Source organism: Chelon labrosus (assembly GCF_963514085.1).
Source record: "Chelon labrosus genome assembly, chromosome: 8".
Classification (NCBI taxonomy): domain Eukaryota; kingdom Metazoa; phylum Chordata; class Actinopteri; order Mugiliformes; family Mugilidae; genus Chelon; species Chelon labrosus.
The window spans coordinates 2,605,471-2,677,559 of NC_140358.1; the positions used below are offsets into that span (position 1 = coordinate 2,605,471).

A 72,089-nucleotide genomic window follows, 5' to 3' on the forward strand; every position below is an offset into this window, starting at 1 on the left:
TATAGCTGATGTCCATGGTGCTGTGCCATCAGGCCACTGTGAGAAAAAAAAAAAAAAATAATAATAATAATATTGAAACCAGGCTTCAATTTCTTTGAGAACTCAACTTACATAAGGTTCATGGATGGATTTTTTTCTATAGGTAATATAGACCATACATTATGCATTCATGTATTCCTGTGACATTCATGAACCACATTTTCTTTTCTATCGTGATTTTCTTTCTTGTCAGGTGTTCACAGTGCTTGTGAATGAGGCAGGTTGATATGAAGACAGATGGCATATATGTAAAATATATATATATATATATATATATATATATATATATAGTTATATATATGTATAGTTATATTATTATATAACTTAAATATCTTTCATATCTGTTTCTATGTGATGAAGCTACTGGACACCAAATTTTCCTTGGGATAAATAAAATATCTCTCTGTCTGTCTGTCTGTCTGTCTGTCTGTCTGTCTTGTGCAAGAAAAGTCTCCAAACATGCAATGAGGCGACACAAAAAAGAAACTGGACAATGCCTAAGAGGTAGGGGTTGTTTTTTAAAGTCAACTAATATGTGGTGAAAGTAGAGTCAACGTGGACTAGTCAATACAATGACTTCACACATAACACAGTAGAAAGTTATGCTTTGCATCAACAAAATCTATATTCTTTACCTGAATACATATGGAAGCTGTTGTGTATGTTTTACACAAAGAAGCTACAGAGGCTTTTCTGCATGATAACTGAAGCTTCAACACAAACAACTGTTGGCCGTAGATAATGTCAACACCATAAACACCGTCAGTCTGAGACTTCTAATATGCAGCTCTCGCTCAAAAAACAAAAACAAAAACCATAAAAAAAAACCTGCTGATGTACCTGATGTGTCTTTCGAAGAGTCCGCTCTGCTGCCAGTGTTGGGGAGTAACAGAATACATGTACTGATATTACGTATTTAGAATACAAATTATGAGTAACTGTATTCCGTTACAGTTGCAAATTTAAATAGTTGGCATTTTGAATGGAGTTACATTGTTGGATTACATTAGATACACATCTCCCCAAAGACCTAGTGTGGAACATGCAACCAAAGACTTAACATCCAGTTGTGCTATCGGCAGTCAAAAATAATGGAGCAGGAGCTGGAGCAGGAGCTGGAGCTGCGGACAACGTACGGGACTTATGTAACGTGAAGCTATTTGTGTTGTTCACTAATAAGACGTTACTGCCACTGTATAAAATCCATTGTTTGTGCAATTGATTTTTTAGACCATGGAGATTTAAAATTATTTCAAGAGTGGGTCAAAACCCAGAGGAAGCAACTCCAGGTGTAACATGAACTAGCTTAACTTTATAAGTGTTAGCTATCAAAGTTAGATTGAACCACAGAGAACCACAGAGAAGCAACTCACTGATGGTGCTTTATTTTTTTCCTGATTTGCTGAAATCCCATTTTTCCCACAAAATTATGATCAATCACAAAGCCCTTTACAAGAGCATTGTGTTGAGGGCATGTCAGAACTTTATCTTGTTTGCTTTGTAGGGTTGTGAACACAAACCAAATGAAGGCTAATTGCAGCAACTGCTTCCTAAATCGAAATGAGACATGGAGTCATAACTGGTTGTAGCCTTGTTACATCTCATTTTACTCTGAGCACCATGGTCCCATCTGACCCCTACACAACAACCCTTGCTAACACAGAAAAATTTCATGACACAGCAGAGAGGGAGAGCTACCATTAAGGAGCAGCAGGTGTGACATTCAGGTACAGGTAATCCCACCCCAAGGGACGATAGCATCCCTGAGCCACATGACTGTGTTTGTGACAAACATTGCCCAGTTTACCCCTCCCCACTGCTCTCTCCATGTACCACAGTGTGTTTATGTGTGTGCTGATGCAACACTATGCAAACACTGATGCCATCTTAAACCTGGACACCAAAAAAAGAACTCCCAGGTCTTTTGAAAAACATCTTCTGGGACTTTCTGAAAGGTGGTGGTGTAAGTGAAGGGAATTAGTTGGTGTGAGCAATGACAGGGAGGGGGAGCACGAGCAAGAGAGTGAATGAAGGGAGGCTCAAGGATCAGGGGTTATTCTGGTGTTATTAGGCCTCCAAGCTGCCTTGCCACAGCTTACATCATGGTTTTAATGATGACGAGGAGTGTGTGTGTGTGTGTACTTTCGTGTCTTCCCTTTTGTTGTAAATCTTCCCTTCAGATCAGCCAAACATAGAGTGAGTTGAGAGGTACCGGCAGCAGAAAAAGCCACATTATCTGACAGCATCTGATAGAAACTGTACAACACCATGCACCATTCAGTGTGTGTGTGACTTCAGTATGAACTGAACATGAAGATGATGCATCTGTAAGCAAATGGTGTCTAACTACTATCATAATAAAAGCAACCAGCTTAATAAATGTGTGTAATTACACGTACATGTGAGTACTTTCATTATGCAGTTAAACATTATGTTTGACTAAATAACAGCCAAATTGTAAAGCATTATAGACGACAAACACATCTCTGTTAAATCAAAGCACTGCAACATAATTACATTGTATTTCACAGTTTTCCTACGTGATTGAGTTAGTTGGCATTTCAGCAGTGCCAAGTCCATCATGGTGACTATGACAAGTGAAGTGGAGGCCACTGCTGCTTCTGTTGCCACCACTATTCCTGCAGGAATCAGTGGATGTAGACCATAGACTGTACATAAAGATGGATGACAGAACAACTCCTCAAAAGTCTCCACAATGCCAAAGTAGAGCGTTTTTATTTTTTCAGTCTTTTAGTTGAACTGAATTATGAATCGATTCCTTCACACACCATGTCACAAATATGGGTAGTTTGAAGTCATGGTCAAATTCTCCCAACCTTAAAGTCAGGTTCATGTATCCCTCATTATTTGTTTATGAATGTGATACTGAAAAAAAAAAGCACTGCTTCTTGGACTTTTCAAAAATAGAAAATGTATAAGCATGACCTAGAGTCCAATTTAATCTTGATATATAATTATTCTGCCAATTTATTAAGAATTTGTATTGTATTTTTAAGGTCAGACTTAAGACTTTCCTTTTTGATCAAGCTTATAATTAGGGCTGGACTGAACCATCCCTCAGTTATGCTGCAATAGGCCTAGGCTGCTGGGGGACGACGCACTGAGAACATGGCTCTCTTGCATCCTCCACTTTCTTCTATATAAATAAAATTGAACTGAATTGAATTGAATATTGCAATATTATTATATTTTATGAGGATTAGCCATTATTCGACACAAACTTGCTCCCTTTAAATCAAGACTAATGAAATACTTTTAACCATAACAGAACGTTATGGCAGCTGATCTATCCAACATATTGACTGGCTCCCAGTCAACATTTTTTCAAGGTAAAAAAAAATCAATCCAACTCTGCTCTCTGGATTTTTTTTCTCTGCACTTTGTTGTGATATCATTTTGAACTATTTTCACTGAAAAACATAACTTCATAAAACCGATAACACAGCTAATGACACGAATCATCCCTCCCAGTGTTTATTTAACATGCAGCAGGACTTTTCCTTCAAATGCACACTGTAATGGTTTATGCCCTTTGAATTTAAGAGAACCATACATAGCATTTGTAGCTCTCAGATCTTGAAAGGAGTGCAGTGCTTTGCTTTTAAGATAAAGAAGAGCACGCCATCCAGCTCTTGATTTAAGTACCTAACTTCAGAGACAGATAGGTCTTGTAAATTGACACCCTAAGGGTTTTACCACTGAAGCAGTGATGCCAGAGACGTAGCAGTGTCACTGCGATCTTGTTGACAATCCAGCCTGAGGCAACTGGGGCCATGAAAACCATTGTTTGCAGCAGGAGGAACAAAAAAAATGATCCAAACCCACAAATCCAAAATATAATCAGTCATAAGTGAGGAGAAACTATGGATTTCCTTTGCAACTGAAAACTAAAATAAAAGAAATTTTAAATGATTATGCTGTTGAATGATACAGCTGTTGAAACAGATTTTTTTTTTTTTTGCCATTCAGTATGTCACACTTCTGTCAGATGTGCAGAGCCTCAGGCCAAAAGCCAACAAAATAAAAAAACTGAGGAGGAGTCTGGAAAAAAAAACAGGAAGACAGATGTGTAGGAAGTAAACGATGCAGTGACAAAATAAGTACACAGTGTGAATGCAGCAAGTGATGAGGTAGAACAAGAAGTGAGCTCAGAGGGAGGTGGATTGTATGGCTGTAGACTGAGAGGCTCCTTTACTTCTCGTCTGTCATCAGACCTCCAGTCGGGACTCTCTGCTCTCTCTTGGAAAAGATGGCATTGGCCACTCCTACCTGAATACTTCATCATCCAGACATGACAGGAGATGCTCCCTCCATCATTGTTTCTGTTTTGACAAGAAGACTTTCCACATCATTTCAACAATGATATACTTCATCAATATGTACTAAATGTACGTTGTGTCAGGAATCAAGATTTGTTTGGAAACTCAGTTTGCCTCAAATGTACCTTTCAAAAAACACCACCAGTACATGCATTTGCAATACATATGCTGTTTTGTAATATTATACATTTCATCTGCCTTGAGTCTTCTGTTACATAATTGCTTTTGTTTTGTATACCACCTCAGACATAAGTCAAACAGTCATCATTACTACATTCTAATTAGTTTTTTCACTGACAATAATCATGCGTTAACTCCTGAAGATGTGTATTATTGACAAAACCTGAGGGAAGTGGCAACGATAATGAGGTCATGCTGATTCTGATGAGTGATGAGGATGACCTTTAGTATTTTTGATCGATAATCGTACATTTGACTATGTATCTTTCATTATTTGTTTATGAATGCGATGCTGGAAAAAAAGCTAGTTTGATCTGGTTTTATGCTCAGATCAAAAATAGAAAATGTCTAAACTTGTCCTAGGGACCAATTTAAACTTGATATATAATTATTCTGACTTTTGCAACCCTGAAGTCAATTGGAAGTCTCCACAATGCCCATTGATTTGTGCATGCTTGACCAGAGTCTTTTATGAAGAGTGCTTCCCTTTTCTTGGTTGGCAGGTTATTACAGGCAGTGTAGCATTATCTAAAATCTGCTGTATTTGTTTATTGGAATTGGCCAGGGGTACTTCATGACTCCAACAAGGATGGACTTTGGAAGTTTGACTCTGAAGTATAAACTCTGGAGGCCACAGGACGTTCTTTCTGTAACCGGAGCAGCAGCGTACTTGATGACAACATCCTTTCAGGAAATCTTAGAGAGAGGATAAAGAACACAACCCTGCCTCTTTCTGTTTTCATTTCAAAATGATTAAGACATCTATATTTAATTATTTAACGATCTATTTAATGCTGTTTCATGTTGTCTAAAGTATGTCATGTTTTAAAGAGGTGTGGGATTGTGTTGTTTCACACTTCCCATCAAACAATAAAACAAATGGAAATGTTCTCAAACATAAGCATACACTCTACCAAACAGCTTAGATGTTATCAGATGGAAATTATTTACCAGAAATCTTTATAATTCAAATTCAGCTGATTAAATATTAAAGCCATCCTTCAAAATATCCAGGAACTGCATCAACGTTCAGGTCCTAATGTTGGCACTGCATTAAGTGCATGCTGCTACTGAGGAGCTGGTCAGACTTCTGGCTTTCCTTTGGAGCCTCCTATAGAGTAACTGGTCCTGAAGGAATTTTCATTTCCCCAAAATAGAGGAGGTGGAGGAAGTTAGTTTCAGTGCATAATAATAGCTATAGCCGTAAGAATAACAAGTTGTTCAACAGAGAATAAACCAATTACAAGCGAATGGCAGTGCTCTAGTCATTCAGACACTTAAACTTTATATTTGTCTGGTATGAAATAATAAATCAGTGCCCACAATATTTAGCCATGTCTCCTCTTTCACTCATTAAACAGTTGTATTTTGCCTCCCAAAGATCTATTTTCTTCATATGCTTCACTCTCACTGTTTATTTGCTGAATATTCGTTCCGATTTTTTTCTTTGTAGTTTAGTTCAAAATATGCTCCCTTTAGACCAAGCTTTTGTGCTGTGTGTTACTTTGAAATAGAGAGTGGAAGTCAATTAAACCTTCACCCTGTGTGCAACATTTCAATTAAATAGTGGAGTGTTTGCCAGCACTACTGATCTGGTGTGAGCGTCTGATGTTGCAGTAAGTGTATTGTGTCAGTTCCTGTTCCTGCGTTGTTTATAGATGATCTTATCTCGTCTAATAACAGAACATGTTTTTTTTTAATAGTCACTCATTTTGTAAATTAAACCGATACATTTTTTGACATACGTACATTCTACCGAAAGACTTACTTGTAATTAGCTTAGCAGTAAGCAGTGGCTTCTATCTCTCCCTCTGGTTCTGCTTCTCTCTCCTGATTGGTGTGTTAGATGTTATTCCTTGCCTCTTTCAGCGATATGGCACATGTAATAAATACTGTCTTTTTATAGCATTGGAAGCAACCAATTGGAAGCATAATGGAAAACAACCCATTAGCCCATAACTCAAGAAGAAGCCTAGCCTGGAAAGATTGACCTACTACGTACAGAGAAGCACTGTGTAAAGCTAGAATTGCACATTATTCATTACTAATAGATGAAAACAAGAAAACAACTCCAGATTTCATTCAGCATTGTAGCTAGGCTGACAAAGTGTCACAGCATCAACAGGCTACATACCACAGTCTTTTAAGATTGCTGTGATTAAGCATTTACTTTAAAAACCTACTCTAGACCCAGGTGCCTTAGCCAACTACAGACGTACAGTATAAGACCTAAGACATGTCCAAAAAACAATAATGAATTTGAAATATATGTATATATATATACACACACACACACACACACACACTATGGGTCAAAGGTTTTAGAACACACTAAAGAGAGACAGACCATCATAACACTTAAAAATGTAGGTCTTTCCTACAGGGAAATTGTAAATAAAGTCATGGTGTCAGTGAGTACAGTTTTCTTCACCATCAAAAGGCACTCAGAAACTGGGGGAAACTCTGACAGGAAGAGGTCTGGCAGACCCAAAGCCACAACTGAATCAGAGGACAAGTTTCTGAGAGTTAACAGCTTGCATGATAGGCGGCTCACAGGACAACAGCTTCAAGCACAGCTTAATAGTGGTCGTAGTAAGCAAGTCTCAGTTTCAACTGTGAAGAGAAGACTTCGAGCTGCAGGTTTGACAGGATGAGTTGCAGCAAGAAAGCCATTGCTAAGATGTCAGAATAAGACAAAGAGGCTCCCCTGGGCCATGAAACACCACCACTGGACTACTGAAGACTGGAAGAAGGTATTATGGACTGATGAGTCAAAATTTCAAATCTTCAGTTCATCACGCAGGATCTTTGTACGCCGTCGAGTAGGCGAGAGGACGGTTCCACAGTGTGTGACATCAACTGTCAAACATGGAGGAGGAAGTGTGATGGTCTGGGGCTGTTTTGCTGGATCCAGGGTCGGTGACTTGTACAGAGTGAGAGGCACCCTGAACCAAAACGGCTACCACAGCATTCTGCAGCACCATGCAATACCCTCTGGTATGTGCCTAGTTGGTCAGAGGTTCATCCTACAGCAAGATAATGACCCAAAACACAAGTCCAAGCTATGCCAGAACTACCTCAGGAAAAAAGAACAAGATGGTAAGCTTGAAAACATGAAGAGGCCAGCACAGTCTCCAGACTTAAACCCCATCGAGCTGGTTTGGGATGAACTGGACAGAAGAGTGAAAGCCAAGCAACCTACAAGTGCCACACATTTATGGGAACTTCTGCAACAGACTTGGGAAGAACTTTCTGAAGAATATTTGATTTCTATTGTAGATAGAATGCCACGAGTGTGTTCAGCTGTTATATCTGCCAAAGGTGGCTACTTTGATGAGTCAATAGTTTAGAATACATTTTGGTCTATAAATTGATTCCATGATTTCTTTTTCAACTCAAATTGCTTATTTGTTCTATGCTTTCATTTCAGAGTACAATGAGACACAAAACTGAATAATTTTCAGTAAAAAAATGGAAAAAGTGTGGTGTTCTAAAACTTTTGACCGGTAATGGTAATGTTCCTTTCTACCTATTGGTACTCAAAGCGCTTTACAGTTACAGGCGCATCTACCCATTCGCTCACACAAGCACACACACACATCAGTGTCATGCACTGGGAACAACTCTTCTGCGACACTTCGGCATGTGGCACATTCCAGAGATCGAACCACTAACCCTCCAGTTCGTAGACAAACCGCTCTACCTACTGAGCCACAGCCCCCCGTTTGTTAATGCACAAGCCATTCATTTAAGTCCAGACTTTTTACACATTCTTTGTATATTTTATAATGTTCTTATTTATTACTTATAGATGTACCTGCCTCAGGTGATTCTAGGCTTTGAGGGGACTTCCCACTGTGCACTGAACACTTATCCTCTAACCTCCACTCAGTCACCATTCTGTCTGTCTCAAACTCTTCATGAACCCAGAAAGAGAAACATGGAGTGAAAAAGGAACATCAAGGGGCTAACACAGCAGAGGAGCTTTTGACTTGAGGTTGAACTAATGATCATCATCATTAATCTTTTAGAAGGAGTAATAGTTGGCCTTGCCGTGGTATGTGCGAGAACTTGAAACAAGATGTGAAGCACACATACACACACTAATCTATCATTTAAAGCACAAAAGCAAACAGGATGAATTCAGATTCACAACTTTATTAAGTGTGATGTGGAGGATGTAAACAAATACAGTCATTCTAATGATCACAAATGTGTTCGAACTCTGGGTGAACAAAGAAGACAGGGAATCATTCATTTTCTTTTTCATCCTTTAAACCACATTTCTTTAGCTGTAACTATATATGGTCTAGACAGTATGTGTTCACCAGTATAATAATGGAAACAGAAATATCACTTATTTATGTTATTTATTCACATGTTTGTTCATTATCATGAAGATAAACCCCCATCCCACATACACTGTCCTGCTGCCCCTGATATACTTACATACTAATAATAGTAGTATAATAATAATATTACATTGCTAAATGTGGATTAAGCCACCATTGATAACACTGTCCAAGACAAAAGTATTTCATCCTGTTGGTTTGCTAAAGTCATGTGATTTTTAAACTACACAGTTTATATAACACGTGTTAAACAGTAAAGCTTGATTTATGCTCGTGCGAAAAATCGTCTGCGTCGGTACGCAGAGAGTCTGCGTCGCCGCGAACCCCCTTCGCAGAGAGTCTGCGTCACTTGACGCGCACCTCCAAAAAATCCTGACTACGCGTCGAAACGACGCCGACAGCAGGGACATGCGACGCAGACCTCAAGGGCTGTGATTGGTCCGCTTTACGTCATTTCCGGTTCTCAGCTTTTCCGGTTCGTTCTGTATACAAGGGCGCCATTTTTAAAATTCTTGGAGCTGCACTTCGAGTTCAAGATGGACCAAGCTGAAGAAAGACTGATCGAAGAAGTGAGGAAGTATGAGCATCTGTACAACTCATCTTCTTCGAACTACAAGGACAGCCAGATGTCAAGTAATTCTTGGAGGGAGATTGCGCAGAACCTCGGTTCGGACTCTGCGGACTGCATGAAGAGGTGGAAGAACTTGCGGGACAAGTTCGTCCGCCACCGCAAGAAGATGGCTTCCAGGAGCGGGGACCCAGGTGGCAAGAAGGTCCCAGCCTTCTACATTTTCATGTCCTGGCTGGAACCGCACGTAAAACATCGTGAGACAGAGTCTAATTTTGGATCTGAGGTAAATATCTCTTCGTGCTTTTTCATGAGCCTTGTGCAGGTGAGCTAGCTAGCTCGCTAGCAAGCTAACCGATTGTAAACACTCGTGGCACAGTGCTTGCAGTTTGCATGTTCCTTTGTTTAAAATAAAATAAAATACGATGTAAAATGACTGGATGGAAGCTGTACTAGCTTTGGTGAAGGGCTGCTACTACACGGTTGGTTAGCTTTATCTGCAGCCTTTGTTCTAGCTAACGTTAGCAGTGACTGTAAACACTCGTGCCACCCAGTGCTTGCAGGTTGTGCAAACAAAATAATAGGTTCGTTATTGCTATATATGACACCAATACTTGTTTTTTTTGGCGTTTTAGTTAGAAATACAGTGTACATGATTAGATAAGAATCTCTGTATAACCTATACCAGTGTAGTTTCTTAACAATGTCTGCCTTTTCTTAACCACAGGAAAATACCACATTCCTCAATTCAGAGACCGATTCAACATTGCAGTCTCTGTCAGAGTCATCAGAGTCACCTTCGCCAGAGACACCCACTCCAGAAGAATTTGCCTCCCCCCAGCCTCAGACTTCATCCATGTCGGACAGCTTTCTGTCTCCCACCTCACCTTCTCCTTCTGCCAGACTGAAAAGAAGAAGGTGCATGGACCAGGGAGACACGATAAACAAGCACTTGGCACGTCTTGATGAACGTCGGCTGGAACTTCAACAGAGGCTGGTGCAGGACAGTGATGAGTGCTCTCGGTTTGCGCAGACGGTGGCAGACATGCTACGTAGGGTGCCAGAGAGCAAGAGGGCTGATCTCATGTATGACATTTATACAAAACTGTATGAAAACAGGGAATAGCGGTGAACACTAAACTGACTCCCTTCCATTGCACATTAACATTTTGCCGATTTGCTGGTTTGCTGTTGTACTTGTTGTAAATAGTTCAATTTTTTTACTTGTCTATTCTAGTTTAAATTGTATATTACAGTTAATATTTATTTAACATTGTTGCTGCGCTTAAGATTGTTAACCAGTTACTGCACCTTATTTTTTGAATAATAAAAACTCAGTTTGTCTGGAAACAGTTGAATTTTCATTTCTCTTACCCCTTTAATGCACAACATGCGTCACAAGTGACCTGCATGATTTTAAATCTTCAATATCTTTGCAATTAATTGATATATCCATTCAGGACTCCATAAATCCCTCAATTAACTTGGTTTGAATTATGAGCTTCATAAAGAAATGGCATGGCATGACATGAAAGATGTACATGCAGTAATCAGAAACAAGATATGTAATGAATGAGAAGTTTATTGGCAAAATAAGTCACTTGTGCATTACAAGTTTACATCGCATCACTGTTCAAGTGTGCCACGAGAAACAATGTCATTCTGCCATGGCACAGAACCATGTGCTGACTGAAAGAAAGACTTGAGGTCATTTCTAACAGCCATGGCAGCTCTGGTGGATCGGGCTCTGCTCATCTGAGATGGAGGGATAGGGTCCAAAAGGTTGTCCCCGGTCACTTCTCTTCGCCACTCACCAGGCCTGAAAGACCCAGCACTTTCCGTGTCTGCAAAACTGGGTGGTATGTAGCGGCACTGTGGGCTGGCCACCTCATCTGTGTAGGCAAGGTAGTTGTGCAGCACCACACAAGCCTTCACCACATCCACAACTTTGTCAGGCCGAAACTCAATTGGTCTTCCAAGAATCCGCCAGCGTGCTGCTAGGATGCCAAAGGAGTTCTCAATGACCCGCCTGGCCCTGGAGTGGCGGTAATTGTAGATCTGCTTGTCTCTTGTCAGATTCACTCCTACATAGAAAACAATATTAAAAATTGTTACTCTTCAATCACGGTTTAACTAAATATCTAGTACAAATTAAATACGACTATTTAATTTTTAATTAAATACTACAACTGTATCTGCACAATACCTGGGAAGGGGCGCATCAGGTTGCAGTGTAGAGGGAAGGCAGCGTCGCCAACAACGACGTGTGGAATCGTGACCGTGGTCCCAGGAAGGCCAGCTGGTGGGGGCAGATTCAGCTTGTGGTCAAGCAGCATCGACCCAAATCTGCTTTCCTTAAAAACGCCACCATCGCTTTCACGTCCATAGGCTCCCACGTCCACCATTGTGAAGCGGTACCTGGCATCGCACAGTGCCATCAAAACAATGGAGTGAGCACCCTTGTAATTGAAGTAGTCGCTGCCTGCCCGTGGCGGTGCCTTGATGTTTACATGTTTTCCATCTACACACCCAACACAGTTCGGGAAGTTCCAGAGTCTCCAGAAATCACCTGCTATGTTTTCCCACTGGTTTGTTGAAGGGCAGGGCAGAAATTCTGGCTGCAGAACTGTCCACAACGCTTTGCACACCTCCGACACAATGGACGACACAGTGCTGGAAGCTAGCTTGTAGCTTGCGGCTACAGCCTGTTGGCTTGAACCTGAAGCTAAAACTCGAAGCGTCACTGAAAGTCTTTGTGCTACATCAACAGGCATACTGTGTGTCGTCTGATGGTGGATGAGAGGTTGCAGACGACGAACAAGATCATCAAATCGACTTGTAGACATCCTGAAATACCTGAAGTGCATCTCATCGTCCAGGTCCTTCAGTGGTCGAACAAGTGTGGCAAATTCTCCTGTCCTTTGCCTTGACTCGTTCAAAGGGCGTACAGACCACCTCCTCACACGTCTTCTCTTTCGTTTAGTTTTAAGCATTTCCACGAGAAGCATTTGTTCTTCAATATCGATCAGCTCCAGCTCCAAAAGTGTCCTCTCTCGCTCAGTCGCCATTGTTCACTGTGCTGTTCACTCTGCCGCAACCATAGAAAAAAGCCGGAACCGGAAATGAAACACTCCACGCACGAATTCAGGAGATTTCGCGACTCAGCGCCCCCTAGCGTTGTGGCTGTAAATTACCACGCACTGCAAAGAAACCGACGCACAAGCATAAATGCCAAGTGACGGCGATCATGTTCGCCGAAGCTTCGCAGACAAATCGGCGCAGAACCCTAAATCAAGCTTAAGTCTTCAGTAGGAACCAGTGGGCTTAGAGCTGTGAACCTCAGACGCCGTCCGGTCTGATTGATTTCCTTTCCTTGACTGTGTGATTTATCATTGTCTGTTTCAAACCGCAAAATGAAATTTGCGTTTGGAACCCTAACTGAAGCAGTAAGTTAATGTAAATGTTGTAGCTAACATACTGAATCCACTGGGGGGAAAAACACAGTTGATATATTGCTTGCTAGCAATCCAAGACAGTCAAGCTTGTGTCAGCTGTGCTTCATTCCAGGGATTTGTCCACATATTTGTGTCTCTGCATGCCTCCTGTGAGTTTGTTGGAGGGATTTTTTATCTCTCTGTCCAAGTGGAAGACACACAACAGGCAATGTTGGAATTAAACTGTAATTTAGCACATTCCTTTAGCTTCCAACTTCCAGCTTCACAAGTCACATTTACAGGGGTTGTGAAACCCCCTAACTTTTTGTGTTACTGTCTTTGTGATGATTTCTGATGAGGATCAAATGCAATCATCTTCTAAGGGCCCTTCTTAGTAGGGATGTCACGATCAGTACCGGGAGATTGGTAGCTGGGCCGACCTAGGCATTTTTAAAATGATCAGATCGGATCAGGCTTGGCTGAAGTCTGCATCAAGCAGAGAAAACAGGTCAGGTCTACGTTCAGCAACATTATGTGCCCAAAGAATGAGGTCAGCTGACTACCTGAATATACTGAATAACCAGGTTATTCCATCAATGGATTTATTCTTCCCTGATGGCATGGGCATATTCCAAGATGACAATGCCAGGATTCATGGGGCTCAAATTGTGAGACATGTGAGACATCATTTTCACACATGGGTTGACCACCACAGAGTCCAGACCTTAACCCTATTGAGAAACTTTGGGATGTGCTGGAGAAGGCTTTGTGCAGTGGTCAGACTCTCCCATCATCAATACAAGATCTTGGTGAAAAATGAATGCAACACTGGATGGAAAGAAATCTGGTGACATTGCAGAACCTTTTCGAAACAATGCCATAGTGAATGTGAGCTGTAATCAAAGCTAAAGGTGGCGGTCCAGAGTGTGTGACCTTTTTTTTTTTTTTTTGGCCAGGCAGCGTATATAGACTTTGACAGTGTTTAATCATGTTAGTTATTAGTTATTAAATAAAACCATGGCACTGTGTTGGATTGAAATTTTACTTTTACACTCTTAACAGATGTTTGTTGGACTTCGTCTGACAAAGAGACTTGACCAGGGTTGTGCTTTAGGTCATAGTCATGCTGAAGGAGGAGCCTTTTTTCCCCATTCTCAGTTTCACTGCAGTCTGCACTCTGGAGCAGATTTTCATCAAGGACCTTTGTGGCTTGAACATAACGTGGACGAGTGCAGAGTAAGGTAGACAGGCTCAGTTAGGGTTTGGATGAGCAGATTATCCACGAAGTAGAGAGCTAGTGGTTTGATCCCTGCTACATGAAACACATGCCAAAGTGTTCTTGAGCAAGACACTGAAGTGCTTGGCACTTGTGTGAATGTGTGTGTTTGTGTGTACAAATAGATGTTTCATTGTGACTGTAAAGCAATATGAGTACAAATAAGTGAAAAAGCCCTATATAAATACCAGATAATTTGCTATTTATATATTGTGAGTAAGACTGGGAAGCAGTAGGGTGTGGAGAGCACTGATGATAATGATGCTTGGTGTTGTGTGCACACCGATCAGGAACAGGTTGTTTGCTGCATATTTCAGTGAGAGACTGAGCTGTAATAACTGTCTATCAACCACTCTTCATGTATATATGTGAGCGTGTGTGTGAGTCCATGCGAGCAGGCTTGTGTGTGTGCATGCATGACCGTGTGTGTCACCATGACCATGTGAAGCCCTGCCTCTAAGATAAGCTCACTTGTTTTGTGTCGATTCCCTCTCCATAATGAAGAAGTAATGAGCAGTATGACAAGCTGTTGATTACCTTTTTTCCACTACTTTGCAGGGCTCTTGCAGATGGCTTGCAATTGTCTCTACTCAGTTATGCGTGTGGGCATCTGCCTGTAGGTATCTGTGTGTGTGCAGACACTCATCCTGTGTTTCCGTCCCGCACAAATGAGAAAACAAAATGAGGAAAGTAGAAGGTTGCACATAAACACTTAGAGGCAGCCTCTTTACTACAGGTGTGAATTCAGATTTTTAGTGCAATAGTTGTAGTGAATTACAAAGGCCATAGGACAGTGATGGATGAGTCACTCCTTAGGGACTGACATGTCAGTTCTACCTTTTAACTCTAGCAACTTAAATGGTACTTCAGGCATCTAGTATTGCATGTCACTTTAGACACATCAGAAAAAGGAATGAAATAAGCAACATTTTTTTTATTATTATTATTCTTTTTCTCATAATGCTACTGAGTAACAAGTTAGTGGGGACATGTTGTTCAGAGCAGGATTCTCAAAGTAGGGTTCAAGTGGATGCTGCAAAACTATTTAAATGTGTTATAGATTTTGGTAATTTATCAAATTCGACGAACTCGGAAACAAATAAACCAGCTGAACCACTGGGCCTCAAATTTAGATAACCTGAACGCAAGTGACCAGCATAAAAGACAGGTATGAACACCCCCAGGACGCACTGGGATTGCATTTGAGAGATCCGATCTCTGGCCACATTTGGAGGTGGTCTGGCTCACATGTGCCCGCATATATCCTTTGGTAGTGTGAACACGGAGTTTTGCTTCATTCATTTGGGGAAAAAAACACGCCACTATTATAAATGATCGCACCGAAAGTTGATGTCTGTTCATTAGTAATGAGAGCCTTTTAAAATATTCTGCCCTTGTAGCTGTTAACTTACTAAATAATAAATAAACCTAAACAAGAATTAACAAATGGAAGTAATGAATATAAGATGAGATCAAATAAGATAATCTTTTAATTTATCCCACAGTGGGACCTTCATTAAATAACGTATCAGCATGCGGTTAATTATTGATACTGTAATGTGATGTATAAGAAGCCATGTATGGTTAGGTTACGTATTTTCTCAATCACCGATTTATTTACCTTTATTACCAGAGATCACGGTGTTTAGAGAAACTTTTAGGGTTGGAGTTACAATCTGAGTTTTGTGCATAAATAATAATAATAACCAGTCATGACGCGCACACATAAAGCAGCCCTGGTTCTCAGTTCTGGAGCAGCAGTAGAGATCCATTAGAGACAGTAGCTAGTATAATATTCTGTTGTGCAGTCGAATTGCCCCAACTGGATCTTAATACACAGTCCGAACAGGCCCGAAAACATCACATCAATGTTTGTACAGCTATGTGATCAGCTGAAGTTGTGCTTGCTTCAACTTTTTTGCCAGATGAATTGCTTTGCCTGAGCTCCCCACTTTCAAGTCAGGGCCAATCGCTGCCTTGTGCTGCATTGAACAATTCAGGCACATAGTAAATGGCCTCTGGTCTTTCATACATCTGCAGCTCTGTGGCTCTGAGCAAGTACATACTCGACTCTGACTGGACTAGTTTGTATAGCCATTTGCATTGCGTCCGAGGGCATTTGCAAAAGGTTGAGCTTTTCTTAGGCAGTGGCTGTGATGCCATTTACAATGAATAGCAGTGTAAATGAATCAACTCAACAGGCAAGTCTGGATCATAGAACTTTCTTCAAATTAAAATAGAAGCTGATTACTTGTACTTTGTATTCAAATCTACATACAATCCACACTGGGGAAATTTTGAAATACAAATGATTTGAACCTGAGTGAGTGATCCATTGAACATTTAAGTACAGGAGTGCTTTAACACCTAGTTCGTTGTTCCAAAGCCCAGAGCATTTCCCCACCAGTTTGTTTCATTTTGGCTTGTATGAGAATAGTAATTACACTCCATACCATGACAATTAACCCAGTTTACACCAGTTAGTAAGGGTGGTCTCAGCCCATTTGAAATGCTCCCTGAAAACACACAGAGCAATATGACCAACAATTTGTATATTTATAAATATATAACCAAGCAAATTACCTGATGCTGAACAGGTTGTTGTATGCCACCAATGTGTGTCTTCTCCTTCTGAGGTGTCTTGCAGGAGGAGTGCACATTGCATTAAAATGTTGTTTTCAATGTGTAGGCAGCTTGATCAAACTAAACATGCTGTTCATACATAGATCACTGTTACATAAACCACAGAATGGCAAAAAATACCAATGTCCACACTTTCTGCTGATGCTCCATTTATGCACAACTAAAAGTTAGGTAACTATGGAAATCATGCCATTGATAATTAAATATTTTAACCCACTGACAGCCCTAATTATGAGTTTTCAAATGCATAGCCAAGAGGCTGTGTGAGAATTTTGTCTCTGCTGATTTGTCTCCATTACCCTGTGAACACAAAACTTAGATGCAACATTGTAACACTACTATATGAATTACTCCCTGGAACAAAATAGTAGTAATATTACTTAATTTAAAATATTATAAGAATCACCTTAATAGTACCAGTAAAGCAAAGAATGGGTTAACTCTATGTCCATTCTACATTCTATAACCAGTCTGTGCTGTTTGGTTTGTCAACACACTGAGCTTCCCTGCCGTTGCCTGACGCCATGCCTGCATGGCAACCAAATCCAATACGTATTGCTGGGGATCCTTAGAGTAAGGTCAGATGTGTGTTTATATTGTTTAGTCAAACACATTTACAGTGGTGGTTGGACTCCACCAAGGTCGCCCTTTGTCTTTAATCCTGTTTAAAGTCAGAAGAGTCTCTGTATGGGAACCCCAGTATCACGTTTATGTGTAGGTGCATTTTGTCCTGTTGACTTTTGCGTCCTCTCCAGGAAGGCCTATTGTTCAGTTCACAGTTGGCATGGATTTTTAAGTCTCCTCTGCATTTATTTCTGATAGATTAGCATTAAATGATTCATCTAAAATACCTCATTAATGAATTAAAGAAATGAACATGAACAACTACATATTGCCATTTACTGCTGCTTTTTCCGTTCCTTTGTCTTCATTTAATGTGATAGTAAAGATTGTTGGCTTTGAGAGGCTGCTGTGACTCAATAGGTAGTGCAGGTAAACAGAGGGTTAGTGTTGCACAGGTGTGTGAATGTGTGGGTGTTTGTGTGAATGAATGAGTTGACATGTTATTGTGACTGTAAAGTAAAGTGAGTACCAATCGGTAGAAAAAGACTATATAAATATAAGATAGTTTTTCCTTTTCTGTACTTTAATCATTACTAATAATACTATTATTCAAGCACATAAAAAATATATTCTTGGCTTCACAGCTAATAGAGTGCTAGTGATGTATATTATCACTAAAGCAGATAAGAAAACGCAGGCATGATCTTGCCCTAAATAAAATACAGAGTTGGGCCACTTGCTGGTTGTTTGTGTCTTTGCCTGAAACATTCCCAAACTGACTTTGAGTCCAGAGAGGAGTGCTCTTGGCACAACAAGCCATACAAGGATAAGTATCCTGTGGCAGGCAGCTCCATGCTTGACTGTGAGAGCCATGGTTTCAGCCTCATGCTATGGGTGGGGCCTGTGGTGGCATCTCATCTCCACCTGAAAATATTACTGTCATCACTGGGGTCTGTTCTTCCTTCTGAGTTGGACTGTTTCCAATCCAGCCTTACAAATGAGCAAACAAGGCAGCTGCCCTGCTAGTCCAATCACTCAGTGCCACTTAATGGCATATCAAGGCAAGCTGGAAGAGGAGATGACAGTTTGTCCAACTCCGCACTGTGGAAAGAAGTGTGGATCATCACTGATGACTGACTCTACCTGCACAAGATCAAGGTCCAGTCACAAGGCAGAGTCATGAGGTTGATGGTCCTACAGGAGAGAGCTTGGAGGCTGAATCTCACCACCCTTACCCTTGCCAGGAGTAGATGAGAGATGTCCCTCCTGGAGACAATCAGAGTGGCTTTTAATCTTGTTCCTTGTTCCCAATATAGGGGAGCATGGCGATCACACATTAACATTACACCTGTTGTGTAGAGATGTTAACACACCTGTTTCTGCTATGTTTTCTGCATCCAGGAAATCATATCAATCAACTTCAAGGACACTTATTTTCCTCATTCAACCACCTCAAAGGAAATATCTCTGAATAGGCTTTCAAGGGATACGAGTATGTAGTTCTCCCGCTCTGCTTCTCACTAAGCGCAAGAGTGTGAAATGAAATGAAGCAGTAGTAAGATCACTCCGGAGGAGGGGCATCAGAGTACATTGAAGACTGGTTTATTGCTCTACCCTCATGCCAAGATGCAGCAGATCACACAGATCACGTGCATTTGGTGAATTTGGGTTTAAAAAATAAATAGGGAATAGACTGTTCTTCTTCCCCTCCACTTCCTTAATAGGGCTATTGACAGACTAAGCTTGCTATTTTTTTAATGCTTTCTGTCTGAATACTGTCGAGAAACCTTTCCAGGCAATCCAGGCAATGACTAGACTAAGTTTTCATGGTAGACATCTTATGTCTACCTCCTGAGTCCTTTTCACTTGGCTGGATGGTGTTGATTTGGCCACTCCTAATGTCACTCTTATCTATTTGATGGATTCATTTAGTTTTAGCCCCCTATGGGTTTTGAGCTCCTGAAACTAGGGACTGTGTATAAAAATGGTTATGATTCTTACACCTATCCACCGATGTTGAATATCCACGAATAATATGGTTTGACCTCATAAGAGCTACTGGTCTTATACATGCAACACATCACATTTTACAGTAATAGTGGTATACAAGTTAATGGAGAAAATTCATACGCCATACTATGTAAACCTCACAGCCCTCACACGTCTCACAAAAATGAGCTGGAATTTCCTCTTTAAGCAGCAGAGCAAGATGGCCTCCACAAGGAACTTGAGGAATAGTGATGGTTTCAGAACACATGCCTTTTAATATCTTTGTTTGCTTGTTGTTTCTGTTCATCTGTTTGACATCATATGTCAATAGCATAGTTATAGTTAGTTATAACTAGTATAGTTATAGCTTCCTGTTACATTTACCTCAGTCAGTTCTGCCTTGAATGAAAACTGTGATAAATAATTTTATCTCACGAAAATAAAACCTTCTAGTATAAAACTGTAGGTTTAGAATGTTTTTTGACTTCAAACAAAGATAAAGTTTGGATTACTTATGTAATGATGCCATTGAGCTGGTGCTTTTCAACTTGATTCTACTGTGGTTTGCTTCTGGACCTCCTTACACGACGCTGCAGGTACCAGACATGGGTCCAACAGCAGACTGGACCAGCTGATATTTGAAGATTTATGTAATAATAAAATGTATTTTCAAAATTACTTACACTGATGAACTGGACAGTACACTGTTTGGAACTCAAGACACTTGTATAGCTTAAGGCCCATTTCAGAGTTTTAAGACAACTTGTTGTAGAAGAACTCAAGAAAGCAATGTGTTTAAAACTGATGCCTGCAAGCCTCTTATCTAGAGTACATGTGTCCAAGGAAAGATTAGAGAGACTTCTTGTGTCTCCTCTGCATTCCACAAAGAGACCCATAGGACTATCTCTTGCCATTAATTCTGTTGTCCTGCCAAAGCCAAGCCTCTGGTCAGTGTTAAAGGCCAGAATCTGACAGGTATCGGGAGTCCCTCATTCTCACACTTTCTGCAGAGAAGACATTCTTGATGTAATTAAACAAAGAGAAATCCCAGTGAAGTCCTGATCTCAGTGTATAGTTGTATTAGTCCCAGATGCCCACTACAGTTGTTAATATAAGTGCTGGTGCTTGTTAACAACAAGTAGAGAGACACAGAAGAGATTATACAAAGTAAGGGCCTGTTCAGATCTTGCATTAAGATTTAATCTGGGTGATACGATCACTTAAATGACAGGTTTGAATACCCCCAGGACGCATTGAGATCTGAGATCCGATCTCTGCCCACATTTAGAGGGTGGTCTGGCTCACATGTGTCCACATGTGTCCGCATTCCTTTGGCAGTGTGAACGCAATGCTACCTGAGTCATATTAAAGACCTCATACTCAACTGGGGTGATCCTGTGTCTGTGGAGTTTTGCCTCATTCATTCAGAAAAAAATATACAATGTGCCTAAAAAGGAAAAAGCACCATAAGTGATGTCTGTTCATTAGAGTTCCTTTTAAAATATTCTGTCCTTGTAGATGTTAACTAACTAAGAAATAAATAAATCTAAGTAAGAATTGTGCTGGGTTCTGCTAAAGGTTTCTTCCTGTTAAAGAGTTTTTTTCTTGCCACATTTTTCCTTGCTTGCTCTGGGGATTTCACGCCTGGGTTTCAGGCCTGGGTTTTGTAAAGCATCTTGAGACAATTTGTATCGTTATTGATGCTATATGAATAAAATTGCATTGAACTGAACTAAAGTATTTAATATGAGTGTGATTCTGTGTTAATTATTCAATCTTGTTAATTTATGAGGAGACGCGTGGGGTAATTTCTCAATCACCTTTATCTTTATTTACTTTTATTACCGGAGATTACAGAGGGTATGGAAACTTCCAGGGCAGGAGTTTTGTGCAGAACATCAGGGCGGAGATCAATAACTAATAACTCAACATATGAAGCCAAGTCATGACACACACATAGAAAACAGCGCTGCTCTCAGTTCTGGAGCAGTGGTAGAGATCCATTAGAGACAGTCTCTGTTGAAATATTCTACTGCCCCCCAGATGATATCGGGGTTTCTTTGTATACAGAGCACAAAACTGAGATCAGATCTGGCGACACATTTGGAGACACATGTTAATGCCAGGTCTGAACACACGTACCTAAAGCTGGTCACTTGCGATCTCATATCCCGGATCGGATCTCAATGCAAGGTCTAAGACAAAGACAGATAACAAAAACAAATGAAACTAACTGAGGAACATGATGAAGATAAGATAAGAGGCTTTCCCCTTGCCTTTTTTCCTTTTTCCTTTGTTCCTTCCCTTACCCTCCCTTCTCTCTTCACTTCTTTTCTTGTTAAAGGAAGCACATAAATAGACATGTTTGTAATTGCTGCAGAAAGCAGGGAGGCCACTCCGCTTTGAATCCTAAGAAGGCGAAATATGTGAGGGTGAGGGTGAACTCATTCTTTAAAGGTGTACTAAATTGGATTTACCTAAAAAATGGATAGATAATTGCACCACTTATGACCCACTAGAAGTGTTTGGCAGTGTCTTTATCTTCAAAGACCGCCCACCACTTACTTTTACCAGAAGTGCCAACTGCATCTTTGAGAAACTGAATCCAGTGCTCTTACTATAATCATTCTAAGTATTTTTCTGTTAATTTTAATATTTATATATTGCTTGATGCCACACATGTTGTGAGTGGTCTTGTTTTTATTCATTTAAAGGGGCTATGTTTTCGCTGTGTGGCCCTTTTTGCTGGGTCCCAAAAGATTTTTAGGGATAAAACCTGCAAAGACTTGGTATTAGGTTAAAGGTTAGGGTAAGGTCAGCAGGCCTTGGAGGTTTAGGTTAGGGGCTAGGGAATACACTATGTCAATGGAAGGTCCTCACCAAAATAGAAACAGAGTTTGTGTGTGTGTGTGTGCGTGTGTGAAGGAGACAGTCAATTAGTAGCCCTTTCTTCCTGAATAGGTGCACGCATGGGAAGGTCAGTGTTAAGCTGAGAAGGAATTAACTGATGACCCCTTAATCAAATTGTTAGCTGTGAAAGAACAGGCAGAGGGGGTAGCTACTGATGGAAGCTAGACTCCAAATGAGTCGACACTGACAGGGAGAGATGGGAATGAAATTAAGTTATAGATCGGGAACAGAGTGTCCTGATGTGAGGGAAACCTCGCTGAGCTGTGAATGGCTGCTAAGAGCTTCATGTCTCATGGGAAAGTAAAACAGTCAACCAGCAACTTCTGCAACTTTAAAGATAATGACACTTTCTTTATACGCCAGTATCCTTGCAGGAAGCCTGACCAGAATGGGTCTTGAGAATCTGTGTCCTGGTATTAGAAAAGGTGATTTATTTACAGAATGTATGACCGTGTTCAAAGATGCAACCAAGACTATGTTAAAAAAGAAAATGAGTTAACTAATCAAAACTTAAGTCATGCTAATTAACATTAGCCCCTGTAACAGCCAAAAAGGAACTGCCTAAATTTCCTCTAAATGTGAAGCAGAAACACTTTAGTATTTCTGGTTTCAGATGGGGCAATAGATAAATGGCATAAACTTCAGTCAGAATTAGTTTTCTTTTAGTCCTGTCCACAGACCTAACGCCTTACACGTCAAAAATGATTCTTAGTTTTACTTTAACCAAAAATGATGATGGAATGGGAATTGTAACAAGGCACAATGTAAAACTGACAAACATGGGATAGTGTGCATCTGCAAGGCACAGATAAAGGATGGAACTGTCATAAATTAATCAGTTAACCAATGAACCTAACAAGCATGAGAGAACCCATGCAGACACGGAGAGAACATGCAAACTACACACAGAAAGGCCCAGTCAGCCGATGGATTCAAGAAGCTTCCCAGAACCTTCTTGCTGTGAGGCATCAGTGCTAACCACCATGCCACTGTGCCGCCCTTTAAAATCCCTTTGTAGAGTGTAAATAGCCTTATTATTACAACAAGATCTACAAATCTTTTTTGCAAACCCTCTTTAACTATCTTATCTTATTTAATTCATTGCTAGAACCACACCCTCAATCTTGATCTGATGTGCGGCAACTGAAACTGAACATCTGATCTTTTGTCTGACAGTGATTTAATAAGGTTAAAAAATATCCTCTAAAAATGCTAGAACAGCACATTATTCATCATTAAGAGAGTAAAAAGAGATACTCCAGATTTCTTTCCAGTGCTGTAGCCAGACTGTCATCTATTCCATATGCCCTCAGTAGTGAAGACGTATTAGCTTCTTTACAAACAAAATAATACCCATTCCAGAAAGAATTCAAGAAATCCTTCCCACAGCTGTCAAAGATGTAAGTACAGTGGGGCTGTAGGGCCTAATTTGCTCCCTATGTGAACTGTTTATCTCCAATAGATCTCTCTGAGCTAAATTCAACAAATAGTACATCTAAGCTATCAACATGTCTTTAAGACCCCATTCCAACTAAGTTGCTCAAGGATATTTTACCCTTAATTAACACTTCTATATTCACCCACATTAATCTATCTTTAGTAACAGGATGCATACCAAGACTTAATTACAAGGCGCTGTAATTAAGCCTTTACTTAAAAAAAAAAAAAAAAACCTAGACCCAGGTGTCTTAGGATAGGGTTTTTAAACCAATACTTTGTTCTGATTCAGATACAGATCCAGTTAGGGTTGTTGTTTAAAACTAGCACTAATAAATGTCACTAACACTCTAATGGCTTCAGACAATGGACTTGTTTCTGTACTTGCCATGCTAGATCTTAGTGTTACATTTGACACATACTGGAAAGTGTCCTTATAATTAATGGAACCGCATTAGACTGAATTGAATCTTATTTATAAGACAGATTCCAGTTTGTCCATGTCAACAGTGATTCTCCTACTTATACAAATGTTAATGATGGAGTTCCACTGCGTTTCTGTGCCAGGACCAATACTTTTCACATTATACATGTTTTCCTTAGGGCATATTATTAGGAAACATTTCCATTATCATGCAGATGACAATCAGCTATATTTATGCATAAAGGCAAATGAGTCTCACAGAGAGAATATCAAGTTGTGGAGGTTTTGTATCTGCTTTAAAGTCCCTTATAAAAGACACTTCTCACTTTTTATATATTCTTAAAGAACTCTCATCAATGGATCCAGAAGTAGTAAAGGGCACTCTAGCTATAGAACCTTTATAAACAAACATTGATCATAAACAAGGCCTAGATACATTTGAACATTTTTTCAACACCAGACCTGTGAGAAAACAGTCCACCACCTTCCTGGCCACTTATGCACTTAAAAGAAACTACTTCTTGTTTTATGACACTGCATAACAGCACCCAGTTTGGCTTGTTTGTTTGTTGGTTACCTGGAAGAAGAACCTCTATATCAACCACAAAAGACTTTTTTGACATTTTTGACTTTTCCAGTGCATTCAACACCATCCAGGCCCTACTGCAGAGAGACACGCTAATAGAGGTGGGAGTAGATACACACCTCACTTCCTGGATTGTGGACCGTCTCACTAGGAGACCTCAGTATGTCAGGTTGAGGAACTGCACGTGCGGAACTATTGTCTGGCAGCACTGCAGCACCACAGGGGACTGTGCTCTCTCCTGTTCTATTCCCTGTTCATAGGTGTATGACAATGTACACCTCAGTACAACACAGAGTCATATCACCTGCAGAAGTTCTCAAATGACACTGCAATTGTGGGATGTATCAGGGATGGACAAGAGCAGGAGTACAAGAATCTGGTGACCCAATAAGTACCTAGGTCTACAGCTGGATCACAAAATGGACTGGTCGGCTAACATAGACTCAGTATACAAAAAAGGTCAGAGCGTCTCTTCCTCAGGAGGCTATGGTTGTTTAACCCTTTAACGCCTCGTGTCGCGAATTTGTGATGCACTGTTTCCGCTCAGACTGCAGCCGAAATAATGCATTAGTAATACCCCAGTGTCGGTTTGTGCACATTCAAAAAATTCCTAGGAACCTTTTGCAAGCACTAGTTAGGACCGGTCGGAGTGGTAAGCAAAAACACAAATAATTAATTTCTTTATATAATTGAAAAATCAATTCAGGCGTTAAGGGGTTAATATCCACCAGAAGCTGCTGGACATGTTCTGCCAGACTATTGTCAGTGTCCTCTTCTAGAAATGTTTACCTATAAGCCAGCTAACCAGACAGAAAGGAATATGCTATAGTCTACTACATTTACCCATAAAACGAACAAACATCACAAGAAATAATTATGAAACACTGAATGACCCATGAGATTCACCCATGATTACAATCAAAGGGGGACAAAAAATAAGGGATTGGATTGTTAAGGCATGTAAAGAACCAAAAGTCCCAACTGCTTTGGACTCAGTTTAAGGCAACTTTAAATGTGAAGCATGCATCACTGCCAGTACACTATAAACATTAAATCTTTTAACCATCGCATCAGTGGAAGGACAGTGAGGGCGTATCACTTGTGAAAAAAAATCTAGTTTATATGCTAAAATGCCCATGTGATAAAATGTATATAAGTGAAACATCTCTTGCCCCAATAGAACAATTCACTGAACACAGTGCCATCAAGAGAAACAATCTATCCAGTCCTGTTGCGAGACATTTTAATGAAAAACAACATCACATCTCATCACGCACACAGAAGCTATTAAGCCCTGACAAAAAGGTGGTAATGCCAATTTTATCAGGAAAGCAGAGAGAAGCATTTTCGATTTTCTCTTTTAAAAGCTTATTTCCAGCTTTTGAACGAGGACTTCTCTATTGATGAGTTTGTATAATTATTTTACTGTATGGCTTAGTAGCATTTTAGGGTTTATCTTTGTCTTTATATAATACTTTTTATGTTGTTCTATATCATTTATATAGGCCTGTAAGCGTCTCACTATTTGTGGTTTGGAAGCAGGCAGGCATGAGGGGTGACCTCTGATAGTTCTGGTTCCATTATGTTTTAAATTCAGTTTAATTCTGAGTTATATGTTTTGTTATATATGAAGTCAAATCACTTCACTTCTCTGGATTAGGTTTGTTGAATAGGCTTGAAAATAATTGTAATGGCCAGACAAGAAAAGTCCAAATGATTATATGCATGAGACTTTGGAGATAACTGCCAAGCCCCATGTTTCAACCTGCATCCCTCCGTGCCTGCAGGCACTCTCTCTTTCTTTCTCGTGTGTGTTTATTTACAGGAGTGGAGACAGGTGTGGTGAAGCCAGGGCGGAGCCTCACCAGCTGCACAGCAGTGCAATCATCTGGACAGCTACTCTGCTCTGCCATCACCACACTGCCAGAGCCTAGACACTAGATTCCTTGGCACCATGTTTGTGGATCTCAGCCCTTATTAGATTCCCCAATGGAAAATAGAAGTGGCAGGATAAAACTTGTTAAAGCCTCAGTGGCAAAAAGCATTGAACAATAGCAGGGCATTTTATCATTTGGGGAACTGCGCCTTATTCTGGGGGAAAACAAACTAGTTTTCATGACTAGTTTTCCTCACATTTTTTCATATGACAATACATTTCTCTATCTTGGAGAATTAATAAATTTAGGCTTTAGATTCAAGCTGTTGCCAGACATAGAATGGGCCCTATGGGTTGAGGGGAGGGGCCTCTGTGGATCATCCCACAGATACTTGATCAGTTTGGTGATCTAGTGATTTTGGAGGCCAGGTCAACACCTTGTGCTGTTCTTCATGTTTTTTGAGTTGTTCCTAAACTGTTTTTGTGTGTGTGTGTGTGTCAGGCTGCATCCTGCTGGGGATGGCTGCTGCCACCAAGCAGTGTCATTGCTATGGGGTGGGGGTGCCTGGTCTGGTCTAGGTGGGTGCTACATGTCTAAGTAACATCCACATGAATGCCAGGTCTAAAAGTTTCCCAGCAGAACATTGAATTGTCACAAGATGGTCAGTGTTATTTACTTCTCCTGTCATAATGTCACAATGTTATGGCTGACACATATAAAGGTATGTAGTTTAACAGGGTGTTTGTACAGCTACATTCACATTAACTAATTTCAGACACCAGGTTCACGTGGACACTAGTTGTAGAATTGGAATGTAATGGGTTTACCACTGTTCCCTGTAAACCTCTTTCTTGTCGTTTCTGCATTCTGCATTGGGGAGCTGTGCGTAGCGTTTAGAGAGGCAGCTTTGGGACCAAGCAGGCACATAAACCCCCAAACTGCTCCCCAAGCAGTTCCCACATCCCATGTGAGATCAATAAGGGAATAACTATTATTATTATGATTCAGCTTAAGTTGCTCACATATCATTTGTTATTCCTTCTCTTGCTGTTAATCTTGTTATCTTTCCAAAAACCAAGCCACACTTCCAGGGTTTGAGAGTCCTTGTTGTGGTCTGGTCATTGTTGTCCTGACACTTGGAGGTGAAAAGGTCATCTTGGCAGAGCCTGAGAGTGTCTCATTCCCAGGCTTGCTGGAGAAAAGAATTCCAAAACCCACACACAATAGGATGCTCATTTCAGTGTAGTTCAGTCGGATGTCCGTATGTCCTATATGCCAAATTCACGACACTCATGGTGCCATTTCCTAACTAAAATCATCCCAAATGGGAACACACAAAGCTTAGCCAAGTCAAGAGACCAAAATAAAATGGCTGTAAGTGTCACTTGGTCATCTTGCAAGGCAGATAGCTTGATGTGCCATATAATACTGGGCAGATATTTTCCTCTCTGGCCTGTGATCAAACAACAGACATGTTGGGACCATGGGAGCTTCACAAATGAATTCATTCATTGAGTGGTCTAAAGTTGAAAATGAAGCCTTTATGACAGTCACACCTCTCTTCCGGTCACCATGTCCCCGACGTGGTAAGAGAAATACCCAGCTCACACATTATTCACACATTATACATCTTACTCCTCTCACTTCTCTGATGGTGCTGATACATGAGTAGTCTTCTTCAGACGTTCTCCAGCAGCTCCTCCAGTATTCAGCAGCGACACAAGAATCTGGTGATTCTTCATTAGCAGTGAATGCACTGCCAACCCAAAAGTAAAAAGGCTACTATTGACGTACCGATGTGGTTTGGTCTTGCATGCAATCTAACCATCCTCCTTTTAACCAGGCACTGGCACCACAAGGTACACGTTTGAAACGGGCTTCCCACATAATCACACACATGAAAAGAATCAAAACTCACCAGTTACTTTGTTCTGACCAAACACGACTGTAGAAGAACAAAGTGAGACACATTCTTTGCGGCATGCACCTAACATCCAAACACACACACACACACACACACTCACCCACACACACCGTCTACTGCTGTCCAGTAAAAATGCTACACTTGAAGTTGAGTACATTTCACTGGGTGGATGATTTATGTAGCCACAAGCTGAAATAGCACTGTATGGAACACATACCAGACAAAAACAAAACAACCAAACAAAAAAAGAAAGAAAAGAAAAAAGCAGCTGCAGTCAGCCAGTCCCCACTTGCCTCTTGGCTTACAATCATCTACAGCTGGCCTTGGCTGGACAGCACCATTTAGTCAAGACGGTATGTGTGCTTACTGTGACTCCAAGCAGTCTCCGTCCCGGGTAACTCTGCTACAACTAACCCTTGTATACTCTTCCCCCTGAGGGCATGGCTGGAGCCAGCTCAGACTGGGGCAAGTTGGGGCAGCATGGACGACGGGGTCAGTAGTGGCAGTGTACAGAAGTGTGTGCGTGGGGGTGTGTGTGTATGACCCTGTTTTTTCTTTTAAGTTGGGGAGTGAGAAGGAGGGGTGGGAATTCATAGATAAAATGAAACCTGCAGGCTACAACTGCTGTGGTCATCTCCCACTATGTGCACCATCACCCACAGCAGTTTAACAGCCTCTCCTAACTAGCTACCAAACAGTCGAGGAGGTTGTATTTAAATACTTTACAGCTTTCTCAAAGTTTTAACTGAATTTCCCCAGGGAATTGAACTTTGCTCAACAAACGGATGCATAAACACAAGTCTAGTAATGCAAACAATAAAAATGCAGCAAAGACTGCTTTAAGTGATGGGAAGAAAATATGCCACTAGAACTAAATGTAAACATTTGCAGATGTTAATTTATTTTTATTTTTTTTAAACGTGGTTATCAAAACAATATAAATGTAAGTATATGTGCTTTACATGTGATGTAACATGTCTCCCTGTAATTAATGGTTAATAAAGGTAGTTATAAAATACTGATTAACTGTAAGTAAATTATTTGTGAGAGCTAATTTAAGGTGAGAACCGTCTATGCCTTGTAAAGCATTTATAAAGGAGATTTAAAGGCTCAGTTATCATCTCAACTGAAAAACAAACAACACAGAGTAAAAGTAGTACAAAACAGAAATATTTATTTCAACCACACACTTGATCTAAAATGAAGAAACATCTGCTATCTTATCAAATAACATTTTCTGTAGACTTCCAGGGAATATAACTGCAGTAAAATGACACTAAACCGCTACAATCTGATATAATTATTATTTTTTTTTTCTGTAAAGTGTAAAAATTGCTGAATAAAAATTGCCAGTGTCAACACTGGATCACAGAAGTGCAGAATACAGCAAATAAACTCTTTATAAAACTATAGTAATATGATACAATATTTCACAGTGTCAAATTAAAATGCCTCTATACTGACTTTCAAACATTAGAGAACAGCACTTCATCTTCTTGTATGAAAATCTGGTCCACCCCGTTGAAAACAGCTGATATAGTCCTTCTTCCACTGAAAACCAAAGACCAAAGATCAGGCCACCAACTGCTGCAGATTTTGGGCTGTAATCCAGAAAAGATAAAATTAGCTATAATTAGTTATAATAATAAATACCATTATTAAACATGTTATATAGATTCTTATTAAATTAAGCATTTAACTATATTTTCTTATGTATTTAAGTAGAAAAGGCTTAAGACTGACATCACACAACACAATAATATGCCAAATAATCACTTCATGTTTCTGGCAAAATGTGTGATCAAAACATAATATATTAACGGTCTGGCAGAATATAAATTAGGTCACTTCTCAAGTGTAAAAGCAGGGCATTGATATTCAAGTAGTACGAGAAGAGATACTGTCCTTATGACCACACAAAAGACAAGGACACTGTGGACTGGCAGAACTTAACAAACTATTAAACATCTAGTAAAGGCATGAAATTATTACGTTATTATTACACGTTTATAATTAAGCGAATACAGACAGTTATAATGTGAACTGGCCTTCATCCCTGTTAGAAACAATTCAACATCCTTGAATGTATCACTGCAGCAGTATTAGATGCTTGGAAGTGTTCCCTCAAGCTGCAAGGTGACCTGCAAAAGGTCACTTTATGTCACAGTGGAGCTCTATAGGCTTAACCAAAAACAAACTAGGAATCAGAAGTTTTCAAACCCAGTTGCTGAGTTGTTGTTGTTGTCCTGGCTCATGATGGAGACCACCCTACCCCGCCTGCAGTTGCATTTCCACCTGCACTGATCAGTGGGGAATCCAAGCACCGATTCACTATGATAACTTTTTTATTTTTTTGTGCTTGGTGGCATCTGCAAAAACAGCGCTCTGATATGAGAAAGTTCAGCCTCTGCTTAAAATCCGTTTTGCCTTTGTGGCGTGAGTGACTTTGAAACTTGCTATCGTAATTACCTACCCAGCCTCATCCCAGAAACTCACCAGAAATAGAAGGAGAGAAGGCACTCTTTATTTCACCGTCCGCCTGTCTCCAAATCCTTCCATTTGATTAGGGAATTGTAAGTCTCTCATTTTTTTGTTCTTAATTTAGCTTTCATTATACTCTAATAGTTTTTCTCATTTGGAGCATGGTGTGCGTAAATGCACATGGAAATTAAAACTTTTGACAGAGATTAGCATTGAGTGGAGGTCAAACATAATAGCTTCCATTTAAAGGGAAAATAGATATGATTATACTGCACTTGCTCTCTGTTCAACTTTTGTCCTCAATCTAAACGATGCTGCTTCAAACGCTCTGCCCTCATTATGCAGCAACAAAAGGAGCAGGATCAATGGTTCACTCTGCCACCCTTCATTATGTGATGTCCTATATTTAACTTCAGAACAGATACTAAAGCCAAACAAGAAAGGCCGTGAAATTACCTCTGTGTTATTCATCTTTTTTTTTTCCCTAATTGCTTGTGATATTTATAGTTTGCACTAACAGAGACTTGAGGCTTGTGTCTGCATCAGATGAACAAATCAATGAACATTCAGCATGTACTTGAGGATTAAGCAGGCCTACAGATGAGCTTGTGTGTGCGTGTGCAAGCGCGCGCGTGTGTGTGTGAGTGCTTCCTCAGTACTAGTTCATCATCAGCTGTAAATACTATAATCTGCTTCTGATTACAACTGCAATATCTTCTTGAGACAGATAAAAACATGCAAAATCTCCTAAATCTACATAGCTGTTGTAAAAGGCAATGAGTGGATTACAGAATGTATGTCAACATGATAAGGGAAGCAGTGAAGATCGATAAAGCTGTTGTTTTTTTTTTTTATTCAACATACTGAACAAATCTAAGTCATGTTCACCTGTTATCACATCTGTGAGGAGGTAATCGCAATTTTTAATTTGATTCTCAGATTAGTCCACTGTAAAGTGCTAAGAACTGAACTTAAAAACAAAACACACTCATGGAGACGAAGTGTTTTTACTGGCCACCCCTTGAAGACATCACCATATCACCAGTTCTCAAAAGACTGAGAAAACATTCACCATGTGTTTGCCCCAGTTGTGTGGTACTGGTGTGCTGCAGTATCAATTGCTAAAGAGCCTGAGTTTCACCCTGCACTAAAGCAGATTTGCCTCGTAACTATACCACACATTCTTCCACTGATTCCTTTGCGAGAGTGAGAGTGAACCCGTCCTCTCTAGTTTCACATAATGAAGAAATTTGCCTACATGTCTAATATTTGTATTTCTACAGAAAATGTTAGGGATGAGGTGGTAAAATGAAAAAAACAACTAATAACATTAATAAAAAATTGCTTAATTAATATAACGCTTGCTACAAAATACTTAGGTCCTATTCAGTCTTGGTATTAATATACACCCTGGGTGATCCGATATGTTTGTTCATTGTGTTGCTATGAGATGCTATGTTTTTTCATTCATTCATTCATTCATCTTCTGTACCCGCTTATTCCTATTAAGGGTTGCGGGGGTCTGCTGGAGCCTATCCCAGCTGTCATCGGGCGAGAGGAGGGGTACACCCTGCTGGACAGGTCTGCTATGTTTTGATTTACTTAAGTCAATTCACTTATATTTTTTTATAGCATTGATAACAATACAAATTGTCTCAAGATGCTTTAAATGATGGGCACATAGCCTACTCATATACAATAATTGCACTGATTAATTGACTCTTCTTTAGACTTGTCAACAACTATAAAAACAAATTAAAACATTCTCCATACTATTGAACAGACATCCCTCACAGTACTTTTGTCTTTTCTGGTGATCATTTAAATTAGAGCATGTCTATTGTTTTTCAGAATGAATGAGGAATAACTCCTTCTACGCAAGAAGATGTCATTCGAGTAGGTGGTCCATCTGAGTTGCCATGATGCATCACTGAGGACAATACCAGGCCTGAAGAAGATCTTACTGGCTATAACATTTTTAATACAGAACATTCACGTAAGCATACAGCTCCTGCCATCTTTGTTTTAACCTGTAAACACAAGCTCGCAAACTTTGCATGTAAACTACTAGATGACACGTAAATATTAGTGCAAACCAGCATGAAAACACAGGTAACGTACTTCATAATTATACTAACTCAATTTCAGCCACTTCAGGTAACATGGTAGGTTTGTATGTTTATGTTTCATTCACTGCTGCATTTCACATTCTTGTCTATTGCCCAAAGACCCAGTGCTCCCAAAGTGGAATACTGGAGCCAGTAATGGCAAGCAGTTAACTTGCTTTAACTTAATTTTGCAGCTATTTTTTAATTCATCAAATGAGGAAGGACCAATTGTCATATACACAGGCTTAACAGTGGAGACATAAAGAAAATAAAAATAAATCAGGCCTCCTCAAATATGACTTGCACAACCAGGACAAAATGTGCATTCAAATAAAAGCAGACAACACCTTCTTTTTTCACAATTTTTCAGTTTATTGTTGGCATATTCTTGTGTTTGTGTTTGTAACGTGTGAGAAAGAAATGTGTGTATACTGAATTTCTTTGCCATTGTGTACAACACTATTTGCATTTAATCCTGCCTTCTTCAGTTTCTTAAATGGATCCTTGGTAACAGTGACACATAATTGCCACTGATTTCAGTCTAAAATATGACCTCCTTTTCACTTATAGACATAATCTTTATCTATATCCAAAACTGGTAGAAAATAATGAAAGAAAGTCAAACAATGAGAACTTCATTTCTACATTTGCAAAGGCTGTTCTGTCTTTCTTTATGTCTTCCACTGGGAAAAACAAGCCATCTTCCGGGGCACTTGAACAAGAATCAAACCTCTGGATCATAATGTGGACCTCCGCAAACAAATCGCACACCTTCAGAACAAGTAGATATAGACAGATTTATATAGTTTTATATTCATCTTGAAACTTTTTAAAAGAGTACAGTAAACAATTCTCACACATTATTGAAAGTACTTGGTGTGAAATGAACTCAGAATTTGAAAGAAAAAAGTCCTTTCCACCTACCTGACCACACAAACAGAATAGAAAGATCTAAAAGAGTTATATTGCATTTTGAAATGCACACAGATTTTCCTGTACAATTTGGCGTAACTCTGTGAGTACAAACGCCTAAAGGGCTAAGTGGCGGTTTCTGTGGGTGGCTCTCGTTTGGATTTGCCTTTCATTGTTCGAATGTAGTTCTTGTCTGGTTGTATTTTCCTTAAAGATGTATACATCAGTGGTGTAAACAGGCACACACAGATTGTAAAGAGCAGAGAGATCAGTGCCCACGTGTATCTCTCCAACATTAGTCTTTCCTCCTCTGTTAGTTTCTCAGTCCTGCTGAGACAATCAGGTCTTCCCAGTAAGGCTGTCTATCAACCTGCACCTCCATGTCCGGCCTCTTAATCCAAAGATTGATGTGCCTCAAAAACATGGCAGTGCTGCAAGCATTTCCAGAAAGAAGGGAACTTTCAATTCTTTAAGCTGGTTGTTCCTCCTTCTCCGTGTCGTTGTGTGTAATTGTATTTTTATTTATTCTTTTTTTTTTTGTTTTTTTTTTGTTTTTTTGCTTTGCCAGAAGAGATGAGGGCAGGAGAGAACAAAATCTTGACGCCTTTTTTATAGCCTTGGTTGCAGGGAAGCGACTGTGCAAAATCACGCTGTCTCTGGTATGTCCACACGAAAGGAGCTAGCAAACCCCTTTCCTCGCTGCAAGCACAGAAAAACACAAAGCCTTGATTAGCAGTGTGTGTGTATATGTGTGGGTGTGTCAAGTTTGTATGAGAAGGGTGACAGAACACAAAAAAAAAGGAAAAACTGCATTTGGAAGTGCCTCATTCACACAGAATCAGAGGGTTCACAGATGCACAAAGAGGGGTAGAAAGTGTCACATCCACTAATCTTAAGTCAGTGCCGTTAATGGCTTGTGGATAATGTGTGTGAGAAGAGTTATGTGAATGGGGTGGTGGTATGGTGTGGGAACAGTGGTGGGGGTGAGGTGAACTAATGGATATTGACAATATGATAGGATAATAATAAAAGCTGGAGTCGAACCTCTCTCAGGCTTCAGATACACTGCTCAAGAATTATTGGACTGAAACCTGAGACTATTAGACACAATGACTGGGTCTTATCAATCACTATTCTTCAGTGCTCTTTGCTGTGCAGTCACATTCAGCATTTTTAACATGAGACTACCTCCTACATGTTCAGAGACTGTTACCGGCAAATCCAGGTCCCAGCAGTGTTATCAACCCTACAGCCATGAATTTTGGAAGGACAGAGATACAGTATACAGATATATTAGTATTAGTGTAGATGTGACCTAATCCATGAGCCCTACCTTGTCTGTGACCCACCCCTACGTCTGAGTTTGATGACAGTAATCTCTGGCCTCTGGCTATGACTCTATCCCCTCTCCATCTCCCCTCTTCACCCCACACATACTTGTCCCCAGGCCCGAGACTGCACCTCCCAGGACAAAGGAATCTCTGTGTCACTGGCTGACTGGAGCAGATTAGAGAGCTTTATCCTCTTGATATCATCCCTTCCTCCACTCCAGCCCCTCTTTCCCCACCGCCCACCCAGCCTTCCCTCTGAGTGTTGTTCCCTCTTTTCCATTACCCACCTCCCACTACTACCCCCTTTCTCATTAGCATTAGCCACAGGGATTTACTTTGAGAAAGGAGTGAGTGGTTTGAACGACACAGAGACACTGGGAGCTCTTGATTTGAAGAGCTGCATCACAAGTGCATAATCAGCACATCTGTGGTAACTATTAGAATCAGAACAGCATGCAGCAAACACAGCGGGCCTTTAACTCCACACTGTATCTGGAAGCACAAGATGAGATCTCGCAAGATTTGAAACTTGAAATTTGAAGCGTGATGTTTGGTCATTTGTCAGGTTTAAAGGACACTTGTTTTTCTGATACTGTCATTCTAAATAACAATATGATACCCTGAATGGTTTCTGCTGCACATAAACATCTTACACTTCAGTTTCAGATAACTTTTTATAGCATTTTGTAACTCATAAAAACGTGTTTTTTTTTGTTTTTTTTTTGGGGGGGGGGGGGGGGGGGGGGTCACAGTGGAGGTAGTCACAAAGCTGAATCAATGTCAGAGGCAGAGGACTAGACAACCATGCCATTGTCTAAACAAGGCTTAAACTACAGGGGTTGCAACATCTTACTTAATTTTGGAATCAGGCTGTATCACACGTTCAAGGGGAAGCAAGTTTGAAAATAACAGCCATGACACTCTCTGGATTATATTTTTGATTACTGTGCCACATCAGGGAGACACCACCACTGAAGACACCAGCTCATGTCATCTCACGGTGAAGCAGATGTATGAACAAATGGAGAGACTGTGGTACAATTACTGGCTGCAAATCTACTGATCCACACTTCAGAAGAGGAAGTAGAAGAGGTAGAACTGTAATACTAATAATCAAATGTGATTCAATTGATTCAATTTTATTTATATAGCGTCAACAGTATTACAGATTGTCTCAAAACGCTTTACAAAACTGGCCTGAAATCTGGCCTGAAACCCTCAGATCAAGCAGTAAGCCAACAGTGGAAAGGAAAAACTCCCTTTTAACAGGAGGAAACCTTGAGCACACCACAGCTCATATGGAAAGTCCATCTGCTTGAGGAAAGCCAGGTAGAGACAGAAAAATAGAGCTTGTATTATTAAGCTATATTTCGATCCTAAGTGTCATACACAATTGATAATAATTGGGATGGTATCGATGAGTCTTCAAGTAGTTTGGAAGGTCTCACATGACCAGATAATCTTGATTGATTGGTTAGACTGGAGTTATCTGCTGATTGTCAGGAGGGAATAAGTTGGAGAAAAATGGTTCCAAAATTCCTCAGTATTACACATCCCTCATGAAAGCACACACTGGGACAACAGTACTCCGACTTTGTTTGATTGTTGTGAATGACAGCATAATGAGGGGTTCTTCTTTGCAGCATTATAAAGCGATCCCTGTGTTTGTGTCTACACAATAGGCTTTCAGGCACAGGACTGAGCAACACTCCCTAACAGACCACAATGCACTACTACTACTACTACTACTTAACGTCATACTTAGTAGTCTGGTCAAAACCAAACTTCAGTAAAGAACGTGTGTTTGCGATGTTTATTTTTCCATCCATTTTTATATTTTAGCCAGACATTTTTAAGATAAAAGAGGCTAACTGTGAAGACAAAACAAGAGCCAAAGCAACAAATGGTTAATACTAAACAGAGGTAGTCAAAGCTATCTGAAACTATTTTCGATCCAATAAATGCTTCTAGTTTGACATTCAACAAAATCAAGGCAGCATCAAGCCCCAATGTTTCAGAATAAAAAATAAATCATTAGCATATCATTAGAGAATCGGAACAATACCTTCCTTTTAAGCTTCCAAATGTAGTGGCGTTCCCAGTTTGAAAATACAGACATGTTTACAGTTGCCTTACACTGCTGCTCAGTTACAACACAGACGTGATTACCTCAACCTCAATTACCTCAACCCATCATAATAATCAATATTCCTAAACATGTAGTTAGAGCTCCATTATAAATGGGCATCTATCATTTTTGTATTATTATTATTAATGAATTAAGTTAATTAAACATGTTTTGTAAATGTGACATTCCTGGGTTTACATGTGATTATTTTTACTACAAATCCGTATTGTTACTTGATTAATAAATGCTTTTTGTTCTTCATTTTCATTTTATGCTAATCTTATGCTAACCAGATACTTTTTCTGTAGCACAGGCTTTTATTAGGACTAAGACAGTCTAATGTGTGCCCTTTGTTCCTTTCCCTACATGGAGTTATAGTCCCTTTTGATCTAGGGATGAAAAATGAAAGAGTGCCCGTCAATGAATAAAACATTAATTAAAAGGGGTAAAAAAATACCTGCTGTTTTTAACTTTAGTTTTAAATGATAGTGCTGGGGAAGCAGCAGGGCTGTGACAATTTTATAGTTCCGACTTGGTGTGTTGGATTATGAGAGAGTGGGCATTTTCAGGCGCTGCTTGATAACATTATAATTAAGCATCATCACCAAATTGCAGTGGTTGAGAATGTGTCTCTCTGTGGCCTCTGAATAAGAGTTATAGAAAAAGTAACGCGTGCCTTTGGCTTCAAAACAAATCTACTTAATTATCCCAAACTGGGTTTTGATCCAATGCAGTCTGCTAAATGAGTCTGTGATGTTAAGCTCACAGGCTGCAAATCTTCTGATTAAAAAAATACATTTTTCATCTCCTGGCTTTGCGAGTGTGCCAGTGCCTTTTGTGTAACAAAAGACCTTTCTTAATGCTAACATTTCCTCCCACATCCCAGTAACCTTACAGATTATAATTGCTTTTGGCATGTACAAGGAGCTAGAGGTTTGTGTACATATTATGTGTGTGTGTGGAGATGAATTGAAACAGCAGGGTAAGGTAAGATATGATCACCACAGTCAGGCACAATGAAGATGTTTAAGAAAGAGGGAAGAGTTAGTTAAACATTCTGACAAGAGGGCTGAGAGGACAGGGGTCAGACTTAAATCGAATTTCACACTTCTAGCCCAGGGAGCAAATTGAATTTGGAATTTATTCTTTTTCACCTAATTTGATCACCAGATCAGAGGGGAGAGCAGGAGCTAAGGCTTGAACAAAACAGGATACTCACTTAAATAAGATGGGTTATAAAGTGCTCTGGAGCTACGCAGAAATACTTCCAACTCTTTCCTCTCTAGGGAGCCATGGTGGTGGTTGACGTGATGATTTTGGAGATGGTGGTGTTGGAGGTGTTGATGACTGAAAGGTGTTTCTTTGCCAAAAGTGGAGAATGACCTATCAGCCATTTGTTTGGGACTTTCAAATACCTCTGTGTCTGGGACTGAGTCCATGCCAGGCACGTGGAGGTTGCTGCGGTAGTCCGGACCCTGGCGCCCTTCAGAGGGCACAAAGCTCGGCATCCAGCAGCGATCAGAGTGGCCCAGGGCCTTACACTCCTCTGTGCAGTTAGAGAACAGATCAGCACCTAGGCAAGAAAAAGAGGGAAGTAAAAATATTAGAAAGGAATATAAAAGTCTTTAGCACTTTTTGTGCGAGCAGGTCAGGAAACACAATATATGGACAAAAGCACACACAGAAAGAGATGCAACTCAGGCGGACGTAATGTAATTTGACGGATTATTTAGATTATAGCAAACTGTTCTTTCACTCCTCAAGGCAAGACTCTCTTTGTTGAGATCATAGCTAGCTGCACAACGGACAGACAAACCCCTCTGCTAACACAGACATGGAAAGAAGCTCTATAAAAGAAAATCCCTCATGGAACTGCTGGATCTGCTTTGTAGACGGTTTTTACTCCTGTTTCTTTTGATGATGTTTTATAGCTTAATTTAGCTCATATTTATTTGCTTGTTCTATTTATATCTGTATTACTGTGTACTGTTTTTAAATGTGCTATAGAATTAAACTTTGACTTGACTAGTGTAGGTCCTTTTACTCGCTAATTATGACATACAATCACTTAAGTATTTTCGTACCACTATATTTTACAGCTGCAGTTACTGATTAATTGATTATAACTAAATATTATAGTTGATGATAGTATATGAGGCTTTCTTTTCGCACAAAAAATGTCAATGCTTCTGTCTGATAAAAGTGCTCAAGCACAGCATATTTTGGGAACAGTGGGCTTTTGAAGGAGAAGTGATTTCATTTTAAACAACTCAAAACATTCCTAGTTTGTGGTGTTAATTAAGTATTAACGTGCTACGCAGGACCATTGTCAGGATTTTGAAAACAAATAAAATAAAAGTCACTGAGATCAAAATCTTTTTATTGTAATTTAGTTTTTGCATTTTGTCTGTGCCGTGTGTTTGAGAGGTGGGTGCAGTCTTCAAAGCTTTGCCGTCAAACTGCTCACGCTCCCTTTACCCTGGGCATTAAATAAACCAAACCACAAACTCAGTAGTATCGGATTACCAGCCTGTCCTGAGCCCTCACTCGCAACCCTTTTTCAAAGCCTATTGTCCTCCAGGAAAAAGCAGCATGCAGGTATGACTGAAAAAATGGGTTTGGGCATGCTCTTTCATGTTGAGTGATTACATATTTGTGAAGGGCTTTAATGGCTGCAGTAACATGTGGCAAAACTGATTTTTTATCAAAGAGCAAAGAGGAATAGTATTAGACAGATTTAGCTCTTCAGCGCAGCAATTTAGGCCGTGTAGAAGCCTTAAGCCAAACTGTGTTTTCATTGCCCCATATGTTTTTTTCAGTAGGGCCTAGATCCTGCATATGCATGTTTTTAAGCCTAAATCCTCCTGTTGTGTATGTGTGTTTAGGGTAACAATCTGAACTGTCCAACTAGGGCTATCTGCTGTTAATCCCTCTGAATACAGACTGATTAGGCTAAGACCGCTACTGTCCCAGTAAACAGAGAATGTGTGTGTGTTTTGTTGTGTACTGTATGTCTCTAGCGGTCAGCAGAGGGGGAATTTGCTTTGTTACAAAGCAGATTAATTTGGCTTGCTGTCACTAACAGCTTGGATATTTGCCTCGTCTCCTACCAAGAGGGCTTCTTATAAAATATTTACCAACATGCCATAAATACACCATCACATTAGATTTTCATACAGCCCCTTATGTGGCAACCTAAAGGAATATAGGTGATGATATAATGTCTGAGGGCACCTGCACATATGGTCAGCACTGCACTGTGGGCCGCAGAGAAATTACATTTGAAGGAAGGCACAGAACTTTACTTCTATTACAAAATGGATGCTGTGTTAATTCTCAAAATGGGAGCATTTACTACAGCCTGTCAGACAGATGAGAATCAGAGAGAGAGAGAGAAAAGACAGAAACAGAGGGAGAGAAAAGGTAATTTCAGCAAAAAAGCCAGATCAAGACATCTATATATTTCTTGACATTTTGGCAAATTACACGTTCCCCCGGCACATTAGGCAGTCTTTATCGAATCAGGAGAATAGAAACATTTCAGCTGTAAAATTGAACCCCTCGCACACACACTTACGGACACGGAGCTCTGATTAAAATGGTAATAAAGATTGTTGTGGTTATTACCCTTATCTGTCCGTGTAGTTCTCTAACAATTTTCTCATGGCAAACACTCTCTGTGATTTCTGAAGCTTTGCCCCGAGTGCGGAAGAATGAAAAGGAACTGTGGCGACCTGTCTCACACCAAGTCACACATAAGCAGAGGCCAATGAGGAGTCAGACGGATGGAGGAGTAATGAAGCACGCTGACCCTCGTTCATTCGCCAACACACCTCATCTCGTTTTAGCATTCTGCATGACACTCGCACAAGGCAGACGCAAAGTCTCAATAATAACCTTCATTTGGTAATTGGTATGCAGAGGTCTGAAAAATGAATTACTGATCAGTGAGCTGTTACCACGGTGACAACGTGAACGGCAAACCAAAGGAGGCATTCATCACGGCAGCGTAAAGACAAGTGAGTGGAGAGGAGGTGGGGTTGGGATTGGTGTTTGAAAAGTGGATAAGCTCCACAATTTATTCCAAGTGAATGACACTGACTATATAGATCAAATGTACTTTATACATACTGCATAGCGAGACTAGAGAAGGGGTCACTGAGGGGGCTCCCTGGGCTGGAGAATTGGTCCTAGGGGGTCTGACAGGAGGACCATTTTAATTCCAATTAAAATATGCTCTGCACTCTGCAATCAGCCCTCGCGCTGCAGATAACTTAGCTCTAACCACAAAGCTCGGAGCAAAATACGTCCGGAAGAGCCAAAAAGCTTAAAGACATTTTCTCTGTAAAAATACGGATGCCACATTGTACTTCATTATAAAAGAAAGAATACATCTGTCCCTACGGGCTCGGGCCAATAAATAGGATCAAATATAAATATAAGGAGATTCGCTGCTTTTATTTCAAATTAGGTACAATTTTCTAATTCTAATTCCGATTCAAAACGTGAGACTGGAGACAAGCACATAAAATACGAGGAAGGGAAGCAAAACAATGAAAGGTGAATATCTACAAAACATACAGAACACAAAGGTAAAAATTCACAGCTGAGTGTACAGAAGGCTTTCCATGTACATGTGTGTGGTTTGTGTGAAAGTGTGTTGTGATGCGTGAGTATCTAACTGTATTTAATAAGGAAGGAGGTGTATACTGTATGAAAGTGATGAAAAAAAGAACTCTAATAATTATGTATCATGTGGATTCAATATAGATCTAATGAACTATGAATTTTATGATCATAATACCAGATATGGTGATAATGGTAATACCCATAATATGTAATAGTTTAGTCATAGTCCTTAGTAAAGCACTATTGAGACTGAATTATGTCTTAGCATAACATAGCACTTGTCTTCCATTATATCTGATTAGACTATTACAAACTGGATGAAATACATGATGAGTTGATGAAATGATAATCCACGGCTGCTGGACAAGAAACTCCTTTGAGTGCTTACAGCGCAATGCAGTAAATGACCGGTAATTTATGTATGTGAGGTAAAATATAAATCCCTGCTGAAATTATGCAGCCATCAAATAACCATTGCTACAACACCCATTATATCTACACACCTCAGTGTATAACAGCACATAATGTTCAGTATTTATTCATCTGAATCCTGCATTCGACCTTTATTGCAAATCCTTCCATCTCTCCCCCACACTCTCTGTCACTCTCTGCCACAGACTCTAATGCCTTAAAAATTATCTTGGCATTCATCCGACTGGCGAAGACTTATTTAGTTGTTTAATTCTGACCAGTTTGGATCCAGTAACAATAAAACAATTAGTACGAGAGTGTCTTTGTTTTTGCACAAATAATTTCAAAGCTTCTGTTTGATAAAAGTGCTCAAGCACACAATACAAACTACTATGAGAAGGTGATAAGTTTAAGGACTTATCTATTATTTTACAGTGAAATGTGTGAGTGGCTCTTGAAACATATTTTGTTACAATAGTGGGTTTTTGAAGGAGAAGTGACTTAAGTTTAAACAACTCAAAGCAATCCTAGTTTGAGGTATTAATTAAGTATTAACGTGCTACGCCAGAACATTTCCGGCACCGATCTTTGTGATTCATTGCATCCTTGGTGAGTTAAAAACTGAGTGGATTTTTCATCAGGGAAGCAGCCGAAAGTAAAGCAGTCAGCTACTCGAAAAAAGAGCTCACCTCAATTACCACAGTAAAAGACAAAAAAAAGAAAGAAAGACAGGAGTGAAGGGGCTGTGGCGGTTAACAGTACCATTTGGGTCTGTGAGACATGTTTCCAGCAGCTAGAAACACTTTCAAACAAGCATATTATTGTAATATTTATCTGACAAATAGTTTTGATAAAACCTCCAATTAATCTGACTACATGGACAAGATATCACGTATCCCTAGGTGCTGCATTTATGTAGCATCCCGTCAAAGCGAAGAGAGCGCACCCTCGCTGCTGGCGAACTCAGTTAACACACACAGAGTAAAGATTGCTCTTTTCACAGCATTGCAATAACAAATTTGTGGGACACTAAGCCACGCTATCAATTATCCTAATCAAACCAAGACTTAATGCACAGCAAATAATCTCTTCAAAGGCACTAAGCTGGCTGATAACTCTGCAGCTAAGTAACTGTATCCTATTTGCCATAGAAGGATACTCAAAGTCAGCAGTGAAATGCTGCTGGGCCCCTGTTTCACAACAAAAAGTATAACACGGCGTACACAGACTGTATGAACAGTTGGGACTGGCAGAGAAATACTAACACACTTAAACTGGACATAAAACGTCTGACCAGCTCCATCAGCATGGGGTTTAAGAATTAAACTATATCAGAAGACAAAACAGATGTAGTTGTGAATCTAGCTGGGTATAAACTATAATAAAACCACTTTTTTTTAATATTATACTATAATCATATATTTATATTGTGGTCACATGCAGCTTATTTATGAATAAAGCTGTAGTTAATCCACTTATACCTAACTTTGAGTGTACATTTCAATCCATACCGAGCCCCATTATATTATGTGATCAATTATACGTAAACGCCGTTTACATGCCGTGCTAATGCACTCAAAACAGGACAGCTCTGTCAACATAAAGCAGATAACTGAGTTAAAGTTGGACTAAAAATGTTAAACGGTGGCGAAAAAGTAAAACCTGCAGCCAGTTTAAGTCTGAGCTTGTTAGAGCTAGAACAAGGGCTGTGGTGGCAGGGATCGGGTTCGGCTCTCTGCGGTTCGATTTATTGAGCTCTGTGCGAACCGTCCAAGCTTACAGGAATGACAGTGGAAGTGGCAGGCACGAGAGATTCTGGTGTGGCTGACCAGGCATGGTGACAAGCTTTGTCCACTGAGGGCCTGCACCAAAAAAGTTCCGCACCGAATGAAGACATAAAACCAGCATTCATAACACAGTGGGGCCCCGTTGTCTGAGCTCAGATTAGTGCCTTTAGTAAAAAAGAAATCAAGGAGGGGAGGAAATAAATAGGGAAGGAGTGCGGTCGGGAGTCAGAGCGTGAATGAGTGCATTAATTAATCTAATGAACGAATGAATTCCCTGTTTTGTTTGCTATGCCCACAACCTCTTTGCTCAGCTTTCTAGGACTTCGGTGTAAGTGGAGCCTAATTAAAAACCTTGTCACATGTCGCCAAGTGTTATCCAGACTGACTGACCGGGCTCACAGGGTGCATTAACACCCCCGCGTATTTATAAACAGCAAATCCGGGGTTCCTTTTCTGCTCGACAACATGAAATCATACCGCGCCAGGAATTACAGCGACAAATAGTAAAAGATGTGTTTGCATCAAGGGCGAGTATTCAGAAGCAGCTCAAAGGGAAAGGAAATTAAATGATGACAGAAAACCACCAGCCAATGTCACTAGAGAGAAATCACAATGTCTTAAAAACGCCATGAGCATAAAAGCTTACACACTGAAATACCTCAGATGATGCTGACTCCCGCCGTGTATGACGTTAACCCTAATTAAAATGATCTTTCATTTTTCAGACCTACACAATGTGCTGCAACTGAACAACAAGAAGGATCCTGATTTTGGCACTGAAGACACAGCCAGCAATCTGTTCCTGAATCCTAACTGCAAAGTAACCACTGCTAATCAGCATATCCTACTCCACCAATTTCCCTTTTGAACATGCAGCTTAAAATCTCAAATAAGCTGCATGCAAAGAAAGACACAAGCCACACGCAATGCCAGCTCTTACCGGAGGAATGGCCTCTGTTGGTGGCATCGTGGTCACTGTCCCCCTGCTCACTGTCTCCGTGGCCGCTGTCTTTTGAGCTGACCAGGTCTGCCTCCTGGAAGGCCGAACTGAAACCAAAGACAAAGACATTTGGATTGTAACTTACAGCGGCCCAGAACACCCCCACAATAATGAGAATTAACAAATTGGAAGCAGGAAACAATCCAGTCATAAATTATTGATGAACGTGATAGACTGAGCAGCAGAAATGTTATACTGACAATCTGTTTCCATATTTACCTGTTGACACGTCTCGGCCTGTCAACCAGGTAGCTGAGTTCGGCTCTCTGGTGTTTGGTCTGAAAGAGAAACAGTGTTTTCAGTGTGCGTTGCTCGAGAACATTATGTAACATGTTAGCGCAGGGAAAAAGGCAGAAAACATATTTCCCCCCATTGAACCAGAGATGAAGTAACCCACGCAGGGTCACGTTGATGTTAGCTATCAAATAAGTGTTCAACCATTACACATATCAGTCGTGTCTGCTGAGTGTGTGTTTGAGGATGTGAGTTTTCCCAAAGAGTGGTGATGGAGCATGGCTCGACAGATACAGTATGTTGCCAAGGTGCAAGATGAAGTAGTGCTAGGTGCCTGGCACAGCCCAGAGGCACATCTTTGTTCAAGCGCAACTCAGCAACATTGTGACCAGTATGCTTAATGCAACGTTCCTCTCCCAGGGGAGTGGATCATGCACACACACTCATGCAGACATATACTGTATTATCCCACTGCAACCAGCAGAATCTGAGCCAACATACTTCAGAGCCAGTTGTATTTTATGATGTCTAAGAATTGAGAGCACAACAAATAAACATGCAATCATTGCTTTTTCAGTGCTGACTTTACAAAAGGCAGCAGAATATCCGCAATCCGTAGTTATGCGAGGACATGAGCCATGTCAGAGGACATTGTGTCTTACTGTGTTTACCACTCAACAGCCACTGAACTGAAGGAAAAACTTAGAGAATAGAAATGGCCCCGGTATGAAACACATGTTGTAACCGTCATGTAAGAATGTATTTAAATTTTATCAGCCAGGCTTCTTGGCATTAAGGGAAGGTCTTATTTAAGAGTCTGATTTTAGACATGCTGAGGGTTTCTGAATGGAAGGGAAGGCAGGTGTGAGAAGGACTCTTACCTCATTTGATAAAATGTTGCCGTTTGATATGATGTCAGGCTGCTGGTCTGTGTACCCTGTCACTATGGCCCCGCACGGGTTGTGATCGGTGTCTGTGCTCCTAGAAGGACTACACGGCTTAAGGAACATGAGGTCTGTTTTGGCAGACTCTGGAGTGAGACATACCTGGTAGCAATAGTTTTGATTTTGGTGGTGGGAGCTGAAGCTCCCGGACTCCTCCACGGGAACTTGAGTCGTACCAGCCCCACTGACGTTAACAGCACTTTGCACTAGCATGATATCCGATTTGCTGAGCTTTTTCTTGCGGGCCCGGCCCTGCCTTGAGCAGCAGGAGCTGCAAGCAAGGCAGCAATCGCTGGTCAGGCAGGTGTATATGTTAAGCTTTTTGTCCTTCTGGCAGCGCACAGCCAGCACGATCATGACCAGGAGGAAGATGAAGGACACAGAGCCCAGGGCGATGATAAGGATGAGGGTGAGGTCCAGGGTGCCCTCTTTGGCTTTGCTGGTGCCTCCTCTGTCTCTGCCATTGTGACCTTCAACCACACTGTCCACCAGCATCACCAGCACACTGGAACTGGACGACAGAGGCGGCTGGCCATGGTCTCTCACCTCAATTAGCAGGTCATACTTCTGATGGGTGTCTCGCTTTGCTGACACCCGCCTTGCTGTCCTGAGTTCACCTGTCCTCCAGTCCATCCTGAACATGCCGTTCTCATTCCCCCTCTGGATGCTGTAGGACAAGCGAGCATTCTCACCGTCATCCGCATCCATGGCCACAATGCGGGTTATGAGGTAGCCTGGCTCAGCTGAGCGGGGCAGGAGCTCCTTGGCTGTGCCATTCTTTCCCAGGGGAGCCAGCACGAGGGGGGCATTGTCATTCTGATCCACAATGATGACTTTGACAGTGCTGTTGGAGGAGAGCTCTGGGGAACCTGCATCTTTGGCCTGGACCATGAATGTAAATTCCTTCAACTGCTCATAATCAAAGGACCTGAGCGCGTAAAGATAGCCCGTCTCCTCGTTGATTGACACATAGGTTTTCACTGACATGCCCTGGATGTCACACTCTAATATGGAATAACTGATGAGTGCGTTCTGCCCGATGTCCGAGTCAAGAGCCGTCACAGCATGTATGTATGCCCCTGGAACGTTGTTTTCTGTCACATACACATCATATATGGGCTGCGTAAACGTAGGCGAGTTGTCGTTCTCATCTGACACCTGGACTCGGATGGACTTACTGGTCGTGAGTGAAGGTGTTCCTTTATCCCGCGCCACCACTGAGACTGAGTAGGAGTTTGCCTGCTCCCGGTTCAACGGTCCGTCAGTCACAATAGTGAAATAATTCCTAAAAGAGGATTTTAATTTAAATGGGACATCACCGAGGATTTCCACATGGATTTGTCCGTTCTCCTCTGCGTCCCGGTCCATCACACTTAACAGCGCGATGACGGTACCAGGAGCGGCTTTTTCGCTCACCGACTCCGTGACGGTGCTGAAGGTGATCTCCGGTGCGTTGTCGTTCACGTCGGTGACTTTGACCAGCACTTTGCAGTGCGCAGGAACGGCATTTGGTCCCAGATCTTTAGCCTGGACGAAGATTTGATACGAGCCGCTCTCCTCAAAATCCACCTCTCCGCGCACCTCGATGCGCCCAGTGCGCGGATCTATGCCGAACATTTCCTTTATGCGGTTAGAGATGTGGTTACTGAAAGAATAAACTATCTCCCCGTTTAGTCCTTCATCCATGTCAGTGGCGTTCAGCTGGATGACCTGCGTGCCCACTGGTGCGTTCTCCGAAAGGCTCACTGTGTAGACGGGCTGGTCAAACACCGGCACGTTATCGTTAGAGTCCAACACTTTTACCACCAGTAGCGCGGTGCCAGTCCGAGGTGGCTGACCCCCGTCCACAGCGGTTAGAACGTATCTGTGAGCTGCCTGCTGCTCCCGGTCCAACGCTTTCTCCAGGACGAGCTCGGCGAATTTGGTTCCGTCAGTTTGAGTCTGCACATCGAGGTAAAAGTAGCTGTTAGTAGTTATGTCATACGTGCGTAAAGCGTTAGAGCCCACGTCCGGGTCGAACGCACTCTCCAGGGGAAAACGGGTGCCTGGGGTTGCGCTCTCTGAGATTTCTACCGTGATATCCGTCTCCGGGAAGCTGGGCGGGTTGTCGTTAATGTCCACCACCTCGATTTCGACTCGAAATAGCTCCAGTGGGTTCTCCAGAAACACCTCCATATTGAGTTGGCAGCTGGCACTCTGCTTGCAGATCTGCTCCCGGTCGATTTTCTCGTTAACGAACAGGACGCCGTTCTCAAGGTTCACCTCCAGATACGGTGTCCGAGAGCTGGGCACCACTTGGAAGCGGCGGGAGGCCAGCTTGGTAAGGTCCAGTCCCAGGTCTTCGGCAATATTTCCCACCAAGGTGCCGTGGTCTGCCTCCTCCGGGACAGAGTAGCGTATCTGGGAGTGCACTCCGTCCGTGATGCACAGCATAATCAAAAGCACAATCATTTCCGGAGAAACAAGTAAACTTGAGTAAAAAAAAAAAAATGTAAAATAAATCAGCAACAGTGCCCTTTATCCTGTGTTGATAAACAAAATGTCAGTTCTCTTCACCCATCTCAATTCAAATGTAAATGTCTCCAAATAACGCAAAAGTCTCCAAAAACGTTTAAATCGTCCGGACACATGGGTCCCATTTAAAGACGGGGAATGTTATTTTTCTAATGTTTGTAATGACTTTTTTTCCCCTCTATACTAGCTCTGCTTCTTTGCTTTTCAGATGCGTCCCGGAGAAGCTACAGAGCACATCCCGATAAATCGCAGTGCCACAGTACTGGACAAAAGTTGAAAAAAAATATTATAATCCATATAAGACACATAAGAGGTACATTTTCAGTGATGGTCCCTAGTTTAAAAAAAAATGTAGACGTGTCTCCTTGTGTTTCTGGCTCTCTCTGTCCGTTTGGAATGATCCTCTCTCACTGTAACCTCCTCCACTCCACTCTCTACTGATGCTGTTCACTCAACTATTTGCTTTTTTCTCCGAGTCGCACCTCCCTTCGCAGCCCCCACGGCGGTATATCACACTGAGCGCTCCCTCTGATTGGTTCCTGTGGTTGGCCGTCAACGTTCAACGTCTATCTCACTGCCTCCCTACCTCTTACTGCCTCCCTCTGAGCTCAAACTGGCTTCTCTTAAGAATACCTTACGCAAAAGAAGCGCAAAACCAGCTGACAAGCTTGGCATGTATGATTTTAACTCTCAGCTGCCACATTCTGATCCCCCTCCCCACTGAACCATTGTAAAGCACGTTGGTAATGAACACATTAATGAAGGGCCAGTGTGAGATTAGGGAACTGTTGATCGAACCAGTTAATACACATGTTGTGACATGCAATAATCACTCACCAGTCTTATGGGTTTCAAGACTGTGCGGCATAGCTCAACTGTAGTAACGTTATTACAGTCTTTATCAGCCGCACAGTAACGTGATGCATGGAGAGAGGCATATTTGTGGACCGCATACGACCCCTAGTGGTGTACATGCAAGCAAGGGTCTCATTTATCAAGAGGACTGGGCAGCATAATCTGTAAAATAACGTGAAGCACAATGTTCTAGTTATCACGACACATGGACTGTTGTATGTATGAGTGAGTGTATGTGCTGACATACTGTGTGTTTAGTAGGTGCATATTTGTTCCTGTCTCGATTTCTTGTACATTTGTACACATTTTGTACATTTTTTGCTTGTAATATTTTATTTTATTTTGCTTCATTTTTAGTTACAATTATTTTATTTTAATTATTATTCTTTTTTATTAAATTTTTTTTTTTTTTAACCTATTATACTTTTTACAAGTGATTTTCAAAAGTGGGGTTTTTTTATATATATACCTGCAACTGAGCTACTGTGACCAAGCAGTTTCCCTTGTGGATCAAATCTAAGTCTAACAACTGGAAGCAAAGGTTTGTGCAGATTCCAGGTATTAGTCTTAATGTTATAGTTTGAACTTTACTAGCTGGAAGAATCAAGATAAGTGTTGCAAAAACTCTTGTCTTTCAGTATTAACCTCGAATGAAGAGATATGGAACTTGTTATATTTGGTTATTTTTTGATTACCTATTTAATTGTTTTTTCCAAAAACAACTAAAAATATTGTTGAATTTCAAATACAAGCAGTCATCATTCCTTGTTCTTGATGCCATGTAACATATGGTGCGGTCACAGCCGTCCCAGAGAGTTGTCAATTAGACTCATGTTTCACACATTTCTCCAGCTATTCAGGTTAAAGAAAGTGAAAATGATGTTTACCTCTTACGTGGATGGCCAGCAGCAGCCCAATATTCAATTAGAATATTGCTAGGAACTGATATAAATAAATTCATGTCTTTTCGGGGGGTAGTACATTCTCTTTCGTTTTTACTTTTACCTCGCAGATGACATCAGATTATTAGTTATGTTGTAGTACAATGAAAAATGCCTAAATTTGAACAATCACCACTTTCTGTACGAGTAGAAGACTCAGAAAATTTTGAGCTATAAATTAGACTATTTATTTAATTTTAGTTTCATACCATTTCAAACCAAAAATGCCTTAGCATCTGTGTTTAAGAATGTTTTTGTTGCAGTGATTTTATTCAGCCTGTATTATTATTATTATCATCATTATTATCATTATTATATCTATATTGTATTGATTGCATAAAGAAGGGTACGACTGTTCTGACAAAGGTTTTTTAACATGTATATATATGAACTGCAAATATATATATATATATATATATATATAATATCCATGAATTTTCTTACAAATTATTTTAGCATGAAATATGGTCCCTCTTTGTAAACGAGTTCAGGACTAAACGGCAACTGAGAATGTTAAATATACAAAATTAAAGAAGCTATAAAATAACTATTTGAGAACTATACCAATGACACAGGCGGGTGATGCTTTTACGTATGATGAAATATTAAGAATCCCATTTACAATTATATTTTATTTTAACAGATATTCAAAATTTCTGTGAAATTACTACCATAAAACAATGCCAGAAGTGAACAAGTGTGTGTAGAGATTTTTTTTTTTTCCTTTTTGTAATATTAATTTTCTCCTCTTCTGGTCATCTTTTCAATTACATTTATCAGAGTGCTCCCTCTAGTGAACGGCTACACCATTACACACGACACACACTGAACTGCACCCTACGTAGTGTGGTCTTCCCCCTCCACCCTGACTTCTGAGTTCAGAATGCCCACAGATAACATATCCATGACATGCAGAGAATAAAACATGCAGTGATTAATGCAGAAACAGACATATACACAGTGGCAAAGATGTCCAAAGGCTGCCAGGTCTGCACAGGACAGGCCACTGGAGGAGATACATCAATGTTCTTCAAGAAGATGTTCTTTAAATCCTATCTAATCGGTCATGCCGTCAGACATGCATCACTGTCGGCTCAGAGAGTCAGGCTGAAGCTGGAGGGCACTTAGGAGGGTGAGGGAAATAGCATGTCCAAATTCACATGGTAATCCAAGGTAAGCAAAAAATCAGAAACCAGTACCAATAATTAAAGGTTTTAATGAAAAAATACTACTACTACTACTAATAATAACAATAATAATAATTCAATGCACAACCACACACACAGAGTTTCAAGAATGGTACTGTCATGGTGGCATCATTCAAGCAGTGTAGCAGTGGGAGATTCCATCAGTCAAGCCAGCGAGAGGCAGACGGTGTGAAGCCAACGTAAAGATCCCCACAGCGACGGAGAGACAGGAATGAGAAGACAGGCAGAGGCGATTGGAGGAAGAGACAGACACAGTGGGCAGATGGAGAAAGAAGCGTGGAGGAACAGAGAACGACACAAACACAGATGGACATCAGACAGCAGACTCAGACTGGCAGGCCTTCCACACATCAAAAACTTAAACTTTAAAAAGCGGTGCTCAGACATCATGCGTGCATCTTAACTGCCTTAGCTGTCTTTCTGATACATCATCTTGATTTACACCAGGTATTAGTCTTAATGTTATCTTGATTCTTCCAGCTAGTAAAGTTCAAACTGCAAATGTTACAACAAATCTTGTCTTTCAGTATTAACCTAGGATGAAGAGATATGGAACTTGTTACATTTGGTTATTTTTTTTTAATTGCTTATTTAATTAATGTTTTGTCCAAAAACAACAAAAAATATTGCTGAATTTCAAATACAAGCAGGCTTAATTCCTTGTTCTTGATGCCATGTAACGTATGGTGCGTTCACAGCCGTCCCAGAGAGTTGTCAATTAGACTCATGTTTCTTTTTTGGGGTATTAAATTCTTTTTGGCTTTTTCTTTTACCATACAGATGACATCAGATTATTAGTTATTTTTTAGTAGAATGCAAAATGTTCACGATTGTGAGTGAAAAGAGGCAGCAAGGAGGATGGAGAGAGGAGGACGGAGAGATTGTACTAGAGGACCAACAATGCAAGCAAGTGAGCAGAGTGAAAGTGAATGTGAAAAACAATAATCATGTAAATTAATCAGTTGTTATAAATGTATCATATTATTCATTATAAAATAAAATAACAAATAACATGTGTTTTCCCATAGTATTATGTACGTACAATAAAGAGAAGGTTTATATCAACCTCAACATATTTAAAGTGAAAGTACCTGTATTAATTGCACAGCACTGCATTATATTCTGATGGGGGAGTCCTTGAATGACCCAGATTGAAGTATTGTCCAAAGAAGGAATTCCTGCATGGAAAAAAGATCTGACGCTTATAAACAATAATCATTTATTTGGATATAACCCTGCTTTTCTTAGTATATGTTACTTGTTACTTAGGTTGTTGTCCAATCCCATAATGCTATGACAGTTAGCTAGTTAATCCCTAACACTGTCAAGAGCAATGCACTGAGTAAGAAGCTTCTATTACTTTGGCCTGTGTCTGAACATTTTGTCTCACTTCGCCAAAGTTCACTCCAAAGCTGGTCATTGATGTTTCTCACTGATACCATTGCAAAGCTCCTAAAACTCTGTGCTGTGGTTTTCAAACTGCTGACATTGGTCCTTCTACACGTCTCTGCTCAGCCAAGGAGAAGTTAACATACATTGCATCAGTAGTTACATTTTGCACACTCAGACCTGAAAATGTAGCAAACTGAAAACTTCCAAATGCAATGACACCGTTACTGATTCTGCTCTCCCTTGTGTGATCAGTGGGTCTCCTGGTTGCTAAAATTACCAAAGCTAATTTATTGGAAGGTCAAACTGTAAGTGATTACATCTGTAAGGTTATTAATAATCCCTCATGGCAAAGAAGAACCGTGTGCACAGCTGCAGTATTTGGCTTAGATAAACTGTGATGGATGTTCGTAGCAGACAGTTTGGGTAATTTGACATAATAATCTTAGCACACGCTGCACTTTGTAGGTTTTGCTGGAGGTTTCAAACATATTTCACAGTCGTCATGATTAAACGAGTAAATTGAGCAAATTGCTGCAAATTACAGTCAATTAAAGTCTCCAGGATGAGGTGTAGTTTATGCTGTCAAATGAATTATTCCACCTAGTCTCTGAACTGTTCTCTGTTGTTTTCCCTTTAAGTAAGTTTGAGCTTTTTTTTTTAAACATCACATTAATTAAAATTTGACTGACTGCTGACACAGTTGTCCTCTACAATTAGAGATAATACCTTATTGCTCCTCATTCTTTCTTTAATGAGTATGTTACCAAACCTACAAAAGTCATGTTTTGTTGTGCAAAGATACGAACTACATTCATTCATTCATCTTCTGTAACCGCTTGTCCTGTGTAGATTTTATTGTTGCAAAGCATTACTTTCTACTGTCCAGGTGACACACTTCTACTATGTGTGATGTCATCAGCGACTAGTCAATGTCGACTCGACGTCCACCACATAAAAGTTGACTTTAAAAAATTGGAAGTTCCCATATAAACAGGTATGGAAAATGTATAGATGGTTGCACTACACTGCAAGATATTATTATGTGGTTGAACTTCCATTTTTAAATATTTATCCCTGTGTACAGATTCGGTAATATTTATGTAGCCAACTGCTCTGTAACTAGCGCCATCGGAAGCTTCATTTATACTGCAAGGTTTACCTATACAACATCTCTTAGTTTTCAGGCATGCTGTTTTTTTTTTTTTGTTTTTTTTTTGTTTTTTAATTTCAATAATCCATAAGTCTACAGTCTCCTCTGCAAAATATGTAAGTGGATTGTTATTATTTTTTATTTTGGCAGATATATACATAAAGCAGAAAAGTATACTGTAATGATGTAACGGGGTGTGTCACAGCTCGATTGGATTGGATTGAAATGTAAAGGGATAGCAATTTTATGATAATGTCCACAGCATAGCCAAAATGATCTTATCTGGGGTCCTTTATAAAAAGATCCCACTAAAAATGGCAGTTGAGTTGTTTGAGAAAATTGTTATTTTTCACAACTGACCATATGCAACTGACTAATGACTAATTATTCAGTCATTTCTTGAGGACAAGCTCCAGAAATACGTAACTTGAAAGCATTTTTACTATTTTCCATTACTATTTTACAGTCTATGAATTATTAAGCCAGTAATAGACTGTTAATGAAAATAATAATGTGCCACCATTTACACACAAACACCACCTACAGTATGAGGCGGAGCTTTGAAAAAAAAAAAATGTGATTAATCAGTCAGACGCTATTCTCAGCTGGCACCTTGATACTGCAGATCTCAGATAAATGTTAGATGATAATAGAGCTTGACTGCAAAGAGGAATAACTGATATCCGATTGCGACTGTACCCCTTTCTGTCACCTCTCACAGGTAATAATCTGAGTCTCTTTCATGTTTTTGGCCTTTTCTTTCTCCAACAACAGTTGATTGTATTCCAGTCACCGACATAAAGCAAGATATCATTTGCCAGCACATGTTGTTTCAGCTGAATATCCGTGTCCTCTCCTTAAATGTGTAAGTCTTTTCTCTGCCTCTGTTCCAATTCTCCTCCGGCACCTTTGTAAGAGACTTCACTTGCTCTAGTTCTTCCAGAGCAAGAGGGGAGGGTGAAAATTGCCTCCTTTAATTGAGTTACCCTGCATATCTTTTCCCTATTCCCACCTGATTTGATCACCCTCGCTCTCCTTCTTTTGCTCCTTCGGATTTGGCTTGTCAACTGATGAGAAGCTGTCGTCTGTTCTCATTTTTCACTTGGAATCCTTTTCGTAAAAACCAACTTCCATTTTAGTCGGAGTGAACCTCATAAACCTGACCATAAACCCCAGCAGCTCCCAAAGGTGTGAGCACAGTTTTGAGCACCATCCTTATACTACATTACATATTTAATTAACATCTATCTATCTATCTATCTATCTATCTATCTATCACCTTGTGCATGAACTGAGCAGCCTGCTGTTCTTCTTCCTGGCCCCGTCTTTACATCACAATTCCTCAGATCCTAATTACCCACACATTCAACATTTATCTTAATTACTCCCACAACCCCCTCTTACCCCCTCTGATTTAATTAATGCAATCAATAATTAATTTAAATATCTCTTTTCCAATTAATTATTGTTGCATTGCAGCTAATGAGCCATGCTCATTATCAGAATGTGTCTGTATCCCCTCTGTGTATGTCACAGATCAAATTTATTGTTTACAGGCAAGTCTTCATTATCCGCTCACACCAACTCAGACATCACACCGTCAGTTAAGAGCTTAAAGCCAAAGTGTTATGCCCCGTGTAGGGGTGTCAGGGACACAACATGATCTTCCTCAAGTCTCAAGTAGCAAGAAAGTAGCAGAAAGGTCATTTATTTACAAAAATGAAACAAATTAAAAGTGAGTGGATGGTAGCTTTAGGGTGGACTAAGGCCAAAATAGCAAACAAAACAATCCTACCTAGAAATAAATCAGATAACCTAATAAACAAAATTTTAGCTTATTATATACAGAGGTGCTCCTTGCTGCAGCCAATCACAAGCCAGGACAGGGAGCTTCCCACCAATCACCTCCTGGTCATGGCACACACCTACTATGCATAATCAAAGCAGAACAGCAACACACAGACATAACAACAACAGTCGTAATACAAAGCTTTTGAAAGCCATACAACTCACTCTATGCATTCTTCATCATTCCACCTTTATTATTTCTATTAATCTTTCCCCTTTTTATTTTTCCCTCTCCTTACTAGAATATTTGTCTCTGCATTTCTTTGTCTGTCTTGACATTTTGCTGTTCTCCCTAGAGAGTCTTTGTCAAGACAGGTTACACCTATAGCACTGCAAACAAGGAGGTGGTACAATACCAAGACACATGCAAAATGGTTGTTTGATTACAGTGTCTGCTTTGCATGGCAAACAAAGGGAGCGACTGCACATAAACACACCACAACCCACTTCTTTTCTAAGAGCAAACATTTTCAAAGATCTTCTGTAACAAGAACTGTATAATAGTACTGGCATCCACTGGCAGAACTGTACTGGCAGAAAAGCTTATAGAAGCAAAAAAAGTAAAAACTCATCAAGGCATACATTTTGCAGGCAGAAATATATAGGGTCCTGTTCAGACCTTGCGTTATCAACCGCCCTGAGCATTCTGGATTCAAGTGACCAGCTTAAAGTAGAGATATGAACACACACCAGATGCATTTGAGATCTGATCATTCAGACTACATTGGGGGTGGTCTGGGCTGCATGTGAGCACACTCTTTCAGCACTGACATTATTGAGTAGTAGTACACTGTGTATAATCTGTAATAAAAAACTTCAGTATCAGTATGTTGTCAATTACCGATGCGATCGTCTTGACATAGTCATGCGGAGTTAAGTTACGCCTTTCATCCATAATAAGCAGTGACTTGATTTACCTCTATTACCAAAGAAGTTACTGTCAGTGCTGCAAACAACTCAGCAGTGAAGTTACTATGCATATGTGTAACCTCACTGCAACTGGCAGGTTCAAACAACCTGGGGCTCTGTGTTGTGTTGTGTTGAAAAGGATGGCTGGAAGGCTGCCATCTCTTGTTTCTGAATGGCAAACCTTATTTCCTGAACAAGACAGCAATCTTGGTCAATCATGTCTTGTCTATACTGAGGAATGGGCTAAAATTCGGACCAATCAGAAGTTATCGGTGACGTTTAGTGGCTATTGTTACTGCACAAGGGGGTCCCACCAGATACTGAAAACAAGGGTTCACTTACTTTTGCACCTCCCAGATATGTACAAATGATGGAATGAACAAATACATTAATTCTTGAATAAACAAATGCAAAAGTATAATTCTTCAGTTTTATTAGTTTGAATGGGTTCTCTTTGTCTACCGTCAGGACTTGTGTGAAAATCTGCTGAACTTTTGAGTTGGGTTTATGCAGAAATGTTGAAAGTATTGAAAGGTGCAAATACCTTTAAGCAGCACTGTAAGTCAATAGGTTATTTTCTGTCTAATGGAATGATGGAACTTGGAACACACTGCCTACTTTAAGGCAAAAACTCCAGTCTGTGCTCACGGTATATTGACTGAGCATACCTGAATGATTAGCTTGCAAAGGCAACTGGCCTAACAGTTAATCTATTAGCAGGAGCCTGAAACAGCACAGCACCAAGGCCACAACTGGAGGTATCCTGTGAGAGCTGAGGGAGCCTCTTAAGATTAAGATTAAGATTAAGTGTCTATCGGCCAAGTATACTTGTGTATACAAGGAATTTGGTCTCTGCATTTATCCCATCCGTGAATTAGTGAACACAAAGCACACAGTGAGGTGAAGCACACACTAACCCGGAGCAGTGAGCTGCCATGCTACAGCGGCGCTTGGGGAGCAGTGAGGGGTTAGGTGCCTTGCTCAAGGGCACTTCAGCCGCCTTCTACCGGTCGGGGGTTCGAACCGGCAACCCTCCGGTCACAAGCCCAAAGCGCTAACCAGTAGGCCACGGCTGCCTAAATCTGGGTGAGCCAGGGACTTGGTCTAACAGGGCTTGTTTTAGCTGCTGCAATGCCTGTTGCACTCATCATTCCTATTTGTGTTCATGTTATTCAACTTTGAATTAAAAATATATATATCACTGTATTTTGCTCTGTAAATGTTAGTGTAGCTACCAATATCCCCATGACCCAGTGATGTTTTTTGTACGTTATACATAAACAGAGCTCATAAACTCTGTAAACTTGCTACCTCGTCCCCGTACACCATATTTTGACCCCATAAGCCCAACCAGGTGCGAAGCCAGTATGGCACTGTACAAGAGTGGGGATTGAATTCCTCTCAGTTATCATATTTGATAAGCCGAGTAGGTACATGGCTAAACACATGAGTGGAGAACAGAGAGGAATTAGTAGGAACACCAGGGGAGCAAAGCACAAGCTACTGATAGATAAAGCAGTCACCTCAGACTGTAAGACAAGACAGACCAACCTGTGCACTGCCTGGCGGGCTACAAGGTGTCTGTGGCTCAGTAGGTAGAACGGGATGTCTACAGACTGGAGGGTTAATGGCCCGATCCCCAGGACATGCCACATGCAAGTGTCCCTGAGTAAGATGCTGCTTGGTGCAGGTGTGGCACTGGTGTGTGAATGTGTGTGTGAGGGCTTGTGTGAGGGAATGGGAAGATTTGTCACTGGGCCAGTAAAGCACCAGTGCCAATAGGTAAAAATACAAACCATCTACTACCAGAAAGCCTATGACTACTCAATGCCACACATGTGGGTCCTGAGAACTGTACAAGATCAACAACTCTGTATGAGACTTCATCAATAACTCTGTGAGTAGGCTGTGAAAACCAGTGGTAGAGTTATATTAACAGTTTACCCATACTCCACTGGATCTCTGCATTGCGATAACACAATAAGCACTGCAATAATGGGAGAAATGAAAACTTTCAATTGAGCATGTTTCATGTATTTTCATAGATCCCAGGTTAAAATATTTGACCTAACTTATGGATGAGAGTAAGTATTTCTTTCAGTTGTTCCTAGAAACGGGAATAATACTACAACTGACTACAACTTTTAGATTAGGACTTTCCCATTTATTACTAATTAGAAGTATTCAAAATAATCAATTAGCTTTTTTTGGTATGCAGTCTGGTCTTGTGATCAATATGTTAGTCAACTTTGCTGTAACACTGTAGCTGAGAAACAGGTGCAAATAAAAGATACGTAAATCAGTTATTTAATCTCTTTTGCTCCAGAAGGTTAGATCATAAATAAATGTTAAAAAGTAATAAGAAATGTGAGAAGCAGAACTGAGCTGAATACTCATACAAATGGTAAAATGACAAAAAAGTTGAAGTGACAAATGGAAAGGCTTAAATGGAGTTGTTCCACTTTATGGCAAATCACTCACGCAAGCAGCCTGCATGAAACTGTGATTTCAAAACATGTAGTATAAATTATTTCAACACTTTATCAGTTTGGATGTCACAGTCTCTGTGTTTATGCATGTACTTTGGATAAAGGGATGAATGAGTGCAACTCTGTGCAATGGACGCTGAAGATTTGATCTTCATCAAGTGTCCCATGAGAGAAATAAAACCAGAATTGGGACACTTTCAGCTGCACTTTGAATGGCACTGCATAACATTAATCCACCATTATGGATAACTTCTGTGAGGAACATATTGCAGCAGTGTGTCGTTTGCCTTACCCCGCTTTGTTGTTTCTTCTTCATACAAGTTTTTACATCGGTGCTTTTGTGATGCATGTGTGGTTTTATTTAGATTGTATTTTTTCACCCTGGATAAAAGTAAAGATTATTGATGGGACACATACAATGAAGAGACAGTGTGAGATCACAGTCAGCGTATAGAGGTGCCATGACGTTATAAGTGGAAAATACTGTAACAGGCCACACAGGAATCAACCACATTCTAAATGGGATAACATTTCAAATCTGTGGGGATATGAAGACACCATTATTATGAAGAAATGCAGTGATTTCTCCAGACAGAACAACGAATAAAAAGGTTTTCTTTCTGTGTGAATATGGAAATAGGGCAGTGCAGTGCAAGGGTCCTCCGAGACACTTTAAATATGAATAGAAAATGTGAGACAGAGATGAGAGGATTTATTTTTTTTTTTACTCTTCTCCTCTCACTGATGACTGTGGCACAAGGACTTGTTTTGATAGTAGATGAAAATTAATGGAAATGCATTGTTTCCAGCGTACAGACCATTTAGTATGGAAATTCAGCACATTCAGGGCAGCGCACAACTTTGTTGGAGGTCAGTTTGAAGTCTTGAAGTGTTTTATGAGTGGAAGAACTAGTTTATTTTACCCTCAGTAGTAGATATCAAAGTCATTTGATTTGAGTTTTATATTTTGATTTTAAACCATAAATGCTCGCAAAGTCACTCTGCAGTTTTCATCCAGACTCATAGAAGCAATATTTTCTATTCATTTAGTTTTGTTTATGTCAGTTGCGTGAACAAATAATGTTTGGAAGCCCAGCTTTGGAAGCTGGAAGTAAAACTATGAAAATCAAAACTGCTTAGTTCTGTAAGGACGTGTATTCACAGTGCATTGCACCATTTCCAACTTCGGGGATCCATAACTCACTAATGAAACGATGTTAAGACACAAGCAACGACTCTTTCATGTTGTAACAGCCTAGACAATAACACACAGCATAATTGTTATCAAAACGAGTCATCTCCTCAGCTGGTAGGACAACAGAAATGTTTGAGCAGCGTGTTGACAGACAGAGGCGCAGGAAGACACTCACTCTCACCGTTTCTCCTTGTGCTGCTATTTATGGTATGTTATATGGTGAATACATCATAGGGGATAAATTATTAAGAATATGTCATAAAAATGACATCAAGTTTTAAAACAGGGCTGTCAAACATAAGGCCCGTGGGCCAAAACTGGCTCGCCAGAGGGTCTAGTCTGGCCCATGGGATGAATTTGTTAAGACCTTAACAGCAATTTTTCAATAAAAGTAACTGCTACTTCTAATTTTTCCACTGTTTTCAGTAAGAGTTGCTGAGAGAACACAGCACCCAGAACTAAACAGCAATGTGCCGAAATTGCACTTATAGAAATTTCAGGTTGTTTATTAAATGTTTTGCAAAAGGATAGTTCACTAAATCTAAATATTTTCATAATGTACTTTGCACTGAAACAAAGGGAAACAACTACAGTTGTTGTTATTTATATACATACGCTATTATGTTACTGGTCTGGGCCGCTTGAGATCAGATTGGGCCCTGAACTAAAATGAGTTTGACACCACTGTTTTAAAAGTACTCCAAATTCTCACAGCAAGAAGGTCCCAGGTTCAAATCCATGGGCCCACTGGGCCTTTCTGTGTGGAGTTTGCATGTTCTCCCTGTGTCTGCGTGGGTTCTCTCCAGGTACTCCAGCTTCCTCCCACTGTCCAAAGACATGCTGGTTAGGTTCACTGGTGATTCTAAATTGGCCGTAGGTGTTCATGTGAATGGTTGTCTGTCTCTCTGTGTTAGCCCTGCGATAGTTCCGTAAGTTCGTTAACAGTGCATGCCAGCGGAGTTACAGTAGTCTATGCATTAGAGTTACGATTTATTGTCGTAAGCAAAGAAATTACTTAATGTGTTCATATAAATCCAATACAGAGTGGACACTAATAAGAATAAATTCGAAAAAAGAGACGAGTTATAAGCAAACTCCGGCTGGACTTCATTCCGTTCTGTCCCTCCTTCAATCCTCTGCTGACCTGAACATTATTGGATATTTTATTGGGGTGTAGTAGACAGCAGTGTGGAGGCAGACATTAAGGTTCCACCAGTTCCGCAGTATGCCAGCCAACTCACCCACAATATAACTGCTATCATCAGGGGCGGCTGTGGATCAGTAGGTAGAGTGGGCAGAGGTGTCCTTGAGCAAGACACTGAACCTCCCAGTGTAAATGTGAGTGTGCTTGTGTGAGCGAATGGCCAGATGTGTCTGTGACTGCCTCTTAGAAAGGCGCTATATAAAACAAGACCATTTACCGTTGTCACTGATATAGCTTAAGCCCCAAGTCCTCTGCTGCAGAAGTGTTCCATAACTTCACAAATATTCATTGTTATGTAACCAGACTCACCACACACTGTCATGGTTTTGAATGTTTTCTGTAACCCTGTTTGGTTTCCTTGTGTTTCCTGTTTTTATTTCGTAAAGTTATTCCTTGTTGTTTCTTGTCTTGTGTTACTTCCTGTGTTTTTCCCCTTTGATTGTCTAACTGGTTTCCTTGTGTGCTCCTCCCATCATTGGTCTCACCTGTCTCTCATTATTCCATCAGCCATTGTGTGTGACTGCATATATAACCCTGCCTTTCCCTTTGTCCTGTCTCAAGTCGTGTTGTTTAGCTACATCTGTGATGCTACCCTGTTTGTCTCACTGGTCAGTTCCTCGTGTTCTCGTCTTGGTTTTTTTGGTCTTCACCAGTTTCTTTTGGATTTGTGCGTTTGGATTGCCCTGTCACCCCTGCAGCGCCTTAAGTTCTTATTAAAGTAATTTTCTTTCCAACTGCTGCCTCCCCTTAGTGTCTGGCATTTGGGTCCTCCTCCCCTCGCTACTATGCGTGACACACACACCAAGAAGCTGCTGCTGACGCTGCTGCTTATACTGCAGTACAAAATACCGTAGACGCATAAGTGATGATGATTGGCTAAGGTAGGGTAAGATTTCATGGTCAGTGTTCAGCTGGGCGGGTGTTGTTTACACACAAACGCGCACATAGCAGTATCACACAAGCGATCAGCACCAACCTGCAGCAATGGCAGATTGGAGCATTCAGAGGTAAAGTTGCCGTTTTCAAGGTGGAAGTATAGGCACTACTTTAACCTCATTGAGGTAAAAGGCAAGAACGTACACTGAAGTGTACATTACGCTCAGAAAAAAATTCTAATACACAAGTAACGCAATAGTTACTTTTCCTGGTAACTAGTTACTTTTATAGTGGAGTAATTCAGTTACTAACTCAGTTACTTTTTGGGAGAAGTAACTAATAACTATAACTAATTACTTTTTAAAAGTAATGTGCCCAACACTGTTCATGATGATATGTTTAGTGTAAACATCCAATGTGATCAGTTACACAGCTACACTTCTATAAAACTTTCATGCTTTCATCTTTGATGCTTAACTCATTTTCATGAGGGCTATCTGGGTGCTGATATCAGTAATGGTCAATTCCACATTCATTTTGCTGAGGTTGTCCACGCAACAGAGGTTTAGTGGGTTGATCCACGGTACATGGACCACACTAAGACAAAACGCTAAACCACTGCTCCCAGCGCATGGCACTGGTGTGTGAATGTGTGAGCGCTTGTGTGAACGAATGGTAGCTGTCTAAAACTCTTTGAGAATCAGTACGTAGAAAATACCAATCCAAGACAATTTACCATTTATACAATATTATCCTTTCATTGTGATCCTCGCTGTTGTTGTTTATTTAGGACTATAATTTTGCAAGGGCATAAAGTTTTTTTTGTCATGATTTCATCTAAATGAAAGAACATATTTAATCTTGATGTTCAAGCTTTTATACATGTGAGTAAGTAGAAAGAAGAAAAAGTTTCTTTCTGCAGAGCAGAATTTGTATTAGTCCAGCGTGAAGCCTTTGTATATTCTCTTTGTATTTAAATAGTAATTCATTAATAGAGCAACCTAGATATAGGAGAAGGGAACAGATGTGTAAACAAACATTAAAGCCTTCTGCTGTTTTAATTGGGTTGGATATGAAACATTCACACAAAGGTGTGCATGGCGTGGCGTCAGCTGGGACACTCATCACCACTTCACGTCTTTGTTTCCTTTCAAAACGTACCACCAATTCCCACTTTAATTGAAAAAAAAAAAAAAAAAAGCACTAGATGAACCAGATGGTTGTTGCTCCCAACAACCCCAACCTGCATGAAATATTAATTCAGGATCTGAAATCTTTATTTATATTGTGAAACAGGCTTGTAAAAAATGAAAGGAGGTAGTGTGATGGCATGGGTATGTATGGCTTCCAGTGGTCTTCGGTCACCAGTGTTTCTTAGGTGTGACAGAAGAAGCAGCCACATCTATTCTGAGGTATAAAAGAAATATACTGTCTGCTCACATTCACCCAGCAGCAAAGTACACAGGACAGACAATGTACCAAACCAAGCAACCCAGGAGTTTATCAAGGTAAAGAAGTGGAATATTCTGCGTCAGTCACCTGATCTCAAGCCAATCAAGCATGCATTTAAAAACACTAAAGGGAAGGAAAGATACACAAAGCCTCTTTAAATATTGAATAATTATTCATTTGTAGTTTCATGTTAATAAAAATGTTCTGTTTTGGACAGGACAGGATGTGCATGCACATAGATTTTTGGATTGCGGAAGTTGTGCAATAAGAAAATGTTTTTACGAACCATAATCCAAATATTGTGTGCGCTGTCAAACTGAAAGCATCTTTAAGACTAGGGTTATGATCAAGCCTGTTTCACTGCTCCAACTGCCTGAACATAAGCACACTTTACAACAAGTTACATAAATAATTCTAATTCACATACTCTAATGATTCAGCATCACAGTCACAATTTGTATCTAGATGCATAAGACAGAGCAACGTGACAAGGCAAGAGTCCATTTTGTGTTTCAGCCACACCTGGACAGTGTCTCATTTTCTGGATGTTTTTATCAGTCCAGCACTAAAAGAAACATCAATCACATCATTAAACTCAAACCGCTAGGCCTAGTCTACTACAAAAGGTCTTACAAACAATGTCATTAGTATTTTTGCCGATGTGTTTTACTGTATAAAATGACTATAACACACTTTGGAACTGAGTTGTTCCACTATGCTCCACCAGCCTGAACATAAGCACACATTACAACAAGTTACATACAAAACATACTCATATGATTCAGTGTTTTACAAACACAAGTTCTGTCACAGTAAAACTGGAAAATTGATATGATGCAAGACAACTGAATGCACTGTTAATAAGGGCTCTGTAATATACAACTTGAAAGATATATAGACACATTTTTCATATTTTATATATTTAGTTCCCCATTAAATATCAGTTGATTCACTTTGCTGTATATACACAAAGTGTGTTTTTTTAATGTAATTTTTGCAGTAATTAACGAAGAAATTAGTCATCTAAGAACATCAGACTGCACCACAGCCTCAGCATGATTACCATCATTCATCATTTCTCCCCCTTGTTGCAAACTTTTCTTTGTCAAACATTTTAACAAGCATTCAGTAAAACACAGTTCAAATCAGTTGGCATCTGAATGAATATGTGTTGGATCATGCCACGGTTAAAGTCTTGCTATAGAGCCTATATGTGTGTGCATGTGTGTGTGTTTCAAGTGTTCGGCCTAAATAGCACTACCTTATTCCTTAGAGGGTTAGCTTTTCAAAACCAGTGGGAACTGAAATTTTTCTCTCTTACCTTAGGGAGGCCCTTTTTCCCCAAGGACTCCCTCCTCTCCCGAAGATTTTAGTGATTAACAACAACACCTAGAAAGTAGGCCACACGCTTCCATGTCAGTCCTCCTTCCAGTCAACTTTTGTTGAGGAGAAATTGGAGGTAGAAGAGGGAATTGTGGCATGCTGCAGTTCTCTGGGGAATCAGTTAAAGATAGAAAAAAAATGTTAAACTTCAGTCTGGTGACTTCTTTGTTTATAACAGTTCTGTACTTTCTTACCAAACCACAGAATTTAGAGCGATATCAGAGGAAAAGTTGATTTCAGGATATGTAAATAGAACACAAAGTAAAGGCCTTGTTAGGAGTCTGGATAACGAAGGATGAGGGAACAGAGTTTTACAAAATGGTGTGTTTGCTGGATTTTGCTGGATAGTTATTGTATATCTATCTAGCACACATTATGGTGAATGGAATTAAACTTTTGTCTGGGTTATAGATTAGATAGCAGCAAATGGAGCTTAACCAATAATGCAGACAGTACATATCTTTAAGATGAGTTTAAAAAATAAAAACAAGGCTCTCCAAATTCTCACAGCAAGAAGGTTCTGGGTTTGAATCCAGGCTGACTGGGCCTTTCTGTGTGGAGTTTGCATGTTCTCCCTGTGTCTGCGTGGGTTCTCTCCAGGTACTCCAGCTTCCTCCCACTGTCCAAAGACATGCTCATTGGTGATTCTAAATTGGTGTGCGTGTGAGTGTGAATGGTTGTCTGTCTCTGTGTTAGCCCTGTGATAGACTGGAGACCTGTCCAGGGTGTAACCCGCCTCTCACCTGATGACTGCTGGGATAGGCTCCAACCCCTGCGCAACCCTTCACAGGAACAAGCGGTTATAGAAGATGAATGAATGTATTTTAAATAATAAGCAATACTCACACATCTACAAAGACTTAAGCCTACACATACATCTTTTGTATTTTATTTATTACTGTTTCCTCTTGATGTAAGTTAACATTAAAACATCTGTCATTAAATCACACATTTATTTAATGTATGTTGTGATGTATATCTTTATTCCTGTCCAGTACCTATTAACGTGCCACATCTTAAAGTATTTCCAACAACACTGTTAAATCGCCCGGCGCTGTCTGTCTCCATGAGGTGGGCAGACCTCTAACAGCAAAGCCGGCTGATGTCAGAGAAGATGATTTATATGTGAGGGAACTGCCAGTGGAGATCTCTCCAGTCCTGCATGGTCCCTGCAATGAACTTCATATCTGATGTTACCAGGATCATTTCTATGAGGATAACAAAGACCAACTCTTTACTCAAATACGGTGACCATGTGAGAAAAGCAGAAGTGCATTGCTAACTACGAGTTACTAACACGTAGAATGCACGAGCTAACGAAGCTTAAGCATAAACTGAACTATATAGCTGATTTGGTTATTCACCAAGTTCTGCCAGTTAAGTTTAATTCATTCATTCATTTTCTGTGACCGCTTGCCCTGTGAAGGGTCGCGAGAGCTGGAGCCTATCCCAGCTGTCTTTGGGCAAGAGGCGGGGTACACCCTGCACAGGTGACAAGTCTATCACATGGCTAACACAGACAGACAGACAACCATTCACACTCACATGCTCACCTACGGCCAATTTAGAATCACCAGTGAACCTAACCAGCATGTCTTTGGACGGTGGGAGGAAGCCGGAGTACCTGGAGAGAACCCACGCAGACACAGGGAGAACATGCAAACTCCACACAGAAAGGCCCAGTCAGCCTGGATTAGAATCTGGACCCTTCTTGCTGTGAGGCATCAGTGCTAACCACCACACCACCTTGCCACCCCAGTTATGTTTACTTTCTAGAATAAATTATATTACATTGCTAGAAATACAGTATTTTAAGATGTGTAACTTTCTAAATATTGGTTAGTTGTTGTATTTACCTTGCTTTAATTCTAGAGTCCTCCCAATAGTCATGAACTTTGATGATGTCGTTCTACTGGGAAAAGCATGCAAACAGAACCCTGACGTATTGTCAATTTGGCCCATTCTCAGAACAGGCATTCTATTTTCGGGTTGAATGTTTGAAGCTCATTGATGTCCTGGAACCTTCCCACTTAGACTGAAATACTGTAGATGCAGCTGTGAATGACCAAACTGTAGGTGACTGTTCAGTGCCATGGATGGCAGCCACCATGGTGTCAGGTGTCAGTTCCTCAGAACAGTTTCCCATCAGTGTTTCTGCATCAAGCAGCACCACTGTCACTGTTCTCCTTTCCTGGTCTGTCTTTGATTCTGAAGTGGATGTCATCCAACTGGGTTGTCATCACTAAACTGGGGCTGCAGCAAACCAACGTTTTTTCATTCAATTAATCTATTGATTATGGTACATGATGAGATTTAAAATAATCACTCTGAGGGATTTTGAACAGAAGTTTATGTCAGTCAGCCTCTCAGCGGATATATATGGCTGATGTGGAGACGCTGATCAGGACTCGGGTGTAGGGAGAGAGTTAGAAAGCATCAAGGGCTTTGCTGACATCTATTGAGTAGTCTGCTGGCAGTGGAAGCTGGATATCACTGAGGAAAGGTCATCCAGGTTAGGCTAAATAAGATAAGGAAATTGCAAAGCAATTGCAGCAAGTGACACTTCGTAAATGCCCACCTGCCACCAATGGGTCAGAAAGTAGCCACAGCAGCGTTTGTCTTTACACTGGTACACTATGTGGAACCACAGCCTCATAACTCTCATAAAAATCTAATATCATTCTCATAACATATTTTAAACTATCAATATGGATTCACGGTTGTAATTAAAAACCTTACACTTCACAAATTTACTTTATTAATGTTTAGTAAAGATTGAAGGGTGAGCTGTGATGTCTGCATCCAGCATGTCCTCCACTAGATGTTTCATCTCCTTGACTTTTGCATGAAGGAGATTGCTATTAAATTGGATAACAAATACTTGGCTCCTTTCATGACTGTCATGAGTGCCCCTTCTCTTCTTCTAGACCTCTTCCTTGTCAGCTTGTTGTCCCTATAACCACTGGAACAATGAATGGCAGGGCTATAGTGGATTTAGATTTGATCATAGGCCACTAAGTAGGACATGAAGTTAAATGGCCTTATTTGGCTTTCAGGAAGAGATGGGTCATTGGAGTGAAACTGCAAGGGGATACCTGTTCTCTGTCAGTGACAATATTTTCACTTGACATAAACTAATGCTTACAACCTTCATCTGTCCATAGGAACTCTATCAGTTCAAAGTGGCCTTTGGCCTAAAAAGTGACATCTGTTCCTGTAGACACCTTGTGTCTACCAGTGGGATTGAGATGGACCCAGACATAACCATGGTAATGGAAGAATTTCCAGTGCCAACAAATCTTAAGACTGTGCACTTATTTTGTTCATTGTGAAATCCTTTCAACTAAGAGTACACTGAACTGCAAAGGAGCTAAAGGGTTGCTTTTAAGAACCTGAAGTCGTGATTAATCTCCCCGACCATCCTGACATATGTACTGGAGTTGTCCTCCAAGCATATACAGTAGTCACCAATAATCTAAGCATCACCTGTCTATCTCTCAACTGGACACATCTTACAAAGCTGTTACATCGACAGTCTGAAAAACCCAAATTCACAAAGCCACTGGGGAAAATTCGTACAGTTTAAAATGAACAGATAATACTTTGTGCTTAGTGCTGAACATGGTGAAATTGTTCAGCTGAAAACAATGCTGAGTACATGGCATTTCTCCTGCTTGTAAATACACTGCTGTGGAGAACATAGTATATTACTGAATTTGGTGGTTTTCAGTTGTTATTTTGTTTGTGTATACTCATTTGAGAGACAGACCTCAGTATTGGCCCTATGTAAGGTAATGCTGGCTGTATAATTTCATTTTTAAAACTGGGACTGGCTACAGCTTTAATACATTACTGTTAGAGCCTGTCTGTGGTTTTAAGAAAGAGTCTTTCCTAGGTGTAAATTAACACTTTTTAACCTACACCCTCCAGCCAATCAGAATCGAGTATTCACCCAGACCATGGTATAAGGAGGCTTAATCTCATTTAATGTGAATATTCAATATATGGTAATGGTAGCTGTAGTGAATTGAACCAATACATTCATGGTTATTTCCTTGGTTGTATTTTCAAATGTATCTGTGGGATCTTGAACAAGGTATCCACAATACCTCAGCCCACGTGAGGCGTAACATTTTCATATATTGCAAGGCATACACACAGGTTCCTTTGTGTCTAGCATCAGTGGAAGAGTCCAACAAAAACACTGCATGCTGAATTTCACGACGGCACATACACCAATTAGCCACAACATTAAAACCACTGACAGGAGAAGTACATAACATTGACCATCTTGTGACAATTCAGTGTCCTGCTGGGAAACTTGCAAACCTGGCATTCAAGTGGATGTAGCACCCACCTAGACCTAGACCAGACCAGGCACCCCCACCCCATAGCAATGACACTCCTTGATGGCAGCAGCCATCCCCAGCAGGATGCAGCCTGACACAGACACACACACAAAAACACTTTAGGAACAACTAAAAAAACATGAAGAACAGCACAAGGTGTTGACCTGGCCTCCAAAATCACTAGATCACCAAACTGATCAAGTATCTGTGGGATGATCCACAGAGGCCCCTCTCCTCAACCCATAGGACCCAAAGACCCCCACTAACAACATTCTGTTGCCAGACACCACAGGACACCCTCTGAAGGACCATGTCCATTCTCTGATGAGTCACCACAAGAGAGACCTACACAATATTAGGAAGGTGGTCATAATGTTATGCCTGATCAGTGGAGTTTATAAATGCAGGCTGGAGGTCCCTAAGTTCAAGCTACAAAGCACAAACTATTTTCCATATTTCACAGTTATGTCTAAACTCCACCAGAGGGTTAATCAAAACTCTGAATTTAAGTTTAATCATAAAGAATACAAGTATACTAGATGGTGCTCATGAACTTCAGCCCTGCTGTTAGCTGCTGTTTTCTAAAATTTTGCTTTCTCTGATCTTCCATTCACATCTCACCTTCTGTGAGGTGGTTGAAATACTTAATAAGATCAAATAGAAATATTACTGTGATAACATGTCCTCTTCCTCCTTCGTCTCATATATTTGAAAAGTTTATTTTCCTGTTACTGCAACCTTGCGAATACTAAACATGTTTTTCCACACTTACCACTTTGCATTTCTACTTGTGACCTATTGATGGAGAGCCCTGGGGAACAGTCAACCTCTGATCATAGCAGAGTTTGGTGCCTAATTTCCTTGGCTGTGTGTGTGGTCCTGAGCATGCCAGCATGGAGAGCACGGTAGGAGGCAAAATAGTGTTTTTTAATGGATACATTAAACAGCCAAACAGACTGCATAACCTCGGGCTATGAACAAAACAGCATGTGCCATTCCAAGCCCCAGGCAAGCAGAGAAGCACTATATCTCTGTCTTCTCCCCGTCCTTATTGTTAGACTTATTTTCTATTCCGCAGGGATGCACTTTTGTTGTGTAGTCTGGTTAGACTGTTGAAAAGCTGTACACAAACTTGCCCACTTTATAGAAAAGCTGCTGCTTCTTTAAGGGAAAGCTACAGCACAGGGATGGGATCTACAGTGCCTGCTGTATGGAAATCAACATTTTTTTTTAATTTGGTTTAATATCTGTCTGATCCCAGACAAAGTTTCAGACAGTATCATGTCTGACTCACAGCTAGGGTGATAGTATGAGTGTAAAATGTGTGAACATGTGCACAACAAAAAAGGTCCAACTAAGAAGATCCAAGTAACCAGCAATCTATTTGCTGTTCTCAGTTTTTAACAGATACTTCATCTTTCTCTTTTAATTTATCATACACCTATATTGTTTATTTGCCACACATACTTATTGTTTAACCTGTCACGCAGGCACTGCCCTAAGTAGTGCTTTGGAAGCAGACAATTATGAGAGGAGACCCCTGTAACCTTTTCTCAATTAGCGTTGTTGAATACAAGACTTAGTGAAGTATCAAAAACAGGAATGAAAATTTGGCTTATTGGTCTTAATTACTGGTGGCAATAAATTCTTTTCAACTTATTCATGGCAAAATATAAATAAATAAATAAAAATGCATAAGAAAATAAAGACTTGGTTAGAAAAATAAAAAGGCCATCTTCAGAGATCCTGAGAGTTCATTCTCATAATTTCTGCAGAGAAGAGTTTTCTGAAAAGAAATTCATAGCCCACCTTTACC

General features: G+C 40.3%; 3 protein-coding genes across 3 annotated transcripts; 1 reads left to right on the forward strand and 2 right to left on the reverse strand.

Annotated features, from left to right (window-relative positions):
- Nucleotides 1-9,139: 9,139 nt before the first annotated feature.
- LOC311491715 (uncharacterized protein) lies at nucleotides 9,140-10,683 on the forward strand. The gene is made up of 2 exons (XM_084549727.1): nucleotides 9,140-9,765; nucleotides 10,207-10,683. The coding sequence occupies exons 1-2, from the start codon at nucleotides 9,448-9,450 to the stop codon at nucleotides 10,603-10,605; spliced, it is 717 nt and encodes a 238-aa protein (XP_084405853.1). The 5' UTR covers nucleotides 9,140-9,447; the 3' UTR covers nucleotides 10,606-10,683.
- Nucleotides 10,684-10,710: 27 nt separating this feature from the next.
- Nucleotides 10,711-12,782, reverse strand: LOC311491716 (putative nuclease HARBI1). Its single transcript, XM_084549728.1, has 2 exons — nucleotides 11,686-12,782; nucleotides 10,711-11,563 (listed from the first exon to the last, which is right to left on the reverse strand). The coding sequence occupies exons 1-2, from the start codon at nucleotides 12,545-12,547 to the stop codon at nucleotides 11,106-11,108; spliced, it is 1,320 nt and encodes a 439-aa protein (XP_084405854.1). The 5' UTR covers nucleotides 12,548-12,782; the 3' UTR covers nucleotides 10,711-11,105.
- Nucleotides 12,783-32,432: 19,650 nt separating this feature from the next.
- On the reverse strand, nucleotides 32,433-48,992 carry pcdh10b (protocadherin 10b). The gene is made up of 5 exons (XM_084550212.1): nucleotides 46,446-48,992; nucleotides 45,550-45,608; nucleotides 45,271-45,377; nucleotides 38,919-39,076; nucleotides 32,433-34,743 (listed from the first exon to the last, which is right to left on the reverse strand). The coding sequence occupies exons 1-5, from the start codon at nucleotides 48,957-48,959 to the stop codon at nucleotides 34,690-34,692; spliced, it is 2,892 nt and encodes a 963-aa protein (XP_084406338.1). The 5' UTR covers nucleotides 48,960-48,992; the 3' UTR covers nucleotides 32,433-34,689.
- Between the last annotated feature and the right edge of the window lie 23,097 nt (nucleotides 48,993-72,089).

Coding starts and splice junctions, on each gene's coding strand:
- LOC311491716 (XM_084549728.1), bottom strand. CDS start 12,547: ATGGCGACTGAGCGAGAGAGGACACTTTTGGAGCTGGAGCTGATCGAT. Junction 11,564..11,685: donor CCTGATGCGCCCCTTCCCAG/GTATTGTGCAGA, acceptor TTTTCTATGTAG/GAGTGAATCTGACAAGAGAC.
- LOC311491715 (XM_084549727.1), top strand. CDS start 9,448: ATGGACCAAGCTGAAGAAAGACTGATCGAAGAAGTGAGGAAGTATGAG. Junction 9,766..10,206: donor AGTCTAATTTTGGATCTGAG/GTAAATATCTCT, acceptor TCTTAACCACAG/GAAAATACCACATTCCTCAA.
- pcdh10b (XM_084550212.1), bottom strand. CDS start 48,959: ATGATTGTGCTTTTGATTATGCTGTGCATCACGGACGGAGTGCACTCC. Junction 45,378..45,549: donor AGGCCGAGACGTGTCAACAG/GTAAATATGGAA, acceptor CTTTGGTTTCAG/TTCGGCCTTCCAGGAGGCAG. Junction 34,744..38,918: donor ACTCAGTCCCAGACACAGAG/GTATTTGAAAGT, acceptor CTGTGCTTGCAG/CGAGGAAAGGGGTTTGCTAG.